The following is a 72,089-nucleotide window of genomic DNA, read 5'->3' as shown; positions in this document are numbered from 1 at the left end:
TCAAACAAATTTACAAGAAAAAAACAAACAACCCCATCCAAAAGTGGGCAAAGGATATGAACAGACATTTCTCAAAAGAAGACATTCATACAGCCAACAGACACATGAAAAAATGCTCATCATCACTGGCCATCAGAGAAATGCAAATCAAAACCACAATGAGATACCATCTCACACCAGTTAGAATGGCGATCATTCAAAAGTCAGGAAACAACAGGTGCTGGAGAGGATGTGGAGAAATAGGAACACTTTTACACTGTTGGTGGGATTGTAAACTAGTTCAACCATTATGGAAAACAGTATGGCGATTCCTCAAGGATCTAGAACTAGATGTACCATATGACCCAGCCATCCCATTACTGGGTATATACCCAAAGGATTATAAATTATGCTGCTATAAGGACACATGCACACGTATGTTTATTGCAGCACTATTCACAATAGCAAAGACTTGGAATCAACCCAAATGTCCATCAGTGACAGATTGGATTAAGAAAATGTGGCACATATACACCATGGAATACTATGCAGCCATAAAAAAGGATGAGTTTGTGTCCTTTGTAGGGACATGGATGCAGCTGGAAACCATCATTCTTAGCAAACTATCACAAGAACAGAAAACCAAACACCGCATGTTCTCACTCGTAGGTGGGAACTGAACAATGAGATCACTTGGACTCGGGAAGGGGAACATCACACACCGGGGCCTATCATGGGGAGGGGGGAGGGGGGAGGGATTGCATTGGGAGTTATACCTGATGTAAATGACGAGTTGATGGGTGCAGCACACCAACATGGCACAAGTATACATATGTAGCAAACCTGCACGTTGTGCACATGTACCCTACAACTTGAAGTTTAATAATAATAAATAAATTAAAAAAAAAAAAAAAAAAAAGAAGCAAAACTGAAAAAAAAAAAAAAGTATTTTTGTCAATTTCTGAGTGGTATTGGGTATATTTATTTTATCACACATTTTATTTATTTTATTTGTTTGAAGCAGGGCCTCATTCTATCACCCAGCTGGAGTGCAATGGTGTGATTATAACTCACTGCAACCCTGGACTCCTGGGCTCAAGTGATCCTCCTGCTTCAGCTCCCTGAGTAGCTAGGACTACAGGTGTGCACTACCATACCCAGCTAATTTTTGTTTTTAATTTTAGTAGAGACAGGGTCTTGCTATGTTGCTCATACTTATCTTGAACTCTTGGCCTCAAGTGATCCTCCTACCTTGGCCTCCCAAAGTGCTGGAATTATAAATGTGAGCTATGGTCTGTGCCCAACTTTTTATCACACATTTTTGCATTTTCTAAAATCATTACAATCATATGTAAGACCTTAGGGAATCCTTGCCTACCTTAAGGTCATGAAGACTTTCTCCTATATTATTTCCTAGAAATGTTGTTTTACCATTCACAGGTAGATCTACAATTCATTTGGAATTGTCTTTTTCTGGCATGGTGTGAGGTAGGGGTCAAGGTTTATTTTTGCACTGCAGCACTACTATTACTGTAAATCAGGGGACGGTATGTGGTGGTTTCTCCTTTGTCTGATTAGTCTGTTTGTCTATCCTTGTGCCAATACAACACTGTCTTAAATGTCACAACTTTCTTAAGAAGGTCTTGATAATCTGGTAGTGTGAGCCCTCCAACTTTGCTCTTTCTCTAAACTATTTTTATTATTTTTGACTCTTTTCATTCCATATGCATTTTAGAATAACATCAGTTTCCACAAAAACACTTGCTAGGATTTTGACTGAGACTTTATTGAATCTATGAATTCATTTGGAGAGAATGGGTATGTTGATAAGATTAGATCTTCCAATAATATATCCAACTTCAGAGGGTTGGCTTTTGCCAATTCCCCTGAAGCATCGTTTAGCTGAGAACCAAATTTTATGTGACTTTTTTTAGCCTAGGGGTTCCAGACCAAGTTGGGTGGGAAAAATTTGAGTCCCAAATCTATGTGAAGTCAGATTTGTGTTCATGAATTCCCGGATAACTATCTTATTTATTTATTTTCCACTTTAAGTCTAAGCTAAGATTTCTTTATCATCCACCTGAGTTGGTGAGAATTTTTCCTTTTCTAGTTTGTACTTTTGGTTTTCATCAGACCCGCTCCCTGTAAGCATCAATCCCCAATCCCCCTGGGAGTTGCAAGCTCATGCCCCTTCCTGAATCCATCCTCCTGGCCAGGTTTCACAGCAGCAGCTCATGGTTTTTCTTGGCCCCTGGGGAGTTCTATTTCCTTTGTTCAGGGCTCTGTCAAGATTGAAAAGGCTGCTTATTATATTTACCCAATATTTCATGGTGTTTGTGCTAGGAGGTGGTGTTCTCTGATCTGTTCTCTGATCAAAATTGCAGAAAAGATATTGTTCTGAGTAGCCACAATATAAGCATAGAGATGGGTCCCTTTTTCAGTTTGGGATATTCTTTCCATTCTTTGGTTAGCTGAGCTTTGTTCTTGGTTCTGACCAGGAAGGCTTGGGCATTAGGTACTCCTTAGCAGAACAGATGTGGCCATGTATGAAGCCACCAAGTGTGAAATAGTCTCCCCAATGGAAGAGATCATGCCATGGGACTTCCTTCCACATGACGTTTTATTATCAGTTGACCCACCACCTTCAGTCTATTCTCAGCTTCCATCCTCCTCCCTTTCTTCTTGCCTCACTGTGGGGCATTTTGCTATATTTTCATTACCTCCTTTTAGGGATATCAACCCTCCTGGGGATCCCTGTATTTCTCGTGAATAACTTCTGATAAATAGGGTAGAGAGAGAAGGTTGATTATTTAAAAAAACAGAAAAAAAACAGCATAAACTCCTACATCTGCAGACTGTCTCTCACCTAACCGTACTTCTCACTGAATCCTTCTGGGGCATCCAGCCAGAAATAATTCTATCTATAAGTAATTATAGATAAAATTATTAGACACTGACATAGCATTTGTGAATTAATTAAAACAGTAGGAATCAGGATGCCTGACTCTATGTCAGGCACTGGGCTAGTGATGCATAAGACAGACAGGATATACAAGAAATGATTCCAACACTTGTTAAAATGGCAAGGAATGTTTTCTGCAAGGCTATGATAATATGGGAGGGAGATGGAACTCAACTCTAAGTACAGCGGGGACAAATGGGGATTTATAGGCCATGGGTAGGGTGAAGGAGTGGAGGGAAGACCACTAAGACCCTTGATCAAGTCTCAAGGGTGGAGGAGGAGGAGCTGGTTTGGCCAAGTTAGGGAGGGTTTCAATAACCTAGCTCAGCAAGATTCTCTGGCAAAACTGGATTCGGTCATGAGGCCTGGACAAGGCCCACTTGAAAAGAGGGCCGGAGAAGGGTGACTGAAGTTTGGGCAAGGAGGGAGTCCTTGTCATGGGTTCCTGATCTCATGGAGGTGTGAGCCAATGGGATGCAAAAGGTGGGCCTGGCACCACCTTGAAATCCCTGCTGTAGCTTTGTCAATGATGCCCTGACACTAGGTCCTGCGGTCCTTGCTGTGGGGCATTTTGCTATATTTTCATTACCTCCTCTTAGGGATATCAGCCCTCCTGGGGAGCCCTACATTTCTCATGAATAACTTCTGGTAATGAGGGTAGAGAGAGAAGGTTGATTATTTAAAAAAATAGAAAAAAATAGCATAAACTGCTACATCTGCAGATTGCCCCTCACCTAACCCTACTTCTCACTGAATCCTTCTGGGGCCTCCTGATGTCTCACCAGTCACTCGAGGGCAAGCCACATCTTTTCTTGGATCTGGAAGCCTTTAGCATCATCCTCACTTGGTCTTCCATGGACTCGCAGGGGAAGCTTTACCATTCGTTACTTGCCAGTTGCTGACTTAGTCCTCACACACTCCAGATGCCCAGAAAAAACACCTGTGTTTTTCTTCCCAGGACAGCTAACACCTGTCCCAGCCCCGTCTGCTGCAGGAAGCGGCCTGTTTACTCCCTGTAGCAGGGTAGGAAAGAGTATGTTACAGCTGGCTGTCCCTTGGTGCCAGTCCAGAGCCACACTTCACACACATCACTGGCACCTCCTCTTTGCAAAGGTGCCCAAGGTCCCACTACGACACCTTGGTTATCTGGGGTAGGAGCATGTGCACTGCTAGCCATTCGCACTTCAGGTAGAAAGAGTGACCTCTACTGGCCTAGAGAAAAGTCATCCTGAGGGAGTAGGAGAGCTGGATGCAGCGAAAGTCAAAGGTTAGGAGAGTCCTGGAGTGAGTGCAAGTGTGTGTGCTCATGCCCCCCCACCCCCACACACAGCCAGCTGTAGAGGTGGGACAGAGCAGGCCTGCACTGCCCTTCCTGTTTTCCTGTGGACTCAGGGAGGTGTGGTGAGAGGATGTGGAGTGATTTTATTTGTTCAGCAAACGTGGGAGCACCTGCTCTGCATTAGGGACGGTGCTGGGTGCTGCAGTCAGGAGGAGGAGGAGGAGGAAGAGGAGGACATGGTCACCAGATATACAGATATACAGGGGACAGATGGAGGGACAGATAAGGAGAGGCCTGGTGTGCTGGCAGAGACTGCACAGGAAGTGGTGGGAGGGGACAATTGTACCTGAAGGGTGGGGCCAAGAGGGGCTCAGCCTCTGAACTAGTATTCAAGCTATGCAATGTTTGCCAGACAGGTGGAGATGCAAGTGGGAAGGGCATTTGAGTGGAAGGAAGAGCGTGAGCAAAGTGCAGCCGTGGGGCTTACTCTGGGAACTGCAAGTAGCTCTTTGTAGGCAGGAAGACCGTTGGGTGTGAAGGGTGGAGATGGGAGACAAAGCTAGAGAGGCCCAGGAACTTGGAAACCATGCCAAGTAATTTCAGATTTAATCACATGGGAAACGGGGACCAGGAATCTGGCAGCTCTGAAGCTTGGTTCAGGATTCTGTCCCAGGGGCACAGGCTGGCTCATCCTGAAGGCTCTGTCCCCTCTCCCCACTTCCAGCACAGGGCCACTAACGTCTTTTCTAGAGCCACAAGGATTTCCCAGACTCTGAGCAGGAGCTGCATTCGATAAGGAATGCGAATGGGCCCTTAGTTACCCCCCGCATCCCAGAGATGGAGCTAAGTCACTGAAATAACAAGCTGTTTCTCCCTTTGGCTCTTTCTGAAGGCTGTGCACTGCCCAGGGCCGTTTCTACCGTTCATTACTCACAGAGCAAAAAGCTGCCAGGGATAAATGAACTGCACCTTTAACCTCGGTCTGCCTCAGCACCCAAATTTCCCCGCAACTCCCCCAGATCACTGTCTTTCTGAAATAGGGGCCGTTTGCAGCTCCTCACGTGATGGATGGTGTGGGCAGAGAGGGAGCTGTGGCCCTGGAGTCCAGGTTCCTTGACCTGTCCTGTGGCCTTTGTATTTGCCCTTGATATTTATGACGCTGCCAATTACCCTGATCCATTCAGTCACTGAGAGCAGCAGTCGCTGAACCTCACTGGGCTGTGAGATGCTTGGAAAGCCACAGATGTGATGGCCACAGGACAAGGGAATATCAATTTTGCTTTCCCACAGCGTCCCCTCTGCCTAAATTTCTATCCTAGTGTCATAGCAAGAATAATGCCTGGAGTGGTGATTCTCAAGCTGGAGTGATTTTGTGCCCCAGGGGACTTCAGCAACGTCTGGAGACATTGGGTTTAATAAAACCTGGGGGCTGATGCTATTGGTATATAATGGGTAGAAGCCAGGGATGCTACTAGACATCCTGCAATGCACAGGACAGCCCCCACAACAAAGAACTATCCAGTCCAAAATGTCAGTAATGCTGAGGTTGAGAGGCCCTGATCTAGAGCACCATGGGATACTCCACTTGTGCAAATTTCTTTTTTTTTTTTTTTGAGTCTTGCTCTGTTGCCAGGCTTTAGTGCAGTGTTGTGATCTCAGCTCACTGCAACCTCCACCTCCCGGGTCCAAGTGAGCCTTCTGCCTCAGCCTCATGAGTAGCTGGGACTACAGGCATGTGCCACCACACCCAGCTAATTTTTATATTTTTAGTAGAGATGGGGTTTCACCATGTTGGCCAGGCTGGTTTCAAACTCCTGACCTCAAGTGATCTGTCTGCCTCGGCCTTCCAAAGTGCTGGGATTACAGGCGTGAGCCACTGCGCCGGGCCTAAAATTCTTCTTTCAATGGCCTTCTGAACAGTCTGTCTAGTGCTTCTTGTTCTTTTCCCTTGGAAGGGCCTTTCAATCCTAGTTCATCTGGTAAACTTCCATGCATCCTTCAAAACCCATCTCAAGTTTGCCTTTTTTTTTTTTTTTTTTTGAGGAAGGCGTCCCTGGCCTTCCAGAACCTGACCATGAGAGTTAAGGATTCCCTTCTCTGTCCCATCTCTCTACTTGCACAGATTTTGAATGCAGATGCTTTTAAGCTACCAGCACTTCATCTCTATGTCTGTCTCCCCTATTCCCTTTGAAAAGAGGGATCCTCAGGTCCCGAGTCCTTGGGAGAACAGTTGAGGAGCTCACCATATTCAGGAACCAAAGTTTAAAAATTGTTGGCCAGGCGCGGTGGCTCATGCCTGTAATCCCAGCACTTTTTGGGGCCGAGGCGGGTGGATTACTTGAGGTCAGGGGTTTGAAACCAGCCTGGCCAACATGGTAAAGCCCTGTCTCTACTAAAAATACAAAAATTAACTGGGATGGTGGCAGGTGTCTGTAATCCCAGCTACTTGGGAGGCTGAGGCAGGGGAATTGCTTGAATTTGGGAGGTGGAGTTTGCAGCAAGCTGAGATTGTGCCACTGCACTCCAGCCTGGGCGATAGAGCAAGACTCCACCTCAAAAAAAAAGTTAAAAAATAATAAAAACATGAATGAAATTCTTTCTAAATTGAATGACATAAGCCTCAGTCTTTCTAAACTGATTCTGTTTACTGGGTTTCCAGCTCCAAGGGCCTGACACGGTAATGACTTAAATATTTGTTAAACTGAGTTGATAATGAAAAGGAGAGAGGGTTTTACAACATGGAAATGGTCAGCAAATGGAAGAATCCCTGGAGAGCACCGAGGATTTTCATTACTTGTTAAAGACTTGAGGTTTGGGTCTTTTCGTGTTGGTTTTATAACTTTTCTTGGTCAGATGAACTGTAGCTCTGGAAGGTGTGTGTGTGCGCGCGTGTGTGTGTGTGTGTGTGTGGTCTGCAATGGTAAATGGTGCCGAGTGGCCCCTTCTTGGAAATGAATGACTCATTTCTCTTTTTTCATGCCAAGCAGGTGCAGAGAAAATGTTTACCCTGAAGAAATAAGCAATCCTAAATATAGGTTTGCTTAATGAGGGATGAATATTGCTAAGTAAAGAAGGCTGTGTTTTAGATTCCATCATTCCTGAAGCCCCAGCACTCCTCCACAAGGGCTCGGCAGGGTTATGAGACTTCTGGGGAGAAGGGGAATGATTTTCATTCTGCTTAACTATTTCCAAGCCGTAGCTGAAGTGAGCTTTGCCTTGGCACCTGTTTCCATGGTGTGAATTGACTCACATGAGCGTGACAAAGGGGAATGATGTCAGCAAAACGTGTGGCTTGCTCACCTTCGTGTTAAAATTTGACGTCATGTGGCGGTGGGTGGAGCAAGCTGTCTCCCAATGAAAGAGGAAGCCTCAGGGATAGAGGAAAAAACAAATCAAAATCCTTTGCCCCAGTGGAAGCAGAAGGGCTTCCTTTGAGTGGCACCCCGAGTGTGCTGGGGCAGGCTCATACCTGCTCGTGGGAGATGATTATTAAACGCTCAGGAATTTGTGCAAGCCAGTTGTTAAACTCAGCCATTATTAAAAATGAAATTATATAAGCTTCAATGACATAAACTATTTTAATTTTTTCTTTTCTTTTTTTTTCTGAGACAGTCTCTTTCTGTCGTTCAGGCCAAGTGCAGTGGTGCAATCACGGTTCACTGCAGCCTTGACCTCCAAGGCTCAAGCAATTCTCCCACCCCAACCTCTGGAGTAGCTGGGACTGCAGGCTTGCACCACCATGCCTGGCTAGTTTTTGATTTTTTTATAGAGACAGGGTCTCACCATATTGTTCAGGCTGGTCTTAGAACTCCTGGGCTCAATCTCCCAAAGAGGTGGGATTTCAGGTGTGAGCCACTGTGGCTGGCCTAAATTATGTTTTAAAAAGATAACAAATACTCAAAGCTCATCTCTTCCCCATTATTTTGCTACTATGTATAGTAGTGAATGCCCTGAAGGTTATTTCCATTTACTGTGGCTGGGTGGTTATAGAAATACTGTGTGTGCTACTGTGCATCTCTCCCTAGTTTTGTATTCCAGGATGTCATTGGTAGCATCCTGTAAATGGGAGTATTTACACCACAGAAATTGGCAAACATACAACTTGGGGCTTTTCTCTTTTTTCCAGAGAGCCAGTTTGTAAAGCTTTACCAGTACGCCACTGTGTAGACCCATGGGGCATGTGGAGGCCGGGAGGGCGCCGTGGGGGAGGGAGTCCTGAGGACCCAGATTTGGCAGAACGACTTCTGGGAGTGGCCAGAAAGCGGGTGAGAGGGCACCACTTTCAGTGGCCAGTGTTAAAAAAGAAATGAAGAACATTTTCATGGAAATCTTTCTGGCATGGTGACATAAACCCTTGTCTTCCTATACAGCATATACCAGGTGTAATGTAATCCTTTCTCAGTGACGCAGGGGCATCATTGTGAACCTCATGGGTGTGGTGAGTGGTGCTAGCGAAGGGGGATTCTGAGGTTTGGGAACTCCGAGAGGGCACAGTTCTGCTGTGTCACCACCAGCCTCCCAGAGCCTAGCACAGTGCTTGGCACCTAGTAGGCACTTACGGACTGTTTGCTGGAAGAAGGCATCATGGTGGGTGTTTTATCCACATACAAAGTGGCTCTGCACTGCTGTGTGACCTTTTTTCTTCTTCTCTTTTAGAGACAGGGTCTTGTTCTGTCACCCAGGCTGGAGTGTAGTGGTGTGATCAGGGCTCATCGCAACCTTGAAATCCTGGGCTCAAGCGATCCTTCTGCCTTAGCCTCCTGAGTAGCTAGGACAACAGAGATACACCATCATGGCTGGCTAATTAAATTTTTTTTTTTTTTTTTTTTTTTTTTTGTAGATACAAGATCTGGCTGTTTCCCAGGCTGATCTTGAACTCCTGGTCTTGAGCAGTTCTCCTGCCCTGCCCCACCAAAGTGCTGGGATTACAGACATGAACCACCTTGCTCAGCCTTTAAATTTTTTTTTTCAAATTTTTATTTTTATTAATTATATCCATTTTTAAAGAGGTGGTGTCTCACTCTGTCATCCAGGCTAGAGTGCCATGGTGTGATCATAGCTGACTGCAGCCTTGAAATCTTGGACTGAAGCAGTCTTCGCCTGCAGCCTCCGCTATGTGGTCTTTGATGAGGTAGTGGGCTAAATGGCAGCAGGAATGAAAAAGGGATGCATTTGAGAAAAATTTAGAGAGTAAAATAGACAGGACTTAGGTGATGGATTAGATATGGAAGGTGAAAAGTGGAGGATGAGTATTAATTTCATATTTTTAATTAAAAATCTCAAACATACAGTAATGAGACTGGTATAATTAAATATATCTCCTAGACTTAATCATTTCTTACCATATTTGCCTCATCTTCTTTACTGAAGCATTTAGAGTAAATGATAATCATCATGACATTTCAACTCTAAATACAATAGCACCCCCTTATCCTCTGGGGATATGTTTCCAGATGCCCAGTGGATGCCTGAAACCACTGATAGTACCAAACCCTGTATAACACTGTTTCTTCCTATGCAGTGATAGGGGCAGTGGTGGGGAGGGGAGGGTAGTGTCCACAGCTTGGATATGTTGGACAAAGGGATGATTCACATCCCAGGTAGATGGAGCGGAACAGCATGAGATTTCATCATGCTACTCAGAACAGTGTGCAATTTAAAACTTGGGAATTATTGACTCCTAAAATTCCCCATTTCCATTGTAGACCATGGCTGACTGTGGGTAACTGAAATGGAGGAAAGTGAAACTTCTGATAAGCAGGGACTACTTTAATTAAGTCTACATCCCTGACATCTCCAGTGTCACCAACACCAGTTCATGGATCATTTTCCCCCATTATCCTCAAAATATATTTTACAGACGTTGTTCAAGGGTTTCTGGTATTTTAGGTTTTGCAGGTCAAGAGACAAAATCAAAGGAGGCTAAAGATTTTTACATTTTATGTTTGCAAATCTAAAAATCATTCTTAGGGCTGGGCATGGTGGGTCACGCTGGTAAGCCCAGCACTTTGGGAGGCCGAGGTGGGTGGATCACCTAAGGTGATTGAAACCAGCCTGGCCAACATGGTGAAACCCCGTCTCTACTAAAAATACAAACTACTGAAAACTACTAAAAAAAAAAAAAAAACACCGGGCATGGTGGTGGATGCCTGTAATTCCAGCTACTCAGGAGGCTGAGGCAGGAGAATCGCTTGAACCTGGGAGGTAGAGGTTGCAGTGAGCCGAGGTTGCACCACTGCACTCCAGCATGGGCAACAGAGTGAGACTCCGTCTCAAAAAAAAAAAAAAATCTTAGCTAATGGACCACACAAAAACTGTTGGTGGGCTGATCTTAGCTTCCCAAGCCCTAATTTGCTGACCCCTGCCTTAACACTTGCCTGGGATAAAGTGGGAACCTTTCTTGGCTCCTTCTCCTTTCCCGTCTGGCTGCCCTTACTCCCTAACAGGTTTTCCCCAGGAGCACGCCTTGATAATTCACTTGCTCACAAATTCTCATCTCAGAGTCTGCTTCTGGGAAACGTGACCCACTAGACGGCCTGATGCTGCTGAACTCTTGCATTGGAGCTTGATGGGAGGCAGCTGAGAGCAGGGCCAAGACCACCCCCTCCGAGTCCCTGGCAGACCAGGGAGCTGGAACCTGCTTGCCTGCAGGTTCCACGGAGAGTGGATGGATGGGCGTGGCTGGCCCAGATCTCAGTCTGCAGCCCAAACCACAGGTGTTGTCATCAGAGGGATGTGGAGAGAGGCCCATAGTTAGTCTTCAGTTGGGAGATCTGGTGTCTTTCTTGAGGGGACCTGTGTCTCTCAACTGGAGCAGCATGAGGCCAGGAGAGGGCTGCAGCCTCCTGGGCAGTCAGGCAAGGGCAGCTGTTCTCTCTCCCACCCATCCCCAGAGGGATGAACATTGGGAAGGAGAGGGAAGGTTAACAAATCAGCCCTGCCCCAGGCCCCCCACCAACTCCAGGGCCCATGAACCTGGCCTATGCTGGAGGAGGGGTGGACAGGGAGTGCTTTGAATTGAAAATGAGATTGAAGCTGTAAAATGAACAGGACTGAGCCTTAAAAACCAGAATGAGATTGCTTTCATTAACTGAAATGACCACAAAATTATGGAATCCAACTGTGATGTCATTAAGGGAGCTGCTCCCCCATGGGAAGTGGGGGTGGGGCTGTGAGCGAGCCCAGCTGGTGGTGGGTACTGAGAAAAAAGAAAGCTTCCTGTGCACACCCCAATGCACAGATGAAGAAGGAAGAATGAAATGGAGCCCCAGTGCGAAGTGGCATGCAGATTTCTCTAAACTGGGCCAGTTAGCGGCTCCACTGACACCATTAGAAGTTACAGGGAAGGGCAGAGAGACGCCATGGGAAAATGGAGATGAATGATGAAGATCTGGAGAAAACAGATGTGGGAGGAAACAGATGCAGCCAGGATGATGAGCTTCTCCTCGAAGCTGCCTGAAAAAATGATGGTTTCTATGGGCTCCAAGAGGAGGGTTGTGATAGTGTGGCTTAGAAAGTTAGAGAAATTGAAATGAAGGGTGAAGTTCCGTAGTCATCCATCACGCTGGCGTGGTGTGGGACCCCTGCCTCCCTACGCTGGTTTATTAATGATCCAGGACAGAGAGCCCAACAGTGCCTTTGTTAAAGTCACAAATGATTCTGAGCTGGGAAGCCTTGGGAACCACGGTGGGGAGGACTGACAAATTAATACCCAAATTAGGAGGTTGAAAATATATGGGTAGCAAAGAAGAGGAACTTTCCCTGGGAAAAAGAAAACCCAGTAGATATGGAATGACTGACTCTGTGCCTAGTTAAGAGAAGAAAATTCCCCTAGCTGAATTCAGTTCTTTAAAAAGTTTGTGTGGTTTTAAAAACTGTTACTAATTTTTTTCAGAAATTGATTTTTTTTTTCCCAAAAATCAATTAAGTGCTTTTTTTCCCCTCCTCTACATCAGTGTGCGTAGACACTTAACTCATCAAATACAGTACTGGAAAGGAGCGTTATTAATAATGACCTGGGTTCCAAGCCTTCACAAAATCATAGACTGGAACTAACCCATTTTAGATATGAGGGACCTCGGGGATTATGAGCTTCCATTCTTCATTGTACAGAGGAGGCATGGAGACCATGAGCTTGAGTGGCAGTGCCGTTCCGGCCCTGTCAGGCACTCCCACTGCCTCTCCAGTGTGCTGCTCCTCCTCCACCCCACATCATGCCACTCCGCACTTATTGGGAGCTCACTTTAAGGGAGGCCATGGGGTAGTTCTTGGGGCACACGAAGGGGACACTGCTTGTGACATCAAATGTGTGTGTGTGTGTTTTTTTTTTTAGACGGGGTCTCACTCTGTCATCCAGGCTGGAGAGCAGTGGTGCAATCTCAGCTCACTGCAACCTCCACCTCCCAGGTTCAAGCAATTCTCCTGTCAGCCTCCTGAGTAGCTGGGATTACAGGTGCAGACCACCATGCCCGGCTAATTTTTGTGTTTTTAGTAGAGATGGGGTTTCACCATGTTGATCAGGCTGGTCTCGAACTCCTGACCTCGTGATCCACCCACCTCAGCCTCCCAAAGTGCTGGGATAACAGATGTGAGCCACCGCCTCTGGCCGCTTGTTTTTTTTCCACACCAACTCTGCAATGCTCGGATATCAACTGCACATCCAACAATTCAATTCCAATCTGACGCTACCTCTGGAGTGAGCGCCAGCCCCACAGGTTAGGGGCTCAGTCCCAGAATACTTCCCCACTATGATGCCATGTAAGTTCCAGGGGCCACCAGTATTTCTGACTGACCGGCTATACCTTTGGGAGTTCCCACAACCCCTTCTCAGGTTTGTTAATTTGCTAGAATAGCTCACAGAACTCAGGAAAACACTTCGCTTTTGTTTGCTGGTTTATTGTAAAGGATTTAACTCAGGAACAGCCAAAAAGAAGAAATGCATAGGGTCATGTATGGGGGTGGGGTAACATGGCACTTCCGTGCCCTCTCTGGGTGCACCACCCTCCCAGCACCCTGATGAGAGGTGCTCACCACCCTGGAAGCTTTCCACCCTTCCAGCACCTTGATGGGAGGTGCTCACCACCCTGGAAGCTCTCTAAACCCCATAGATGAGGGGCTTCATGGAGGTTCTTTACACAGGCATGATTGATGAAATCGTTGGCCAATGGGGATTGCACTTGGTCTCTAGTCCCTCCCATCTCCTTGGAGGCAGTTGGGGATGGGGTTGAAATTCCAGCCCTCTAATCACAGGGTTGGTTTTTCTGGCCACCAGCCCCCATCCTGAAGCTCTCTAGGGTATGCCTCCCTCTATAAGCCATCTCAGAATACAAACATTCAAAGGGTTTTAGGGGTTCTATGCCTGAACCAGGACAATAAGGTGCAGGGTGAGCTGAGCTGTGTCCAAAGAGGGGATGGGAAGAGGTGAGATGGTGGGTAGGGAAGAAGGGGAATACTTCCTGCAGGGAGTGGCACTGAAGCAGTGGTTTGGAAGATGGGAAGGACTCATCACCCAGAAATGGAGGGAGGACATTTGTATTGTCGGGCAATGCTAGCAAGGCGGGTGTGGGGAAGGAAGAGAGGCAGGTGTGTCCAGAGCATCAGAGACCTGCATTCTCTGTGGCTGCAGTGTGGGTTCTGGGAAGAGGGGTAAGGGACTTGATGTTAGGGTGGTCTCTTGGGGTCTGGCCATGGGGAGCCTTGAGTATTAGATTTTTCACATCCAGAGGGGGCCATTCAGGTTGTGAAAGTTGTCAGAATCAAAATGGAGTCACTTGTGTTGAAACATTAACACTGGCGCAGGGGCAGGCCATGAAGGAAGGGTTCTCATGCACAAATGCCGGACAATGAGAACTATCACAAAAGGTTCTACAAAAACCATAACCTTGCACAAAGGCCGCTACAACCTTACACACACTCAAAATACTTCTGCAGGGACATTTGCCCAGCAACTGCCTGTCCAACCTTGGACTGACACCACTCTTGTTCTTGATCCTTGTGGCCAAGGATAATTTTCTCAAAACGATTTATGTAACCCTCCTCGTTTCCCCCTTAAAAATCCTTGTCTTCCTTTACCTCCCTGAGTACACCCGCGTAAATTCCCATCGCAATGTCCATTCCCAAATCAACGTCACTTTCCTTTACAGCGTCTTCCTCTTTGTGATTTGGGTTTGAAAAAGTGCTGGATGGAGGGACCAGCTTGATGTGAGCTAAGCTGTCAGATGGCTTGCCTGGCAGTGTCGTGTAGGGTGTCCTGAGGCCGGCAGAGCCTGGAGGGGTGTAGAAGATACTGGAGCAAAGCACCCAGTGAATGGAATGATTGAAATATGGCACCCTCGGGATGACTTCAGTTTACCGAGACCTTCTCCTCTGAGAAGTGCTTTCTTCTACCAACGGGGCCAGTGGGATAGTTTCTGAGATGAGTGGAGTACAGGGCCCCTGGGCAGCTGTTTCTGTGATGTGCAGCACAGAACGATGACCAAAGAGCTGAAGAGGGTGGAGGGAGAGGCAGACTTACAGAGAGGAGCAGAGACCAGATGCCTGGCACCCAAGAAAAGGAGGAACCCAAGACAAGGCTGCCTGGGGTCCTGACTGCTTCTCAGTTCTGGGTTCCAGATCCCAGGCTCGTAAGGGGCTCCCTGGCTTTGGCTGGGTCTGTGTTGAAACTGGGCATCCTTATTTAGGATTTCTTTTGTGATGTTAGTTCACTTAAGACAGTGCTTTTTAAAAAGTTTTGGTCTCAGGAAAACTTTTACACTTTTAAATCTTGTGAAGGACCCCAAACAAACTTTGTTTTTGTGGATTATATGTATTGGCATGTCCTGAATTTAGAATTTAAAACTGAGAAATTTAAATAATATTTATTAATTCATTGAAAAATAATGATAAACCCATTTGCAGATCTCTTTCATGTCAAACCTCACAAAGGATGGCCAGAATCTTTTTTTTTTTTTTGAGACGGAGTCTCGCTCTGTTGCTCAGGCTGGAGTGCAGTGGTGCGATCTTGGCTCACTGCAAGCTCCGCCTCCCAGGTTCATGCCATTCTCCTGCTTCAGCCTCCCGAGTAGCTGGGACTACAGGCGCCCGCCACCACGCCCGGCTAATTTTTTGTGTTTTTAGTAGAGACGGGGTTTCACCATGTTAGCCAGGATGGTCTCGTTCTCCAGACCTCGTGATCTGCCCGCCTCGGCCTCCCAAAGTGCTGGAATTACAGGCGTGAGCCACCGTGCCCAGCCTAGGATGGCCAGATTCTTATCTTTGCCTCTACATACAATCTTTTGCCATGCCACATGGCCTCTGGAAAACTCCACTGCATCCTCATGAGTGAATGAGAGTTAAAAAGGCAGATAATAAAAAAAAAGGCAGATCATGTTTTTGAAATATAATGAAAATAGTTTTGTCCTCACACTTCAGAGAAACCAACTTAGGTTCTTCTGAGGTTGGTTTATGTAATTAACCAAAGGGTCTTAACTAAGACAGTGATTGATCTTAAGTGCCAGTGTCAGCCTGAGGAGGGTGGCTTCACTTTGCTAAGAGTTCATTAATAAATATATAATCCAAACACCATCTCCTGTTTTCTGAGAGTGAGTAAATGGCAGTCACTTAATGAGCCTTCACATGGACACACACACAGAGACACACAAATACACAAGTACCTACAGACACACACAGGGACACAGACTCCCACAGAGACACATATGCACAGACACACAGAGGCACACACACAGAGACACACATGGAGACACACAAACATAGAAGGCACACACACAGATATACAGATATATACAGACACAGAGGCACACACAGACACACAGACACAGACACACACAGAGACATACAGAGACATATGCATAGACACAGGCATACACAGACACAGACACACACAGGCACACACCACACACAGATACACAGACACACACAGAGACATATATACAGACACATGGACACATACACGTACAGAGACACAGGCACACACACAGACACACACACAGATGCACAAGTGCATAGGAGGAGAAGCTAATGACATGCCAAGGGGCCATGGATACAGGGGTAATGCTTTCCTTTTAAAATATTTTTGAAGGACCTTCCCTTTGCCACTGTTGGAGCTCCCAGCCTTGCAGTGCAGCCCAGCTCAGGCCGTGGGCCCCTGGTAGCTGTGTGCTGTCTTCACCAAGAGCTAAGGCCACTCTTTGACCTGCTTTTGCTTTTGCCAATTGCAGGCCCTGCCCTGGGCTGGAACCTTGCTATGGGAATATGAGATCAATTTAGATACTGCATGCAAATTTGGAAAAACTGGTGAGCTGTGAAGGCTGTGAGTCCTCTGAAGACCAGTATGTACTAAGAGGTTCCTGTGTTTGGGAACATAATCTAGATTTTACAGAACTTGGTGAGCAGAAATGGGGAGAGTCTGAAAAACACCACGGCTTTACCCGTTTCTCAATGGTCACTGTAAGTAGTGGTCCCCAGATTCCCGCAGCGTGGGCAGGTTGATCAGCATCGTGTGCTCCTTGCTCTTGCCTTTGTGGTGTATAAGTTGTTCCTCAGTGGTGGTCAGTGTTCTGCTCCACTGTATTCCGAGTGTCCTCCATCCTCCCACTGTTGTCAGAGATTCACCAACTCAGCAGGACCTCCTTCCCAGGCTCGAAGTCTGAGTCCACAGGACCGCAGAATCCTGGCTGTGGTGCAACTTCTGGTTTTGACAGTACTTTTGCAAGAAAGTTGAGGTCCTGGAAACCGGACAAATGTTAGAATATTCGTTTGGCAGCCATAGAGCAGCAATGCCCTTCTCAGGCTCATGGCACCTCCCATCCTTTCCTCTGTCACCCTCTTATCCTATCCTCGTCATCCTCCCATTCTGTCCTCTGTCACCCTCCCATCCTATCCTCGTCATCCTCCCATCCTATCCTCCGTTATGCTCCAGGACGTGGAGTAGCCACGCTTATCTGCCGCTTCATGAAGACTCAGGCAGCCATTCCGCATTTTCAGACTCACATATGAAAACCAGAGTGGCTTCGGGATATGGTGGTGCCAGAAGCTGATAAAGCAGAAATGCGATGTCAAACACTGGATGTAAAACTTTTGGATTTTTCATCACTTCCTTTTTAGAAAAAGTGCTACCTCCTAACAACTGGGGAAGGGGATATTACAAAGTTCTGTGGTGTTTTGTCCTGTGTAGTGTTTTTTATTCTGTTATTTGAAACCAAGAGTAGATATATGATGAAATACTTAAGTATCATATGTTAGTGTAGCATGCAGATGCATATTGCAGTTTTTGGAAGTGATGATTACTGTGGAATGTTAAAAATATATTGTTTAATTTCTGAAACCTATGACGCCATAAGCAGCATTGGGAATTAAGGCATTGTACTAAAAGAAACTGTGGACAGAAAACTTCAGTCCGAGGTGGTTGTAGTTATTACCTCATAGAGACAATCATATTCTGTTTGGAATTATATTTTCTGGTGTCTGCTCTTCTTCAAACATGGAAGCCAAGCTATGGACTGCTAATTGTGGGTTCTGATCACTTTTGAACTCTGGAGCTTTGAATCCCTCGGTGGTGGTTCTGGTGGGGTGGCTTTCTGGGAAGTGGGCATTACCTTCTATAGGGAAAGGTGGAAACGAAGCTTCTAGAATGTGGCCGTGAATGATTGTGTGCTGACAGAAATGCTTGAAACCTCCATATTTCCTCAGTTCATGAGAGGTAAAACTCAAATGCTTCAACAAAGGCCTTTTAAAAACGAAAGTTCTCTTTGGAATCTCAAATGTTGTAATAGTCTATTTCAATCTTTCATTAAAATGATAGGATACATAAAACAAAAAACAATCTTTTTTTTCAGTGAACAAGTAATTCATTCTCATTGTAGAAAAATTAGAAAAAGCCAATAGACAAAGGAAAGGATTACCCTTCATCCCGCTACCCCAAAGTAATCTCTGATAACATTTTGGCTACATCCTTCTGTATAGATCTATGTTAGTTTTTAAACAAAATGGAAAAACAACCAGGTCTGGTGGCTCGTGCCTGTAATCCCAGCACTTTGAGAGGCCAAGGCAGAGGGATCACTTGAGCCCAGGAGTTTGAGACCAGCCTACAGGGAGACATGGCCTCTACGAAAATAGTCTAAAAATTAGCTGAGCATGGTGGCAGTCCCAGCTACTTAGGAGGCCGAGGTTGGAGGACCACTGGAGCCCAGGAGTTTGAGGCAACAGTGAGCTATGATCATGTCACTGCACTCGAGCCTGGGTGACAGAGCGAGGTCCTCTCTACAAAAAAAAAAAAAAAAAAAGTGGAGACACATTGAACATAATTTTTATAAACTTACTTTTTAAGATTGCACAATATATTATAAATATCTATCCCTGTATGTAACATATATTTCAGTAACAGTTTTTTAAAGGCCGCTTTGATAATATATCTATTTTATAATATAAATGTATCATAATTTATTTAGAAAACTTCCATTATTGTACACTTAGTGCGTTTTTTATTTTGCTATGAATATACATCTTTGCACCCATTATTACATCTGTTTTTAAACTTTTTTTTTTTTTTTTTTGGAGACAGAGTCTCGCTCTGTCGCCCAGGCTGGAGTGCAGTGGTGCAATCTCGGCTCACTGCAACCTCTGTCTTCTGGGTTCAGGCGATTCTCCTGCCTCAGCCTCCTGAGTAGCTGGGATTACAGGCACCTGCCACCATGCCCAGCTAATTTTTGTATTTTTAGTAGAGACAGGGTTTCACCATGTTGGACCAGGCTGGTCTAGAACTCCTGACCTCAGATGATCTGCCCGCCTCAGCCTCCCAAAGTGTTGGGATTACAGGCATGAGCCACTGTGCCCGGCTTAAACTTTTTTTAAATGAAAAATTTCAAGGAGACACAAAAGTAGAGACTAGGGTGGTGAACTTTCACTTATCCATCCTCTGGCTTCAATAATTATCAAAATATCTTCAGTCTTGTTTAATTTTACACTCTGCCACTACTGCTATATTTAATGCAAATATAATATCTCATAGTATTTTCCCCATAAATACTTCAGTATGAATTTATAATATAATTGGATGAATTTATAATTATAGATACATACTGAAATTATAAGTTGCTAATAGAATTAACACCTAATAATACTTCTACCCAAAAGACTTGAAAGCAATTTCTCAAAGAGAAATTTGTATACTTATGTTCATAACAGCATTATTCGCAATAGCCAAGTGTCCATCAACAAATGAATTGATAAACAAAATGTAGTATACACATACAATGAAAGATTATTCAACCTTAAAAGGGAAATAAATTCTGACACACGCTACAATGTGGATGAACTTCGAGGACATTATGCCAATCACAAAATGATAAATGCTACATAATTTCACTTAGATGAGGTACCAAGAGTTGTCAAATTTAGAGTCAGAAGGAATAGAGGTGACCAGGGGAAGAGGGAATGAAGAACTATTATTTAGTGGGTATTAAGTTTAAATTTTTTTTTTTTTTCTGAGATGGAGTCTTACTCTGTCACCCAGGCTGGAGTGCAGTGGCGCGATCTCACCTTACTGCAACCTCCGCCTCCCGGATTCGAGCGATTCTCCTGTCTCAGTCTCCCCAGTAGCTGGGATTACAGGTGCACCACCATGCCTGGCTAATTTTTGTAATTTTAGTAGAGACAGGGTTTCACCATATTGGTCTGGTGGGACCATATTGGTCAGGTTGGTCTCAAACTCCTGAGCTCAGCTGATCCACCCCCCTCGGCCTCCCAAAATGCTGGGATTACAGGCATGAGCCACTGTGCCCAGCCGCGTTTAAACTTTAAAAAACGAAGTGTTCAGAAAATGGGTGGTGGTAATGACTGCACCACAATGTAAATGTAGTTAACTCTACTGAACTGTTCACTTAGCAATGGTTAAGACGGTAAATTTTATGTTATGTGTACTTTGCCACAACTAACAATAAAATCAGATAAAATTAAAAATATGTTTAAAAATCCAAGGCAATCTGAAAAAAATATTGACTTTAGTTAATAAAAAGTTATTAATAACCTGAGTATCATCAGATATCCAGCCAGAATTCAAACGTCCTTCATGGCCTCACAAATGTCTTTTCACAGTTAGTCTGTTGGAAGCAGGAGTGAAACCAGGTCCGCACATTGCATTTGGAATCTGGAATCTTCAGAATAAGTTCTGGGAAGTGAAATGGCTAGCTAAAAGTATATACATTTTTAAAGAATTTTACTGCATATTACAAAATCGCTCTTCATAAATTATGTATCATTAAGCTCCTGTGTTCACTTTTCTTTAAAAGCTGAACTTTTGAAATTATTTCTGGAGAGACTGCCTCCCTGAGCTGGACATGCGTTCTTATGGGTCCTCGTATTCTTGCCGGCTTCTGCGCCCACCTCCATCCACCTTCTTGATTATTCCTCTCAAGTTTTCACTGTCAAGTTATAACTCTAACTGGAAACGTGTGCAAGAATGTTCCCAGCTCACCAAAACCCCAACTTGCTCTGGGTCTCACCGGCTGCCAGACACCTCTCCACATGCCTCTGCCTCCTCCTCCCCTCCTCCCCTTCCGTTTCTCTGACCCATGGCAGCTTGCTGGTGTGGTGGTGAGATGGAAAGTATGGCTGGTGGGGTGTTGGGGGATAGGGGAGTGGGGTATGACTTTAAAACAAGGGTCGCAGGAGGAGCAAAAACAGCTTTGAGGGGATCTGAGGTGATAATCACCTGCTCAAATAGACATTTCTATCCCTTTAATGTCTTCCCCTTGGTGACTTTGACATCATAGTCTTCCTTGGGTTGTAGCTTTAGAGCCCCATAAAAATAAAAATGGTTGAGGGATGGAGCTACGAGACAGGGAGGCAGATAACTTTTATTGAGCATGTGTTAGGTGCAGGCATGGCACTTGCCATCTCATCTAGTCCATTCAAAACCCTATGAGGTGGACATCGCTTCCTGATGAGGAAACCAAGGCACAGAGAGGGTGAACAAACCAGCTGGTCTAGGGGCGCCTGGTGTGCTTTGAAGCCCTCCCTGCCCCAGGGGTCTCTCCAGTGTGGGTTGGGTGACTGCTCTGGGCGAAAAATGACAGGTTTACCGGTGGGGGTGGTGAGGTGGAGGTAGGGGGAAGCAAAGTCGGCAAACAACTCAGTCTGCAAACCAAAGAGACAAAAGGAAATAACGCAGGATTACAGATTTCGTAGGCCCTTGAACTTTTCCTGAACTCTCCCAAAATTTCCTTTTAAAAATACTTTCAGGAGAGAAATTAAACAAAAGTTTAGAATCTTTTTTTTTATTTTAGCCAAATAGGAAAAAAGAATGTTTCCTCTGGAGCCAGGAGGCATCACTGACAAGGTTTAGGAAGGAGCTCTCTTTAGAAGGGAGTGTCTTCTGGCCCTGCGTTCTCACTCTGAGTCCAGAGGGGAGACCTGATTCAGGGGATTAAGCAGTCAAACGTGAGTCCTCGAGGCGCGGCTGGGAAGGAAGAGGAGGCCAGAATAAATCTTATTTTCATTGGCCAAATCTCCAGTGATCTAATTACAGCGGGAAGATATACTGAATGCCAGACCAAAGGAAAAGGCACGAAGCCTGCCTGTCAGCAGTGTTGTTATCTGTGCTGCTGGGGTTTGCAGAGGACCTGGTTAGAATTGACTCCAGACTCTGCTTCCAATGCAGGGCTATTCTCATCTCAGCCATCCTGGAGCTTCTTTGGTTGAGTGTGTGCTTACAGGACTATGAGTGTGTGTGTCTTCCATGCGCTCATCTGAGGCGGCCTTCCTCATTTCTGATATTGACGGGGTCTGTAACATCCAGCATAAAAACGAGAATGATGAAGGGAGGAGAGCCGAAAGCCTGTGATCTGAGTTCAGGTGGCAAGCATGAAGCTGCTTCAGTTTTAGGAGGTTGTGGCTGATGCAGGAAACAATTGAGAATTACAAACTCACAAACATGAGTTTGTTCACCAGATCTGGGGGGTGAGACAGAGAGCGTCTCCATGAACCTAGAAACAGCTGGAACTTTAGAATGAGGGGAAAAAAAAGAGGTTCTTCACCTAATTGGGATGGATTTGTTAGGAATAAAAACATAGAAGACAGATCCGTGGTTTTGTAGCTCTTCTTCCTGAACTTGGTGAAAGCAAACACCAATTATTTTTAGTACTATTTGTGTCCAGGTGGGCCTGTTTTATTTCTCTCCATCCTGCCTGGAGGTGGGTGAAGTGGACCCAGGTAGCTCGTAGCTAGTCTAAATGAGAGTGAGCTTCAAGGGGATCTATATGTCCTTCCCACTAGACTGGGAACTCGTCAAGTCAAGGACCACCACTTCTTTTTCATCTCTCTGTCTCAGTCCTTGGTATTCAGCAGTTGCTGCAAAACGATGACCCAGAGGCCCTTCATTGTGTGGCTGACTGTTTCATTCTGATTGCAGCAAAGAAGACTTAGGTAGGGAAGGAGGTAGAGATGCTCATCAACTCGCAGGGCGTGGCTGATGTCTTCAATGGCTTACGATAAAGTTGAGTGGCAAGTATAGACATAGCCTTCTGTGATAAGAGGCGCTGGTGCCCGCCCAGGGAACAGGCAGCACAGAAGTTCTATCTTCAGCTGTTTGTGATGAACTCAGGCTCAGCTGCGAGTGCTTAGTCAGCTGCCTCTGCAGCACTGCTGTTGCTACTTTATTAACAGCTGTATGCTACAAAGGAGGGCCTTCAAATTGAATTGCAGTGACCCGATGCTCCAGCTGTTGCAGGTGTGACTGGCTAGGGCTGGCATCGTGGGTGGTCAAATAATTTACCAAGACAGTTGTAGGTAAAAAAAAAAAAAAAAAAAAAAGGTTTATTAGAGACAGTATGAAAATATGTTACAAGAGCGCAATGGGCAGTACAGCACAGAAGGGGCTGTCTGCCAAGAGGCAGGGGCTGGAAGGAAGTTTTATAAGTTCGTGCTGAGGGGGCTACATGTGGGAGGAGGTATTTGGGAAAAGAATGTTGTGTCAGTGGATTGTCTGTGATCAGCCATCTCCCATCTCTCAGAACAATTGTACTCCCCTACCTGGGGGCCCTTCCTCGTTGTTGCATACAAATCAGGACTCCACACCAGTTACTGTTGCTGTGCAACAAAAATCCCAAACCTGGTGATGTAGAGCCATTGCTGCTTTATTATGCTCTCAGATTCTGCAGGTCCGGAGCTTAAAGAGAGCACTGCCAGGACTGTTTCACTTTGCTCCATGATGTCTTGCACCTTAGCTGGGAAGACTCAAATGACTGGGGTCTGAAATCATCCAGAGGCTTCTTCACTTCTTTGACACATGGACTCTCTGAGCTGTTTGACTTCCTCATGAAACCAGGGTAGTTGGACTTTTTACATCTTTTTACAACTTCTTTTTAACAGAGGGGTTGTACTAGTTAGGGTTCTGCAGAGAAGCAGAACATATATATGCACATATACTCATATGTCGCCTAAGGACATTTTGTTCAATGATGGACCATGTATGTGACAGTGGTCCCTTAAAGTTATAATGGAGCTGAAAAATTTCTATCGCCCAGTGATGCCATACCCATCATAACATCATAGTACAGCACATTACTCATGTGTTTGTGGAGGCACTGAAGTAAACGCTTACTGCACTGCCTGTCATATAAAAGTCTAGCAATACAATTATGTACGGAACATAATATTTTATAATGATAATAAATGACTATGTTACTGCTTTCTGTATTTACTATACTATGTTTTAAATTGCTATTTTACAGTGTACTCCTCCTACTTATTAAAAAAGTTAACTATAAAACAGCCTCAGGCAGGTCCCTCAGGAGGTATTCATAAGAAGGCTTTGTTGGCTGGGCACGGTGGCTCATGCCTGTAATCCCAGCACTTTGGGAGGTCAAGGCAGGCAGATCACCTGAGGTCAGGAGTTCGAGACCAGCCTGACCTACATGGAGAAACCCCGTCACTACTAAAAATACAAAAATAGCTGGGTGTGGTGGTGCATGCCTGTAATCTCAGCTACTGGGGAGGCTGAGGCAGGAGAGTTGCTTGGACCCAGGAGGCAGAGGTTGTGGTGAGCTGAGATTGTGCCACTGCACTCCAGCCTGGACAATAAGAGCAAAGCTCCATCTCAAAAAAAAAGAAGGCATTGTTATCCTAGGAGATGACAGCTCCATGCATGCTATTGCCCTTGAAGACCTTCCAGTGGGACAGAATGTGGAGATGGAAGACAGTGATGTTGGTGTTGAAGATCCTGACTCTGTGTAGGCCTGGGCTAATGTGTGTGTTTGTATCTTAGTGTTTAACAAAAAAGTTTAAGAAGTGAAAAAAAAATTTTTTTAATAGAAAGAAGCTTATAGAATAAGGATATAAAGGCTGGGTATAGTGGCTCACACCTGTAATCCCAGCACTTTGGGAGGCTGAGGTGGGTGGATCACAAAGTCAGGAGATCGAGACCATCCTGGCTAACACAGTGAAATCCCGTCTCTACTTAAAAAAAAAAAAAAAAAAAAAAAAAAATTAGCCAGGCATGATGGCGGGCGCCTGTAGTCCCAGCTACTCTGGAGGCTGAGGCAGGAGGATGGCATGAACCTGGGAGGAGGCAGAGCTTGTAGTGAGGCAAGATCACACCATTGCACTCCAGCCTGGGCAACACAGCGAAACTCCATCTCAAAAAAAAAAAAAAAAAAAAAAAAAGAATAAGGATATAAAGAAAGAAAATATTTTTGTACAGGTGTAAATGTGTTTGTGTTTTAAGTTGTTATAAAAGAGTCAAATATCTAAAAAATTGAAGTTTGCAAAGTGAAAAGTAACGTTAAGCTAAGGTTAATTTATCATTTTAAAATAAATTTAGAGTAGCCTAACTGTACAGTGTCCAGTCTATAGTAGTGGATGGTAGTGTCCTAGGCCTTCACCTTCATTCATCACTCACCCATTGATTCACCCAGAGCAACTTCCAGTCCTACAAGATCCATTCATGGCAAGTGCCCTCTACAGGTGGACCATTTTTTATCTTTATACCGTATTTTTTCTCTACATTTTCTACATTTAGATAAGTTTAGAGGCAGCAATACTTACTATTGTGTTATAGTTGCTTACGGTACTGGGTATACTAACGTGCTGTACAGGTTTGTAGCCTGGGAGTAATCAGCTAGACCATCTTAGCCTAGGTGTGTAGTAAGCAATGCCATTCAGGTTAGTGTAAGCTCACCCTACGATGTTCACACGGTGACAAAATTGCCTAACGATGCATTTCTCAGAACACATCCCTGTCGTTAAGCGAAGCATGACTATATAAAAAAAATATTTATTTAAAATATATTTATTATGAGGAATTTGGGATTTTGGAGGCTGAGAAGTCCCATGACCGGCTGTCAGAAAAGCTAGCGGTATAATTCATTCCAAATCTAAAGGCCTGAGAACCCGGGAACCCAGATGTAACTCCCAGTCTGAAGGTCAGAGAAGGTGAGATGAGAGACTCCAGCTCATCAGTGAGGCAGAAAAAAAGGCTCAAATTCCCAAATTCCTCCACCCTTGGTTCTGTTCCGGCCCTGGAAGATGCTCATCTGCCTCGGCGAGGGCAGTCTACTTGACTGAGCCCACTGATTCAAACACTAATCTCATGGAAATATCCACACAGATACACCCGGAAACAATATTTATTCTGGGTCCTGACTGTCAGTCAAATTGACGCATAAAATTACCCACCATGAGAATGTTCCCAGTGAACAAGGTGAAAGTCAACTAGTGTCATTTCCACTGTCCTCTCTTGGTCAATGCAGTCATATGTCTGCCCAGATTCGTGGGAGGGACACAAATTCCACCTCTCAGTGGGAGAAGTGTTGAAAAATTTTTAGCCGTGTTTTAAAACTGCAGACACTCCCCACCCCAACCAAATTTTGCTTTTTCATCTCAGGCAAACTTTTTCTTATAAACCAACTTTATTGAGGTAAAATTTACATGCCATAACATTCACTCATTCTAAGTGAATAATTCAATGAGTTCTAGTAAAGTTCCTGAGTTGTGCAACCATTGCTATAATCCAGCTTTGGAACTTTTTCATTCCTCCCAGTAAGATCCGTTGTGCCTGTTTACAGTTAATCCTGTTCTCAGCCCCAGGTAACCACTAATTTACTTTCTGTTGCTCTACATTTGCTTTCTCTTTGCACACAGACCGTTTAAGGTAAAAGAGGCAGGGCTTGAACTTTTAAAACAAGTCCCTCTGCTCTCACTCTTGCCACCATGCATCCCTCGCCACCACCATCTGATTCCTTTCCTCTCCTTGGGGCTCAGTAATCCGGACTCTGGTGACCCATCTGGAAGGGAGTCCCAGGGCTCCCCATTTGTATAATAAGATAAGGCTGTCAATAGCACCTACATGTCGGATGGCAAGGAGGACTCTGTGCATGAATGAAGGTAAAGTGCTTTGAGCAGGGCTTTGCACACAGTAGACCTTTCAAAACAGGGAGCCCTCTACAGTATTAGCTATTTATGTCCATCAGCATGAGAATGCTGGGGAGTGGGTATGAGAGTCGGCATTCTACAGAGAAGGAAACCGGAGCCCAGAAGTCTCCGGGCTCAGAAATGTTGGAGCAGGCTGGGCATGCAGCTCCTGACTCGAGAACATCTCGGGATGTTTCCTACGGAAACATAGGGCTTGGAAAAAGTTCCCACTGCCTGGGACACTCAGGTTCTTTGTATGCTTTAAGATATGTTTCTGAAGAAGTTTCATATCTAAATTAATTTATTTCAGATGCCTCAATATAAGGGCAGGAGCAAACTAAAGTTTTCACTGCCCTCCACAAACAGATACCAGGGGAAGCTGCTGCTTTTCCAATCAGAGTTAATGAACAAACACTCCTTAGAGGAATGGAAGCAGACTGTGGAGCGGGGGAGGGAGGCAGAAAGAGAGAGAGAGAATGGGGAGAAACAAAGGATATTGAGTTTGGTCTGGGAAACTGAATTTACCCCACCCCCTCTTAGCTGGCAACTGAGTTCCTGTACCAGACTTGCCAGTGATTAATATTACTTAACCTCACATAGCTTCAGCTATCCTATTTCCAGAGTGGGGATTATGAGGACTAGAGGTAAAGCATAAAAGCGCTTAATATTTGGTAAATGCAAGATACATTGTAGCTAGTATGGTAGTCATCATTACTGTTGTCACTGTCACCACCACACCACCTCATCCATCACCATCACCATCATCATCGTCATCACCATTAGTATTTTCACCATTCAAGTTTTTATAAAACGTGCTCTTCCTCGGCCAGTGGGAGAGGTGATTGGTCTTTGTATTACCCTTACCTGCACCTGCATCATTTCTTCTCCTTTCCTGTGGTTATTAAAGATGAACTATCTGTGCTTTGAGTGAGGACCATCCCTACATGCACCTTAGACCACATCCCCTCCTTCCTACCAACGTGGTACGCAGAATAAATGGCCCCCAGAGATGTCCACATCCCAGTCCCCAGAACCTGTGAATATGTTACTTTATGTGGAAAAGGGGACTTTGCAAATGTGATTGAAAACTTTCAGATGGGGAATTATTCTGGATAATCACAAGGGTCCTTAAAAGATGGAAGAGGGAAGCAGAAGTTCAGAGTCAGAGAAGGATTTGAAGATGCTGTGCTCCTGGACTTGAAGATGGAAGAAGAAATGCATTGGCCTTCAGAAGCTGGAAAAGGTGAGAAACACATTCTCCCCTAGAGCCTCTAGAAGGAACACAGCCCGGTCAGTATCTTGGTTTCAGCCTTGGAAGACCCATTTTGGACTTTTGACGTCTGGAAATGTAAGGGTATAAATTTATGTTGTTTTAAGGTACAATTTGTGGTGACTCATTCCAGCAGCAATAGAAAACTCATGCCCCAACAACTTTGCTCCAACAATTCCCCTTCTGTCCTGGACCACGTCTGTCTGGACACCCTCATTGTGCAAAATTGCCTAGTAAAGAGAACGTCATGTGAGTCCACATCCCTCTTTGGATTCCCACCGCCTCCACTCCTCTCTTGAATGCACCTGCGTCGTGAGCTTGTCCTTACACTCCGCTGGGACTGTTCTTGTCAGCCGGCCTTTATGGGTCGGTTCTGAGTCTTCACCTTACCTGGCCTATCAGCTGCTTTTGCACAGTGCCTCACTCCTCAGATTCTTTCCTCAGTTGGTTTCCGGGGGTTTCTCTCTCGGCTGTCTCCTACACTCCTGCCGGCTCCTTCTCAGTTGCCATTGCTGATTCTTGTCCATCTTTCTAACTTCTGAATGCTGAAGGTCCCCAGATCCAGCTTCCGGTCACTTCTTTTCTGTATTTGCATTTATTCCCTACGTGGTCTTATTGGGTCTCATGGTTTCAAAGACCATTCAAAGGCTGGCGACTGCCCAATCTGGACCTGCAACCAGTGATCTCTTTTGAATACATATTCTCACAGCAGCTACCTGCTCCATGCCTCTACCTTGACCCCTAACAGGCTTCCCAGAGATGAAATGTCCTAAATCCAACTCCCGATTTCTAACACTCAGTCCCAGTCCTGTCCCTCCTTCCAGAAAATAGCATCTCTATGTTTCTAATTGGTGAGGCCCCACATTTTAGAGTCATCCTTAATATTTTCTTTCTGCTCACCATCCCTCATGATCCATCAGCAAATAGTATCAGATCTACCTCTCAGCATACACCCAGAATTTGACCATTTTTAACCATGGACACTACTCCTGAAGGTATGATGGTCTGAACTCCCTTCTGCTCTCCCTAGTTCTTCCTAACTGGTGTTGTGGCCTCTATTCTTGCCCTCTGACAGTCTAATTCTGAATCTAGCAGCGGATGGACTCTTTTATGATGCAAGTCATAGCATGTCACTCTTCCACTTAAAACCTTCCGATGGTCCTACTTTTACCTTAATCCCACTTAAGGTAAAAGTCAAAGTCCTTGGGACAGTGTGGTTGTCCCAGAGCTGTGCATCAGGTCTCCCTTCAACAGCACCTGCTGTGACGAGGTGGTTGGTGGACAGCCCCCAGCACTGCACCTTCATTTGCTGGGGTGTTCCTGCTGGGTCCACTCTGCGGGCCGCTCCTGCCAATCACTCGGCATGGTGAGGGTCCTGAGCCAGCCAGGCCATTTCTGTTTGGAATGGGACTTGTCCATGGGGAGATCTCTGCATGAGGGTCCCCATCACTCTGCTGGAGACGTTCTCTGGCCGGCACTGCTGCCGTGCGTCTTCCTCCACAGCCCTCCTTCCTTCCCCTTTTCCTTCCAGAGGTGTCAGACTGGCAGCATTGTGGTCCGAAAGCACTCCCTTCACGTCTCTGCTCACATGCCTCCTTGTCTGAGAAACTCCCTGACTACTCTGGGAACTAGCAGTGCTGCCCCTCTTTTTCCTCTCCCCTGGGCCTTGTTTATGTTTTCTCATGTTGCTTATCACCAGCTGACGTAGTCCTATCTGCTCGATTATAATTGCCTGTCTCTCCCAGGAGGGCGCATGTCCCATGGGACGGTCTGTCTGTCTGTTTTGTTCATTGCAGCATTCTCAGCACCAAAACAGTGCCAGGCACTCAGGTGACAGCCTAACATATACTTGTCCAATAAATGGACAAATTGAACGACAGACTCTTGGGTTTTATTCTAGTTGATATCTAGGGAAAATTATCTTGAGACCAGAGGGCAGGTCAGTTGGACCTTACCTAAAGATCTCTCTCTCTCTCTTTTTTAATAGCAACTTTATTGAGATATAATTCTCATGCCATACCAATTCATACATTTAAATCACTCAGTTCAATGGTTTTTAGTAGATTCTCGGGGTGTGCAACTATCACCATAGTCCATTTTTGAATATCATCTCCGAGCCCTCCCCTCACTACCTAGTCCAAGGCAATCCTAAATCAATGTAATCCCTGTGTCTATGATTTGCCTGTTCTGGATATTTTGTATAAGTGGAGTCATATAATACATGGCCTTTTCTGACTGGCTTCTTTCACTTAGAATAATGTTTTCAAGCTTCATCCATGTTGTAGCATTGTGTCAGAACTTCATTCATTTTTACGGTTAAATACTATTCCACTCTGTGGTTAAGCCATATTTTTGCTTGTCCACTCATCAGACGATGGGCGTTTGGGTGGTTTCCACTTTTTGGCTAATATGGATAATGCTGCTGTGAACATTCAGTTACCGGTTTTTGTGTGAACACTTCTTTTCATTTCCTTTGGTGATATACCTACGAGTGGAACTGCCAGGTCATAAGGTGACCATATATTTAACTTTCAGCGGAACTGTCAGACTGTTTTTCACAGTGGCTGCGCCATTCTAATAATCCCTTATGACTTGAATGATCTTTAAATTCTACCCTTGACTACCTATATGATTTTAAAAATTAATATAATTTAGAGCAGTCCCCAGTGTTCCTCTTAGATATAGGACTTTAAAAATGGAATTTAATCAAAGAAATTGAATGGCTTGCCACTCAGTGCTGGCACTCAGTGCTCTGGAATTCATTTGGCAGCCAGATGTATGGAATCTATAATATGTTAATTGGGAAGGCAGAGTGGTGCCCTCACCAGGGAAGGCCTTTCAATTTCAGCAGCATTTACTTATTGATTGTGAAAACTCCAGGGCAAGAGGGGGTGACTTTCCCAGAGGCTTTCCTGTAGTCTTTAATGCTGTCTAGTTTTGAAAATGGGCCCAGGATGTTCCGAGAGGGCCAAATTCAACGTGGGGATGGTGGTCGCACCTTGGCTTTGCGCAGGGATCTCCAGTGCGAATGCCCTTTGCTATGAAGACACTGCACAGCAATGTCCAAGTGATTGTAAAGTTAGGCTTCTCCCCAGTGCAGACACAGTCTACTGGAAGGAGTGCAGCTGTGAACTCAGAGATACGTGCAAATATTAGTCTGATTCTGCTAGAAGAGCCCCAAGAGCTCAGTCTCCAAAGGCCATAACAGGGCCAGCGAAGGACCCTGTGTGGTCCAATTTATTGATCCAAATGTACTATGCAATAAAATGATACAACCAACAGATGATCACATTTGCTATAAACATGAGAACACCTCAAAACGAGAGTGAAAGGTGAAAATGCCCCTTTGTATTCCTCCTACAGCCTCTCTGCCCTCACGAGCCCCCAACCGCCTGCCCTGCTGCCATCACCCTTAGCAGAGGAGTGGGCATCCTGCCACCTCTTCTGAAACATCCTCATCTGAAGGCTATTTTTTTGTCCCCAGTGTCTGAAGGGTGTGCCTGTCATCTCTTACCTGAAGGACCCCTTATTGCTACTAACTAAAGTATTCCAAGTTCAGAGAATGATACAAAATACTTCCTAACGTTCCCTATGGGGTGTCTTTTAGCCCAGCCAAATGGGAGGAGTGCTCTTAAGTCTCACTATGCTTTTTCCTTCCTTGTCTACTCTTCAGTCAGGCTCCTGTCCATCTGCCACAGACTCTAGGGGCAAGGCTGGAAGACACATTCCCGGTCCCATCCTTGGATGGTCATCACAGGTCACGTCCTGTACATCCTTTGGGGAAAAGCACCTACGTGCTAGGCAATGTCTCCTGCTCTACTGGTTGCCTTTGGTGTGCTACTGAACTAAAAGCCCCTTTCCCATTAGGGGTGAGGATGGGATTGAGCAAAGGGGATGGAAGGGAGTGAACTCTGTTCTGTCTCACACACATGTATATGCACAGACACGCACACAGATGTTTGTATAGTTTTTTTTTTTTTTTTTTACATAAATGCAATTAGGCTTTGAGAATTGTTTTGCAAGTAGCTTCCCCCCACCCCCCCCCCCCCCCACAATATTATGTCTTGGAGATTGTATGTTAGTACTCATTCTTTTTAAGCATTGCCTGGTTGTCCGTAGCATGGGTGTCCATATTTTATGTAACCAGTGTGTTGAGTAAGCATGACTAGAGGGCTATAATCAGAATACAACTTCATTTTACTTCCCACTGTCTCTTCCAACGTTGCCGGGGAAGAGTTTCTCTCCATGTCTTAGATAAAAACTCAGGTGGTCCCATGACTAGGCTATGTATTTGTAGGTCTCTTTAAGCAGCAGAACAATATTTCTCCCCACCCCCAAGTTTATTGCCGTGTAACTGACAAATAAAAATCATATATATTTAGGGTGTACAATGTGATGTTTTCACATATGTATACATTGTGAAATGATTAAATCAAGCTAAGTAACATATCTATCACCTCACATGCTTATCATTTTTTTTGGGTGAGAATGCTTACAATCTACTCCTAGCAATTTTGAAGTGTACAATACAGTATTGTCAGCTATAATCCCCATTCTGTATATTAGATCTCTAGAGCTTCACTTATAGCTAAAAGCTTGTACCTCTGACTGATGTCACCCCATCGGTGACCCCTAAGCCCTAAGCAACCAGCATCCTACTCTCTGCTTCAATGAGTTCAATTTTTTTTAGGCTCCACGTGTAAGTGAGATCATGCAGTATTGGTCTTTCTGGGTCTGGCTTATTTCACTTAGCATAATGTCCTCCAGGTTCATCCATATATATTTTTTTGTTTCTGAGATGGAGTCTTGTTCTGTCACCCAGGCTGGAGTACAGTGACGCAATCTCGGCTCACTGCAACCTCCGCCTCCCAGGTTCAAGTGATTCTCCTACCTCAGCCTCCTGAGTAGCTGGGATTACAGACACCTGCCACCACACCCAGGTAATTTTTGTATTTTTAGTAGAGATGGGGTTTTGCCATGTTGGCCAGGCTGGTCTTGAACTTCTGACCTCAGGTGATCCACTCACCTCAGCCTCCCAAAGTGCTGGGATTACGGGCGTGAGCCACTGTGCCCGGCCGGTTCATCCATATTATTGTAAATGATAGGATTTTCTACTTGTTTAGGTGGAGAAATATTCTATTGTGTGAATAACCATTTTCTTTATCCATTCATCCATTGCTGCACACTTAGGTTGCTTCCTTTGCTATTGTCACTAATGCTGAAATAAACATGGGAGTGCAGCTATCTCTTCAAGATATTGATTTTGTTTCTTTTATATATATATATACCCAGAAGTAGGATTGACAGATCTTACAGTGGTTATATTTTTAACTTTTTGGGGAACCTCCATACTGTTTTTCATAATGGCTGCGCCAATTTACATTCCCATCAACAGTGTTCCAGGGTTCCCTTTTCTTAACACCCTTTCCAACACATGTTATAGCAAAACAGTCTTGATTCAGAAATTAGAATGCGTCATCCAACATATTAACTTTTTCATCCTGTCTCCTGCACCTGCCAGGCTGTGGCATGGGTGTGGCTGGGCCACCAGCCTTTGGAAAGGAAGCGTTGGCGGAGTGGTCACTTTCTTCTCTCTTTCTTGTTACTGCATCCAGGGTTAAATATGGGAAGGGTGGAGGAGAAAGGGAGCGTAAAGTTCCACGTCGACTGATCCTGTCTCAAGATGACTCTGAGTCCACTTGAAGGGGCTCCTCTGACTTCAGCTCTTCTGATGTGGCAGGGTGTTGGGCATCTCTGACTGCCACTCTCCCTGCAGCCCTTGTGTCCCGCAGCCCTCTCCACAGTCCTGGACTGTTAGAGACCCTCCACCCTTTCAGGTGACCCTTCAGGCTGGCTCTCTCTTGAATGGCCCACCTCTGCGCCACACGAAACCCTCGCATATCCTTACCTGACACATTCTGGGAGCACCAGCCATCCCAGCGCAGCCACCTTCCCCAGGCCCCATCACTGAAGCTGCTCCCTTTCACTCACCTGTGGACTTCCTGGGCAGGATTCAGATTGTGTTTGAACCCTAGGGATACACAGCAGGCTCTCCGAGTGTTGACTGGGAAGTATGTCTCTCTAGATGCCTGGTGAAGAGGAGGTGCCACTTCCCTCTGCATGAGGTCTGTCTCATAGACTTCGACGGGGCTCTCTGAACATCCTTGTCACTAAATCTCTCTTCAGCTCTTTTATCGCCCTCTGTGTTTGAGAAGGGGTCTCAGCATCCTGCAATCGCTGTGCAGACTCCACTTGGGAAGTTCTCACAGCTGATCTTTCACACGGTCTCCTGCTCGTGTGCTCTCAGTTGTCTCTTGGCACCTCAGTCAAAACTCCTGATTTAGTACTGATCATGTGATGCATCCATTTCCCTACTAATGAACAGTGTGGTTGTTCTTTTACATTTTTTTCCTTTGTGATATAAATGCCACTGCTGTGAATGTCGTTTTAGAAAAATCTTGGTGCATAAGTGCAGCTATCTTTTTTTGACTGGATTCCACAAAATTCTGATACCCTCGGTCATTTGCTTTCTTAGCTCACCCAAAGATTGAGGAAGTGCTTGGAGAAATGCCTCTGTGTGGACGTGTTTGTGCATGTGTGTGCATGTGGGAGCACATGTGTGCCTGTGTCTGTAGACTGGATTAGTGATCGACAATTAAGAAAAATAAAGGTGTGGAGTAGGACAGAATATAGGACATCTCTGAGCTGCAGACAAATCTATGCAGCCACCTGAGCCACCATGGTGCTGGGGTGAAAACTCCCCTGCCTGGGCAGCTCACGGGGACAGGACAGCACTGGGCAGCCAGCATGACACTTCCGGGGTGTCAGCAGCAGCATGGCCAGGACACATTTTAATAAGGCATGCAGCAAATGCTGTAAACCTGTCACAAGGATTTCTAGAGGAATAGGAATGCTAATAAATTGCTGATAGTATCAGGAATAGATAATACTTAAAAGAATTTAAAAGGAGAAGATTGAAAGGGTAAGTTTCAGTTTTTACAAAATTTGCTTATAGGGATTCACTTATTCCTTGATGGTGTAAATAAGCACTATTATTATTATTATTTTTGAGACAAAGTCTCGTTCTGTTGCCCAGGCTGGAGTGCAGTGGCGCAATCTCAGCTCACTGCAACCTTTGCCTCCTGGGTTCAGGCGATTCTCCTGCCTCAGCCTCCTGAGTAGCTGGGATGACAGGCACCTGCCACCAGACCCGGCTAATTTTTGTATTTTTAGTAGAGATGGGGTTTTGCCATGTTGGCCAAGCTGGTCTCGAACTCCTGACCTCAGATAATCCACCCACCTCAGCCTCTCAAAGTACTAGGATTACAGGCAGGAGCCACCACACCCAGCTCAAATAAAAGCTATGATAATAACGAATGATACTGAGAGTTGCATAGGGTTATTTATTTGTTTATTTTTGGTATCCAATTGATTTTTGTTGATCTTATAATCCTTGACAGATAACCTTGAGGCCTGTGTATTCTCACTGTGTCATTCAAAAGCATCATGTCTGACTGTAAAAAGATGCTAAAAAAGAAAGACTTTATGAATCTACAGTATGACCCTGCTGTTCTACTTCTAGGCATTTACCGAAGATAAATGAAAACATACGTTCCCACAAAGACGCTGACATGAATGTTCTCCGCGGCTGTATTCATAATAGCTAAAAACTGGAAACGGTCCAAATGTCCATCAACAGGTGAATGGGTATAAAAATGCAGTCTTTCCGTACAATAGAAAACCACTCAGCAGCAAATACTTATACATGCAAGGATGTGGATGAATCTCAAAATCATTATGCTGAGTGAAAGAAGCCAGGCACAGAGATCACTCTGTAGGCTTCCATTTCTAGAAAATGCAACCTAATTTACAGTGACAAAAAGTAGAAGAGTGGTTGCCTGCAGATGGAGGGAGACGGAAGTGTGGATTGCAACAGGGCACAAGGAATCTTTTGGAGGTGACAGAAATGTTGGGTGTTTCGATGGTGGTGGTGGTTTCTGGGGCGTATACAACTATCAAAACTTCTGGAATTGTACCCTTTAAATGTATGCAGTTTATTGTATGTAAATTATTTCTCAATAAACTCGAGAAGGAAAAAAATTGCAGTCTTTCTTGAAATCTAGTTTGATTACCTTTTGATTTGATGTAAGAATTAAGGGCAATAGATGTCAAATGCCCGGGACAGTGCCTGGTACACAGTGCTAGGAAAATGACAGATGTGACTGTATCACCATGGAAATAGACATGTCCACAAATGTGTCTTATGTGTACTTGTGTTCCCAGGATCTCTCTGGATGCCCAACACATTGTTGGTGTTCTATAAATGATTTTTGGTGAATTAAAGAGATTTTAGTGCATATCAACCCTTTTTTTTTTTTTTTTTTTTTTGAGGCAGACTCTCTCTCTATTGCCCAGGTTGGAGTGCATTGGCATGATCTTGACTCACTGCAACTTCTGCCTCCCAGGTTCAAGCAATTCTCCTGTCTCAGCCCCTCAAGTAGCTGGAACTACAGGTGCATGCCACTACACCCGGCTAATTTTTGTATTTTTAGTAGACACAGGGTTTCGCCATGTTGGCCAGGCTGTTCTTGAACTCCTGACCTCAGGTGATTCACCTACCTCAGCCTCCCAATGTACTGGGATTACAGGCATGAGCCGCTGTGCCCGGCCATATGAGTCAGTCTTAATTTACACCACAATTGACGCCCTGAGGGCAGGGAGGGAATGATATTCTGGTTGAAGAATTCTATGGGCAGTAGAGAGAAAGTGCTAGGGACACTGGAAAGGCTGCCTCAGTTTTCCTCTTCAGAAGTCCATCTTTGCAAGTGCATTACTGTGCCTGCTGCATCATGTGTAGAACTGGGAGCTCCCAGAGGGAGCCGGAGCAGTGTGACAGATACTGCCTGCTGTGTTCTCCCAGAGCTGCCTGCAGGAAAGAAGAGCTTTTTCTGTACACTGCTTGGGCAGGGGATAATGCGCCTGTGTAGCAACTTCATCTCCCAAGCATAAAATATTGATAGTCTTGGCGCTGGACGGAGACCTGGAGACACCGGCTGGAGGGTGCTGTTTGCCAGCAGGTGGTGAATGATTGATGAGTGGGAAATAAAATATTGATGTTCTGAGTCGCACATCAGTCCTGTTTCCACCCAATGGGGCTTGCATCATGTGTTATTAAAGGCAAAAATTCAGAGAATGGGTTACTTTTCCTCTGCTTGGGACATGACAGCTTTTGGCCTGCTGAGACTTGGACATACCCCTGAATATTAAGACTGAGAACCTCTGGAAACTTGGTAGATGGATGTTGGAATCAACAACAGGAAATTCTACTTTCCCTGGGTCTGTAAAAGTTACAGTAACAGCTTTTTCAATGCATTCTTCTTCTTACAGAAATTATGTTGATCGAAGTTGTGCATGCACATAATTTGTTTTTATTTTATTTTATTTTTGAGACAGAGTTTCGCTCTTGTTGCCCAGGCTGGAGTGCAATGGTGCAATCTCGGCTCACTGCAACCTCCGCCTCCCTGGTTCAAGCAATTCTCCTGTCTCAGCCTCCCAAATAGCTGGGATTACAGGCGCATGCCACCATGCCCAGTTAGTTTTTGTATTTGTAGTAGAGGCGGAGTTTCATTAAGTTGGTCAGGCCGATCTCGAACTCCTGACTTCAGGTGATCCGCCTGCCTTGGCCTCCCAAAGTGCTGGGATGACAGGTGTGAGCCATCATGCCCGGCCACAACAAAGACTCAAAATTAGTCAGTGTTAGTGTTTGGACTTCATTTCTTTGCATCTAGATGTTAACTGTCAAATCTCCAAGGCAAAGAACAAAGGATCAGCAGAGATGGACCCAGGTTCTCTTTCTTCAGCTGTTCCCAGGAGAGTTTGGCCATCAGTCTTCCTGGAATTGGTCCCAGAGGTGGGCTTTGCATGCACATAATTTAAAGAGACAAATAGATCTACAGGAAACACCACGCCCTCTCTTATGCACCCTGGGTCCCCTCCATTTGATCCTCTCCACAGATAAGCACTTTCAAAACATCCTTAAGCTGATTATTTTTACAAAAAACAAACAACATGTTTCTATTGCTACTTCTCTCTCTCTCTCTCTTTTTTTTTTTTTTGAGACAGAGTCTCACTCTGTTAGCCAGGCTGGAGTGCGGTGGTGTGATTGTAACTCACTGTAACCTTGAACTCTTGCGCTCAAGTGATCCCCCCACCTCAACGTCCCAAGTAGCTGGGACTACAGATGTGCACCACCATGCCCGGGTAATTTTAAAAAATTATTTCTAGTAGAGATGGGGTCTCAGTATGTTGCCCAGGCTGGTCTTGAACCCCTGGGTTCAAGAGGTCCTCTTGCTTTGGCTTCCCAAAGTGCTGGAATTACAGGCGTGAGCCACTGTGCCCAGCCACTACTTGTTGACTTTAACAATTTCCTTCCTTCCTTCCTTCCTTCTTTCCTTCCTTCCTTCCTTCCTTCCTTCCTTCCTTCCTTCCTTCCTTCCTTCCTTCCTTCCTTCCTTCCTTCCTTCTTTCCTCCCTTCCTTCCTCTCTCCCTCCCTCCCTCCCTCCTTCCCCCCTCCCCCCTTCTCTCTCTCTCTCTCTCTTTCTTTCTTTCTTTGATGGAGTCTCGCTCTGTTGCTCAGGCTGGAATGCAATGGCACAATCTTGGCTCACTGCAACCTCTGCCTCCTGGGTTCAAGCAATTCTCCTGCCTCAGCCTCCTTAGTAGCTGGGGTTACAGAAACATGCCACCACGCCAGGCTAATTTTTGTACTTTTAGTAGAGACGAGGCTTCACCATGTTGGCCAATCTGGTTTTGAACTCCTGACCTCAAGTGATCCACCCACCTCAGCCTCCCAAAGTGCTGGGATTACAGGCATGAGCCACCGTGCACGGCCAATTTTAGCAATTTTCGAATGATATATGGACAGTGAAGATGAGGTAAGGATTTGACTCCTTTATCCCACAACATGAACACAAACACCCATCTGTGCTCTCCATTTCCCCAATATAATTATACTAGAATTTTGGTTACATTATTATTTGGTATTTACATTATTATGAAAATGTGAAGACATCGATAGGTGAGTAAGTAGTACACTAAGATTACACTTGCTTTCTTAGCTTGCTTTTTGTTTTTCCTTGGAGTTAGGAAACGTCTTATTTTAGGTTTGTTTGCTGAATGTTCCATCTGCTTATCGTTCGTTCAACCCCTAAACTCCTTGCCAGTTATCTAGGTTTCTCAGGATGTTCAGATTCATGGGCTGTCCTATCAGCTTCATCTCCTGAGGTCTGCTGATTTTGCACTTCAGTCTTGGTTGCCCTTTGGTCTTGGTGCACAGTGTCATCGTGGAGTTTCTATGCATCATCCAGAGGATTCCCTCAGCCCTTTCCTGTGCTGTGTCCCAAGGCTTTTATCTATTTATTTATTTTTTTGGTGATTACTTGCTTATTTTGGTGGAACATAGGCTTCATCATTTTCCTGAGAAATAGTGCCAGGCAGTCACAGTATTTTTTTTAGGGGGTGATTTTATATATGCTTATGATAGTTTAGCTGAGTATAGAATTTTAAATAGAAAATTGTTTTCTTTCATAATTTTGAAGGCTTTGCTTTATTATCTTCTACCTTTTGAAAAGTTTGAAACCATCTGACTTTTAAAAATTGTTTGTTTTTGGTGACTTTTTTTTTTTTTTTTTGAGACTGCATCTTACTGTGTCTCCCAGACTGGAGTGCAGTGGTGCCATCTCAGCTCACTGCAAGCTCCGCCTCCAGGTTTACGCCATTCTTCTGCCTCAGCCTCCCGAGTAGCTGGGACTACAGGCGCCCACCACCACGCCCGGCTAATTTTTTGTATTTTTAGTAGAGATGGGGTTTCACCATGTTAGCCAGGATGGTCTCAATCTCCTGACCTTGTGATCCACCCGCCTCGGCCTCCCAAAGTGCTGGGATTACAGGCGTGAGCCACCACGCCCAGCCTTTCGTGACATTTTTATTCTATGAAAGCTTGTAGACTCTTGTCTTTGTACCCAGAGATTTAAAATTTGTGATAAAGGGTCTTTGTTTGGGTCTTAGCTCATCACTTTAGAGGTATTAGTTGAGCCAGCTCTTTTTAAAAAATCAACTTTATTGAGGTTTAATTTGCATACAACAAATGCAAACATTTTAAGCGAACAATTTCATGAGTTTTGATAATTGTATAAAAGACTCACTCCTCTAATTTATTAGTTCTGAAACATTTTCTAGAATTATTTCTTTGATAATCTTTTCCCTGACTGTTTTCTTTGTTCTTTCTTTTCTGGAAATTCTATTATTTGGGTGTTGGACATCCTGGAACAATCTTCTAATTTTCTTGTCTTTTCTCTCTGTCAGGAAAAAGAGTTTTGGGTTCCTATTTAGTGTACTCCTCTGGGTTATCTGATTCTATAAAGGCCTCCACCTCCATTGTCTTTGAGCTAGAGTTGTGGAAAACTGTGAGTAATGTAAATAACTCCTTTTCATAGAGATGCAAATATACTTTGTCTGGTGCAGCTGCATATTGATATCCCTCTTTCCCCAAGAAGCCAGTTTTGCATCGATTAACATATTCACTTCAGCATTCTCTATTGTCTATGTGTCTGCTCTTTGATTTCTCCACTGAACCATTTGTAACATCTTACTGGTTCTCTTACTAATCTTTGACATGTGGTAATTTTAACGTCTCAACTTTTTACATTTTTCAGTCTACTGTGACTCTTTTCACTCTACTCTGGGATATTTTCTTAACTTTATATTCCAAACTTTCTTAACTTTACATTCCAAACTTTCTACTATATAAGATATATTTCTTATATCTGCTTTCATATTTTTAATTTCCAAGAGCTCTTTTTGTTTCCTGAATGAGAACTTAGAAAAAGAAAACTCTGTTTTTATTTCCTGGGTAAACACTTGATCTTATTTAGCTGAGGATCTTAAGGACCGTTGATTTTGATGTTATCTTCTCGTGCATAGTTCTGTTTCTTCCAATTTGCTTTACTCTGTTTTGGCATCTGGTGTTCTCGTTGGATGTTTTACTCAAATGTTTGGCAACTTTACCTGTTTACTCCTGATCAGTAGTGGGGGCTGTGAGGCTGACCAGCAGTTTGGACACTGTGAATGGTCATCAACACAGGCTCATCTGGCTGGGCTGTTCCACTGGGAAGCCTCTGACATCAGCATCTTTGGGTCTTTTTCTCAGAGAAGACCTTCCCCATCTCTGGTTTAGCATATTTGCACTTAGCTGACAGCGCCCTGTGAGCCTCTGAATTCTATTTGTAAATACCCACTTCACTATTTTTAAGAAAATAGTTTCTCCACCCTGGACTATGCCTGGTGCCTTTGGTCTAAAGACCCTTTGCTTTATCCTCTCCAGAGAATAAGCCTCCAGGTTTCTGCTTGGTGATGAGGAGCAGTCCCAGGCTGTGTGGAAGTGGGGAGGTTACTAGCTTTTATATAGACATTTTATTCATCCTTCTGTCTTCAGTCCTATTTTTCTGCCACTTCCAGAAGTATTAGGTACCTCTAATTCTTGAATCTTTTAGGGGCAGTGCAGGGTAATTTGGGTACTTCCTGGCTCTCCCTATACAACCAGCTAAGGATTCTGTGCTCTCGAACTTTCTAAATCCATTCTCACTCATTCATCTTGCCTTCCAGTTTCCAAAATTTGGAAGCAGTGATTTCAACTTCTGTTTGCTCTGTCTTCATGACTTTACGTTTTTAAAAATTCATTTCTAATTGGGTTTTGGAGGGAACAAAACTAAAAGTGTCACCGAATGAACCCAGCCTCATCTAAGCAATTGGAATTTTACTTTTCCAGTTTTTTTTTTCTTTCATCTCCTTATCTATAGGCACAGCTGCTTGAAGAAACCAGGCACTGCAAGAGCTTTGTGACCCCTTGCCAAATACCAGAAGAAGATAAGACCTGCACGGAACTAGTGCAAACCAGAACAAGCGACCCCTAGTTACCTTTAGATCATGAACATATCATTATAATGCTGAAATCTCCTCCTGTAATAGAAAATCTCTACCATTTTGTAAACATGCGGTGTATGGAGAATTATGTTTGGGACTGCACCTGCGTGTCTGGAACTCCAGCCTGCACGCCTACATCTCTCCTGGTCCGCATTTAACTCTAAGATTCCCCCGCCTCCCAACACTCCAGGGCAGAGAAGATGCCTTTGGAGCAAGAGCTACCCCTTCTCCATTCTCTGGCCATTGAATAAAACCTGATTGCTTTTTCTTTATTTTTTTTTTTTTCCAATTGGATGTTCTTTCTTTGCAACCTATACAAAGCAGGGGGAAAAAAACTCAGTTTACCAGTGACAAAAGCAGGTGTTTATTTTTTAATCTTTTCTTGGGATTTTAATACCTCTTTTACTTCAGTTTTCATTTCTTCAATTTACCTGGTATCAAAAGGGAGTATCATATTATTAAAAGGCACAGGAAATGGCACTAAGCAGAGATAAGTCAGAATTCTGTGTTCCCTACTTACGAGTTGTGTAATATTGCTCAGGCTATTCCATGTTTCTCAGCCTGAGTACAGTCATTTGTTTTTTGTTTTTTTTTTTTTTTTTTTTTTTTTTTTTTTTGAGGCGGAGTCTTGCTCTGTCGCCCAGGCTGGAGTGCAGTGGCACTATCTCGGCTCACCGCAAGCTCCGCCTCCTGGGTTCACGCCATTCTCCTGCCTCAGCCTCCCGAGTAGCTGGGACTACAGGCGCCTGCCACCACGCCCGGCTAATTTTTTTGTATTTTTAGTAGAGATGGGGTTTCACCGTGTTAGCCAGGATGGTCTCGATCTCCTGACCTCGTGATCCACCCATCTCGGCCTCCCAAAGTGCTGGGATTACAGGCTTGAGCCACCGCGCCCGGCCTACAGTCATTTGTAAAGTAGTCATTGTAGTCAAAGTGATTGGAAAGTAATAATACTTACTATTTGGGATGTGATGTGGATTAAAGATAATGTATATAACTCGCCTGACTCTCCAATTCTGTTGGCTTTGATATATTCTTTCCTTTGACATATTCTTTCCCACTACTCCTGAGAATGTCAAATTTAGGACCAGCACTTCCTGCAGAGTTTTACTAATATGCCTTCACCAAGAGAAGGCAACATGTATTTGGTGGCCGGTACATGAAACGTGAAAAAGTCTTTCCTAAAGCAGACATGTTCATAATCTAGTGGACATCTGTCAGCCAGCTACAATGTTTGAAAGGAGTTTAGACTTTGGCTCCGAACTTTCTTGGTGCTTCTGCTTAGTCTCCCATGGGACAATTTTAGTTCCACCATTTTGGACTCTGAAGCCTGCAAAGAAGCTTCTGGCTGCCAGGTTGTTTTGCCTCTCATTTCCAAATTGAGTCTCTCATGCAACTAAACTCAATCGTATTCCATCAGAGGCAGCAGAGATTATTTGAATCTGCTTGAAGTTTCCATTGTCTTCTTTCTTACACTCTGGTACCTTTCTGCCTCCCTCTTCTGTGGAAGTGATCTTTTCCCGCCCTCTAAGAAGGCTTTCTAGCTCCAATCAACTTGTGTTCCCCAGGATGCTTCAGAGTTTCACCCAGAGTTCCCAATATGCCACTGGTTTTCTGGAATTCCTTTTTTTGGTTTTGTTTTTCCCTTCACTCTCTTATAATATATTCCCTTAGGGTGGTCCCATGAGGAAGAGTTCTGTCAGGTATAAGTACCAGGAATAGCTGAGCTTCCCCTGAATATCTGGCTGAATTTTTATCTTATGAGTATTTCTGGATTATATAGCACTCTTTCATTGGCTGCTTGGAAGCTCAGAAAGCATATTGGACTTTCCCCAAGCAAGTGCACAGAACCCCATAGTATGCACTATGTATAATGTTATCCTTGACTTTGTCTTATTTTTCCCATACCTATTTTCTCACATTTATTTTTTAAACTTACTTTCTATACATTTTTGTTACACTGCAGCAAGTCTTTGTTAGAATGTGGTGATACATATAAGCAACCAAACTAAGAGACTAGCAACTAGCAGCATAAAATCATTTGCCTGCAGAGGCAAGACAGGCCAGAAATAAATGCAGTTCCACAGAGGCCGAGGTAACCTGCAAAGGAGAGAGCATCATGCTGGAGATTTGAGATGAATCAGGTCATCTCTGGGATGTTGCGAAAGTCCACGATTGAAGTCAGTAAGACATTTGTAGTTTCCTGCAACGCTGTGTGTTCCTTCTGGACCCTGAATCCTAAATTGGATGAATCACAGGACTGACTTCATGTGGCAACAGCTCTGATGGATTTGAGCAGTTGCTTTTCTGGATCCCACAATGATTTGTGAACCTTGGAGAGAGACATATAGACCAGTTTCAAGCCTCAGGTCTGTGGTTTAGCACAATATTCTGAAGCTAATTGAGAATTGTGGCCGTGACATTTGTTGCTCATCAAATATCCATGTGCTCATGTACGTGTCACAGTGTACTTCCTTGCATTGAGGTGAGGATTAGTTCTTTTGTGCTGAAGAATAGAACAGGTGTGAGGAAACTGTACTTGACTTTTCCTGTCTGGGTGATGAGGAAGCCAGGGTCCCAGATGGTGAATCTGCAAGAGGGTGAAGCCCCCATCTATCAGGATCCTTGAGTGAGTGATAGGGCAAAGCCCCATCAACCCATGTTAGACACTACATGAACAAAGACTAAACATCAATTTCGTGAAAACAGTGAGATTTTGGGGTTACATGTTACTGCAACAGAGCCTAGCCCAACCTCACTAAAATAACCCTCAGTATCCATGGTAGTAAAATGAGAATCATTATCACTCCCTGACATATTTCTTTTTTGAAGTTTCACAGTAATACAAATGGAGTCCCTGGCACCAGCATCCGAGCTGGAACAATATTACAGATGTTATAATAATGAACGTTTTAAATTAATTTCTTCAGCAGAGTCTGGAGATGAGGTTTGATAGGATGTGGACTCAGGGCAGTACAATAAGATGGAAAGAAGATGGTTTTGGGGATCAGGCAGACCTAGGGTTATAACCCAACCCAACACTTACTAGCCGTGCGATTTTGTGCAAACCATGTAATCACTCTAAGTCTATTTCTACAACTGTAAAATGTGAATAATTGTATTTAGCTTGCAGGCTTATTGCAAAGATTAAAAGAGCCCGTAAAGGGTGTAGCAAGTACCTTGGCACACAGATAATTCCTTTCTTTTTGCTTCCCTGCATGTTTCCAATATATATTTGGTCTTTGTCTGTTTCCTGGTTTCTTGGCATACAACTCCTAAAATCACTGGAATCTTCAATGTGCTGAGCATCTTTTTGAGTGCTAATGAGTTGACTGATGGCTGAAGTCCCTAGGTAGCTTCAGGATGGGAGCTGGTCACCAGGAAAGACCATGGCAGGATTAGAGTGATGGGATTTCCCCTGAACCTACAGGAAGGAGAGAGGGGCTGAAGGTCATGTTGATTGCCAATGACCAATGATTTTGTCAATCATGCCTATGTAATGAAGCCTCCAAAAAATCCAAAAGGATAGAGTTAGGAGAGCTTCCAGGTAGTTGAATGCCTGGAGGCTCCTGGAGGGATGTGTGCCCAGGAGGGCATGAAAGCTCCACGCCCCTTCCCACATACCTTGCCCTGTGCATCTCTTTATCTGTGTCCTTTGTAATATCCTTTATAATAAACCAGTAAATAAAAATAAGTGTTTTCCTAAATTCCGTAAGCAGCTCTAGTAAATAAATTGAAGCTGAGAAGGGGATTGTGGGAATTTTGTTTTAGACCAGTTGGTCAGAAGCACAGGTGAGGCAACCTGTGGACACTGGTGTCTGAAGAAGGGCCAGTCTTGTAAGACTGAGCTCTCCGCTTATGGGATCTGAGGCAATCTCCAGATAGACAGTGTCGGAATGGAATTGCATTGGAGGATGCCCACCTTGTGTCCGCTGTAGAACTGCTTGCTTACTTGGTGGGGAGGAACCTCAACACATTCGCTCACAGAAGTCTGCTTTGATTGTTGTGGTATGAAAGCAGAGGAAAAACTGTTTTTTTTTTTCACAGTTTGTGTTTTCCCACTCATTTCCACAATAGGCTGCCTCAAGGAAACGCACAGGCTCCTTCTCATGGAAGTGGCTTCCTTTAGGAACATTGGCTCTGGCCGTTCAGCGAAGGACTAAGACAACCACACTGCTTTCCTTAAGGCCTCCTTGACATTCTTGCTGCATTTGTCAGTAGGAATCATGCAACAAGGCTAGGCTTTGCTGATCTCATAAAGACTGACAGTGTCATGAGTCATGCTGACTCAAGGTAATAGGACTTTTGGGGCATGCAGCAGGAAGTCAAAGAGATGTTAGCCAGGCGATCTTAGCAGGAAGGTGGTGAAAGAGGATGGGAGGCAGCAGCAAGCTTTGATGGAGATACATAATGGAACCAACACAAGCCTCTCTCCTCCCCTCCTGTTCTCCCTGTCAAGAGGTGAACAGCTCATAGAAGACTAGAGTCCAGGCTACAGCGTAGACCCCAGGGTCCATGAAAAGGATCTGAATCTGTGATGGAAGCAGAAGTTCAATCAAAAGATATCAAAGGGCAAAGTGTTTCCAGGCTAGCATTCTTAGAGTCCCTTGCATTTGTCTTGCTCAAATTGCCTCCTCTCTGCGCAGGTTTCAGCCTGCCCAGAAATGACCTCTCCTGCCTCTGAGCGACTCCAGGGCTGGCCAACCACTCAATTCATTCAATGATTAATCATGCCCTGTGCTGTGGCATCTCTTCTCCTGCTCTCCCAAAGTCCTATTTCTCTCTTGAATTCCTATTTGAATTTTCAAGTGTTTGGGTCTGAAGTTACACTTGTGTTGCAAGTGCCTGGATTTCCATGCATTCCACCATGTCTGGAGTGGGGCAAGGAACAGGCTTTGGGGAAGGCCGGGAAACATGATTTTCTTACTGGTTATTTTATTATGCCTTTGTGTACTTCATCTCTGTTTCTGCTTTCCTCAATTTATCTATTTCCCTCAAAGCAGATCCTTGTCATGCTGGAAGTTTATGTCTTGAGATGTTTACCATTTCTTGTGAAGACTATATGTGTGTATACATATGTATGAGTATATGTGTGTATACATATGTATTAGTCTGTTTTCATGCTGCTGATAAAGACATACCAGAGACTGGGCAATTTGTGAAGAAAAAGAGGGCCAGGTGCAGTAGCTCATGCCTGTAATCCCAGCACTTTGGGAGGCAGAGGCGGGAAGATCACGAGGTCAGGAGATCAAGACCATCCTGGCCAACTCGGTGAAACCCTGTCTCTACTAAAATACAAGAAAAAAAGAGATTTAAGGACTGACAGTTCCACATGGCTGGGGAGGCCTCACAATCATAGCGGAAGGCAAAAGGAGAGGAAAGGGGCATCTTCCACGGTGGCAGGCAAGACAGAACTTGTGCAGGGAAACTCTCCCTTATAAAACCAGCACATCTCATGAGACTTATTCACTATCACAAGAACAGCATGGGAAAGATCTACCTCCATGATTCAATTACCTCCCACTGGGTCCCTCTCATGACATGTGGGAATTATGGGAGCTACAATTCAAGTTGAGATTCGGGTGGAGACACAGCCAAATCATACCAAATCTCATATATATATATATAAGAACAAGACCATATATATATGGTCTTGTTCTGTCACCCAGGCTGTGGTGCGGTGGTACAATCTTAGCTCACTATAGCCTCAAACTCCTGGGCTCAAGCAGGCCTCCTGCCTCAGCCTCCTGAGTAGGTAGGACCACAGGCCTGCATCACCATATCAATTTTTTATAAGACTAAAAAAAAAATTACAGTAATTCTTTTAGAGGTCTCACCATGTTGCCCAGATTGGTCTCAAACTCCTGGGCTCAAGTGATCCTCCAGCCTCAGCCTCCTGAAGTGCTGGGATTATAGGCATAAGCCACCATGCCTGGCCAAAGCACATACTTTTTATTAGACCATTTCATTCTCTCTTCATTGCCTTCACCAGCACTTGCAATTGGCTTTCTTTTGCATGTCATTTTCCACAAAGAAACAAAGTGGACTGTGTATGGTGGCTCATACATGTAATTCCAGCCCCTTGGGAGGTTGAGGTGGGAGAATGGCTTGAGCCCAGAAGTTTGAGACCTACCTTGGCAACATGGTGAGACCCAATCTCTAAAAAATAACAATAATAAAAAAATCAGCCAGGCATGGTGGCGCATGCCTGTAGTCCCAGCTACTTGGGAATGCTTGAGCCTGGGATGTTGAGGCTTCAGTGAGCTGTGATCATGCCACTGCATTTCAGCCTGGGCAACAAAGCGAAACGTCTCAAAAAACAAAAACAGAAACAAAGACAGTGCTCATTATTCTCAAAAAATTTTATGGATGTTTCAATGAAAGACTGAGTAACAATCTTTTTGGAAGAGAAGTTGTCGGCAATCTGCTCTACCCATTAGAAAGTTAAGAAGTTAGCCACTTCCTCCCTCAAGGCCACCATGTGGGTGAAATATTCCAATTTGTGCCCCAGGAAAACGACAAATGGCCCCTATGTCATGAACCTGGTACATAGCAAAACTGTGAGGGTAGATGCCATGATGTCAAGAGCCTCTCAGGTGTCTTTCAAGGTTTGGCTTACCTAACTTGTTCCAAAAGCAGTCCTAAAACAATCCAATTATTCATTTTCCATTACCTATATTTCTTTTTCTGTTTTCAGCTGCTTTATTGAGATGTAATTCACATACATACAATTCATCCATTTAAACATAAAAGTCAATGACTTTCAGTATATTCACCTGGTTGTGCAGCCATCAGCACAATCAGCTCTAGAACATCTTCGTTTCTCCCAAAAGAGACCCCGAGCCCATTAGCAGTCAATCCCCGTTCCCACCCATTTCAATGCCTCCAGATTTAGGCAGCCATGAATCTACTTTCTGTCTCTATAGATTTGCCCCTGGTAACATTTCATGAAAATAGAAACATGCAATGTGTAGCCTTTTGTGATTCAGTTTATTCACTTAGCATAATGTTTTTAAAGTTCCTCCATGTTGTAGTATGTATTAGAACTTCATGCCTGTTCGTGGCCAAATACTACTCCATTGCAGGGGTATGCCACATTGTATTTATCCATTAATTAGCTGATGGACATTTGGGTGGCTTCCACTTTTGTCTGTTATGAATAATGCTTCTACAAACAGTTATATGTGTTTTTCTATGTTCATTTCTCTTGGGTATATATCTAGGGGTAGAATTGTTCTGTCATACCATAACTCCACGTTTAACATTTGAGAAGCTGCCAGGCTGGGCGTGGTGGCTCACACCTGCAATCCCAGCACTTTGGGAGACCGAGGCGGGCGGATCATGAGGTCAGGAGTTCGAGACCAGCCGGGCCAACATGGCGAAACCTGTCTCTGCTAAAAATACAAAAATTAGCTGGGCGTGGTGGCGGGTGCCTGTAATCCCAGCTACTAGGGAGGCTGAGGCAGGAGAATTGCTTGAACCCGGGAGGCGGAGGGTTGCAGTGGGCCGAGATTATGTTACTGTACTCCAGCCTGGGTGACAAGAGCAACACTCCGTCTCAAAAAATAAAAATAAAAAAAAAGAGAAACTGCGAAACCATTTTCCAAAGTATTGCAGCATTTTGCAGTCCTCCAGCATGTGAGGGGTTTCAGTTCCTCCACATCCTCACTAATGCTTGTTTGTTTCTTCTCGATCTCCTTGAGTCAATTCCCTGTGTCTCAGTTTCTCCAGTTTTCTGCTCCTCTCCAAGGTGGCCATTACTATGGTCTAAATGTTTTTGTCCTCCCCAAGTTCATATGTTGAAATCCTAACCTCCAAGGTCATGGTGTTAGGAATTGAGGGCCTCTGGAAAGTCACTAAGCCATCGGGTGGAGCCCTCGTGAATGAGATTAGCACCCTTACAAAAGAGTCCCAAGACAGACCCCTTGTCCTTTCCACCATGTGAGGATACAGCTAGAAGGCATTATTTATGAAGAATGGGCCGTCACCAGGCACTGAATCTGCCAGTGCCTTGATCTCGGACTTCTCAGCCTTCGGAACTGTAAAAAATAAATTTCTGTTGTTCAAAAGCCACTCAGTCTGTGGTATTTTCTTACAGAAGCCTGAATGGACTGAGACAACCATGGAGTGAGATTGAGCTGGGAAGAGACACTGCAGGAGCTAGGAAGGGTAGGGATTCTGGGCAAGGTGTTCTCTGGCACCTGAGGCCTCTAGTTATTACAGGGCAGCTTGCAGGGCCACACGCTGGGAATCACACAGATCCCAAAATACAGTCAGGGCTCCCCATGCGAACTGAGCACCTCATCCTGGGGAAAAAGGTAGGGAAGAACACCCAACAGCTTTTCTTTCTTGCAATCTTTCAGGCTGTAATGGGATGGAATTTAATTCTGTTCCTCCTTTGGTGCAGCAGCTCCATGACTTGGCCGTCACGTGCAGTAGGTCTATCTTTCCTCACCGGTGGGGGCTGTGGGGTTCTCCATGCCATGGTCATTCTAGGCTTTGTTCTTGATATACCAAGCCAGAGCTAAAGGAATTAGAAGCCTTTAGCTCACTACCAAATCCCATCTTTCAAGTGTATCTCCTTGCTGCAGAATCTTATTTTGCATGCTGGAAGCAGACTACTAATTTCTTCATTTTTTTCCTTTGCATTCTTTCTATAACACATGAGTCCTGAATGACTGAATAAATAAATAAGTGCATCTGACTGACTATGATGAAGAAGATACATTCAGGAAGGCAAAAGAAAAAATTAAATATTTTTCAAAATATTTTTCCTATTAAATTGCTATCATTTCTGCGTTTGTCAAATTTTTTAGCCTGTGACTCACTGCCTAAAAAGATTTTTGTCTAGCTTTAATACTTTAGTTTGTATTATGATTATAAGGAGTTACTTTGTTTTCCAAGTATAAGATTATTTAATATTCCTAAAATACTTTAAATTATGCAAGTATTTAATGATCGTATTATGACTGTAAATAAAGTTTACATAAAGCTAATGTCTGTCTTCAATGCCACCCCCAAATCCAAGACCTCTAAGAGATAACTACACCTATCCCCAGCATGTGTCTTTCCCGATCTTTTCCTTATGCATTTACATATGAACACAACTATCTACAGAAACAAGTAAGTTTACTGTCTTTCTACTTAATTGTTATTATTCTTTGTGCACTGTCTTGAAGCTTGCTTTCTTTCGACTTATAAAATGTCTTAAAGGCCGTTCCATATCAGTACAGATCCCTTCCCTTCCCTTCCCTTCCCTTCCCTTCCCTTCCCTTCCCTTCCCTTTCCTCCCCTCCCCTCTCCTCCCCTCCCTTCCCCTCCCCTCTCCTTCCCTCCCCTCCCCTCCCCTCCCCTTCTCTCCCCTCTTTCTTTTTGACGAAGTTTCGCTCTGTCTCCCACACTGGAGTGCAGTGGCTCGATCTCAGCTCACTGCAACCTCCACCTCCCTGGTTCAAGTGGTTCTCGTGCCTCAGCCTCCTGAGTAGCTGGGACTACAGGCGTGCACCACTATGTCCAGCTAATTTTTGTATTTTTAGTAGAGACAGGGTTTCACTGTGTTGCCCAGGCTAGTCTTGTACTCCTGACCTCAGGTGATCCACCTGCCTTGGCCTCCCGAGATGCTGGGATTACAGGCATGAGCCACCACACTTGACCTACTTTACTTTCCCTTAACAGCTACTTAGTAGTCCCTAGTACAGAAACACCCAAGTTCTTAAGCCAGGTCCCTATGAATGGGCACGCAAGTGGGTTCTTATATATACATTTTTATTGCTACGAACTATGATGGAGGAGACATTCTGGTACATGCCTCTTTCTGCTTATACACAAGAGTTTCCCCAGAGATTTAGATGAGGAATTTTTGGGTCAAAGGGTATTCACATTTAACATTTTAATACGTGCTACCAAATTGCCCTGCTGAAGGCCTGAACCGAGGCTGTGCTATTGAGTGTGTCCGTGGAAGAATCGCACATGTCCTCAATCCCGGGCCTGTTGAGATGATGACATACTCCTCCACTCCCTCGAGAACCATTCATTCATATTTCAGTGTGAGCATAAGCATTGTGTTTTCTTGACCAGAGAAATCTATGTTAAAGCCTTGCTTCTAATTGTGGAATAAAGCATGTTGTTTGCTGCTGAAGTAATTTCAGGCACCAGTGAGCAAGCAAGGGAGGAATTTCACGGTATGCAAGCCTTTCTGTGCCCCTGAAATTACTCTATCCTGGTAGTTGGCTACCCTGTGGGGCCCACATAAGATCTGCTCTCCATGTTTGTTTGGAGGAAACGGAATGCGTGGGGGAGCTGGGTCTACAGCCAGGGCTTGGTTCAGTGGGAAGGCCCTCAGAGACGAGATTTTTACTCTTGATGTTTGGTTCCTCTTTGCAAAGGGCTGTAGTAGACCTGGCTAAATATAGGCCTCCAGGACCTCTGTGGGAGAAGCCCAGAGCCACTGAGAGCAGACACCATCCCAGCAGGTCCTGAGAGTCCCAGCAGAGGAGGAAGGGTGGGGTCAGTCAAAACATTATGTGCGAGGCGCACAGGCTGAGACCATCCCAAGAGGCTGCTGGGAAGCAGAGCATGAGGCTGGAACGGGCCACGACTAAGATGCTAGCTTTCATCCTCATGAGATCCTGGCCGCGTGGCTTAAGGTGGGCTGCTGACTTTGGGGCTCTAGAGTTGTAAATGTGGGTGGATGATGGGGAGTCGAGCAAGGCTGTAGAATAAAACTAGAATGTATAGAACTCTCACAGAAATTCTGAGCAATGGATCTTAACGTTGTCCCATTCAGGAGGAGACAGGCTGAGAGGTTAGCATTCTTGTGGGCAGAGTCACAGCCCGCCTTCAGATCTGTTACACACAGGGTCTCATGCTCAGCCCCAGGGAGAGAAGGCCACTACAGGTGTCCATTCATCCGAATGTCTGTCCTGCTGGCTGGTGTGCATGGTTCCCAAGGGCGCACAGTGGATACTCAGCATGTGTTTTGTGAGTGACTGAAATGGAGAACCAGAAGAACACTCCAGCCACGGAGAGGCCCCATCCACAAAGGGTGACAATTGAAGAATCACCCTCATGATGCCTATAAAGGCCATCTTGAAATTCTTCTCCCAGGGACGTGCTACTCACATAAAGCCCACTCATGAGAGGCCTCCACCTTCTGATGAGAGCGATTGATCTCCTACAAGTGTGGAGAGCACACTGCCCTCCATGAGGGGCAGAGCTGAGGTTGGGGGGCACTTAGCTGGGGTATGGGTGGGGAGCAGGTGTAGTGCTGGTCTGAGAGCCGAGGACCAGGTGTCTCCTCCTTTAGAGTTTTGTTAGGAATTAGTCCTGAAACAACATTAACAGCTTCTCTTCCTCCTCCTTTCCCTCTTTTCCCAATGTCCAGGTACTACCTGCTTCTGCTCCCCTAACACCTACTGTGGCTGCACACACGGTCACTGGCCCTGGGGCATTTGCATGAAGAGGCATCGAGTTCACAGTGGAGAACAGCGAGGCTCCGAGGGGCAAGTCCCTTCCTGTAGTGCACACAGATAATAGGGGATTGCACGACCTTTCACCTCCCTCCTGCCAGACTGTGGAAGTTCAGAATTCTCTGAAGATCTGGTATTGACTTCCGGGTTCTGAGAGAAAACAGAACTTTTCTGGAGGGAGCCATTGCTGGGCTGTGATGATGAAGTATATTACTCTCGAGGGCCAAACCTTGGATATAAATCACATTTACAGCCTCATGCCTAGTGACCCTATGAGTAAATGACAGCTTCACATTTTCCTTTATAAATCCCGAGTGCATGCATTTGCTTCTGAAAAAGAAAGCTTGCTCTTGGCTCAGGATGGGATCCCAAAGATCTGGAATTGGGGAACTCCCTTCAAGGGAACTAGAGAATATGGACAGTTCAGGGTGCACCAGAACTTCTGTCTCAGGAGGGCAGGGCGCTGGGTTGGAGTTGGCCCTTCCTTCCATCCCTTCCCAGGCATAGAGAGGTAATGACACCTTTCATTCGATAGGTGATGTAATGACACCTTTCGTTTGATAGATGATAGATTTGATAGATGACTTCCTGATACTCCTCATCTTGACCAAACTCCTCAAGATATAAATTACTTCCCTCATTTTACCTATGAGTAAACTGAAGTTTGGTGAGATGAAGTGCTTCGCTCAAAGTCACACCACTGATAAGAGTGGGATTCATGTCTTTATACTAAATCTGGCTGGCTTCGAAGTTTGAATGTCAGCCACTAAGCCTTGAAGCTTCATTAAAGTCCTGATGGTTCTTAATGTTACAGGATAATTTCAAACTCTCCATAAAGGTCAGGGTACCTGGAAGGAAGAGAACTAACGTTTATTGAGTGTCTACTATGTACTTTTTGCAAATGCTTCACTCTTCTTTACAACAACCCTTTGAAAATGTCATAGATCTGCTTCACTATAAAAATAATTGCCTCAGTAGGAAAAAGAGTTAGAAGTCAGAGAGTTTCAGACTTGCTCTTGCAAAGTTATTTTAAAAATACATATTTCAACCATGAAGATGATTTTTAATCGTGATGGATGTAACAGCTATGAACTAAAAGTGATAGAAATCTCACCAAGGCGATCCTGAGCAGCATATTCAAACCAAATCTAAATTGCAGCAGAGTTCACAACCTCTAAACATACACAAAAGCCTTTTCTGTCAGAGGTGCAGATGGTTACTTGGTAAACAGTCTGTGAGCTCCTAAGCTGCCCACATAATTGATCTTCTCTTACGCCCTAGTGTCAGCCTCAACTGTGAGGAAATTATAACACTGAGAGTCTTCATGATGCAAAGTGTGCTTCCTAATAAATGAATTCCCCATTCTCCAATTTATGTGGGGGAAATTTGGTACACCTACGTTGCTCTTTAGGTCCCCACTTCCTCTCTGGGAGCAACAGCCTAGCTGATGATTTGGTCTGAGGCTTGTGACACCTTTTCCTGCTGGCACTTGCCAAACATGCCTGGGTTTCCCAGCAAGCATCAGACTCCAGGCCACGGGGAGGTAGAGGGGAGAAGCAGTGCTGGAGGGCAGGTGCCGTCGCCTCCTCTGCCTTTAGACGTTTGTTAACTCCTTTCTGTGATCCTTTGTGTGAGTTCCAGTTGAAAAACAAATAACAAAAAAACACCCCAAACTCTTTTGCCCTCTTGGCCCTCAAGATAATGTGATTAAATGGGGCAGAACTGGCCGCCAGCTATACCAATAACATCTTGAAATTTTGCTCTTTAACCCATTAGAAAACACAGTGTCTCCAAAGAGGATGGGCTCATTTATCACATCTGCCCAGAACGCTGGCGCTGACTGGGCTTGTGAGCAAAGCTCACTGCAGAGAAAGGACAGGAGGAGGAAAACCCTACACACCTTGTAGAAGCAGAGAGTCTGTGTTTTCCACTCAGCAATTAATCTCCTTTGGCCCTCCTAGATTAGAGCAGAGGCAGGACAGCTCTGCTGTAGGAATACGAGGGGGACAGTGAGCCCTGGAGCGGAACATAAAGAAACCTTGCAAATAATGCCGAAATATCCCAGAGGGGCTCACCCCTGCTGCCCTGTGGCACTGCATGGCCCAAGGCACGATGGCAGCAGTAAGCACGAGCCCTTGAGGGACATGGGGGAGTTTGCACCGCCTCCACATGCCTTCTTCCATTGCTCTCCACTCTTCTGGGCAGAGCACGCACAGTTGCTCCTCTGTGTGCTCTGATCCCTTCCATCTCTGCTTGATCTGGTCCCTGCCTCCCTCATTTATTACGTTCAGCCAGGCTGGCTTTCTTTCTGCCCTGAGCACACCCAACTGGGCTCCAGCCTCGGGGCCTTCACCCTGCTGTTCCCTCTCTCTGGGTTACTCTGTCCCCGGATTGCCTCATGCCTGGAAGCTTGTCATTCAGGAAATAGCTCAAGTCACCTTCACAGGGAAGTCTCCTGGTCTTGACCAGCTGATAGGAGCCACATGCAGCGCCCGCCCCAGTCTCTGTCACATCACTCTTTTCACCTTCATCCTAGCACTTCTCACCATCTGAGGCTTTCTGCTGAATTTCTTGCTTGGTTGGCTCATCCCACCAGAACACAAGCTCCTCGAGAGCTGGAGTTGTGACCTGTTTGTTCACTGTGTACACCCAACACCTAGAATAGTGCCTGGCACGTCGCTGAAGCCCAACAACTATCTGTTGAATGAATGCATTCTATGTGCAAGGTTGGATGATGTGGATCCAAATCAAGTGAGAAACGGAACCCAGAGCTGGACTGACCTGGGGCTTTCAGCAATTCCCTGCCTACCCTCAGGAAGGCATGGGCTCCATCAAGGCCTCTTCCTTTAGTGTATCCACGCACTCCTTTGTGACAGTGCCTCCTCGTCTTGTTCCAACTTGCCTCCATCCATTCACTTCTAGTTCTTGTCTCTGCTCATCAGTTTGCAGCATTTTTGTGCCTGTTTTGCTTAGGAAATTGTCTCTGGTTCCCTTTTGCTCCTAACACTGTCTACTCCCTGCCTAGCATGGTCTCAGTCAGTGGTCTTCTGCTTGCCCAGGACAGGAGTTTAGACTTCTTTGCGGGGACATTACTCTGCCTACCTCACTCACTTAGCAATTCCCTTGCTTCATATAATAGTCCCAAGCTTGTTGACTATTTTTCCAGAGAGAAAAAATGAACACAAGGCCAGATATTTGTCATTCTATTTCTTTTCATCTCATAAACTTTAGAGCATCACAAAGCAGTGGGATGTTTCTTTCATTGTCCATCTCTTTGCTCCAAACATACATAAATAATGAACATATTTGAGATCTCTTAGTCCATGGCCAGTGGGTCAATATGGTCTCCCCTTGATCATCCAGTCCAGACGTCACCTGAACTTCCTGCCTTTTGGAGATGTGGTTGAACCAGACTGAACCCAACTTCTTTGACCTGTGTCAGCCCAGAGCCCTCCTCCACAGGCTGTCTGCAGATTCCTATGGTTTCTCTCTGTTCGGGCAACTCTGCTCTGTAGGACATTGCTCCACCTTGTTCCCACTCTGGATGCAGAACTCTGTTTCTCCCTAAGAAAGCCATGTACACCATGCCTTTCATGGTTTTCTGTCACGTGCCACTGACACTTTGGGGACCCCAGGGAAGGGTCATGCTGCTGGCCATCTTTCCTTTCCCATCTTACCTGCCCCACTTGCTTTTCCTCTCCTCTCTGCTTAAGCCTTCTCCACTGTCCCTTCGCAATGAAGACATGTCTCTGTTTGTCTTGCGCAAGATGGTTTTGGCCGATATGGGAGGTCCCTTTTTGGATGGACAGTAATTCACCAAAAGTCAACTCACTGGATGATCAGAGTCCAGGATTATAAAGTGGCATGACAGAGGTCATGCTGTGGTGTTTGTGTGGGGATGTTGGACGTCAGTGTTTCATGCCTTTCATATTCCAGAGGCTGAGCTCTATGCTGGTGACCAACAAGTTGGATCTGAGTGGGGCAGTTTGCCATCCTCTGTGCATACTTATGCCCAAGGCAGACCCGTGTACTCTATGTCTGTTACTGAAATGCCAGGGGTTCAGTCTGGGTCCTGTTGCTCACTGCATAGAAGACCAGTCTCTTGCCGGGCACGGTGGCTCACACCTGTAATCCTAGCATTTTGGAAGGCTGAAGTGGGCAGATCACCTGAGGTCAGGAGTTCAAGACCAGCCTGGCCAACATGGTGAAACCCCGTTTCTACTAAAAATACACAGATTAGCTGAGAATGGTGGTGCACACCTGTAATCCTAGCTACTCGGGATGCTGAGCTAGGAGAATTGCTTGAACCTGGGAGGTGGAGGTTGCAGTGAGCTGAGATTGCACCACTGCACTCCAGCCTGGGCAACACAGTGAGACTCTATCTCAAAAAAAAAAAAAAAAAAAAAGAAAGAAAGAAAAGCAATCTCAGAGTCAACGAGTATTGCTAGGGAAGAAGGCTATTTAATTGTGTGCTGTGGCTGGACAGAAAGGGAGATATCTTAAATCTGTCTGTCTCACTAAATGACTAAAACTGGGGGGCTTATATAGCTGGGAAGGCAGGAAAACAAGAATTAGGGAGGGATAAGGAAGCAGTCATGATGGACGAGGAGTCTGGCATCTCATTGTCTGGATGAGGTGACCTGATAAATTTCAGTTCCTTGCCTGAGGGTCAGTTTCCTGAGAAAGGAACTCAAATCAGACAAATGTAAGTTTCAAGTTTTAAGACCAGGGAGGGTCAGTTTCTACATTTATTTAAAAACCCGTTAGTATGGGTTCTATGGGACAATTGGGTCGGTTTTCTGTCTAAGGTTGCGTGGCGTGCCCGCTTCTATGTGGCAGGCTGAGAACACTGTCTATAAGGTAGAGAGAACCTGCGCTGGGTAAAGTGGTGAGTGAGCAAAGCCATTCTTTCACACCTGGAGTATTAAACAGTTTCAACAACCAACTATCTGTAGTGTGAACTGTGCTTAAAATATTCATTTGATGTAGCTACTTCACACCTCCTCCGTTTATGTGATAGTGAGACGTCAGAGGCCTGAGTGAAAACATGCTAGCCGTCAGAAATCTTGTTCCATGGACCACAGAAGGCATCGCCCAACACCTGAAATCACAGCAATGAGAAACTCTCATCCCCAAAGGTCATGAGACCAAACTATGGAGAAAGTTGCCAGCACACTTCACTTTGGTTGGATGCAGAGACACAGCTGTGGCAAACTGCCGAGGGTCAGTCATACAGTACTTGTCTGACAGTTGGGCAAATTGGTCATTCAGTGAATTAAACATTCAGCAATTTGTGTTTTGGAGAAATAACTTTCTCTGTATTGGCTTTTGGCAAATTCTCTACAGCCCACAGCTTCTATCCCAAGTGGCTTATTAAGAAATTTCTTCTAAATAAGTACAAGGCAATCCCTATAAAGAATTCCTGTGAACAGTTTGTACCTGGTTTTTTAAACAGCAGGCTTTCCTGTCCTTACTTTCTTTGGCAGGTCCCAGATTATCCTGAGCCTTGGCCTTCCTGATGAGCAGCTGCTTCTTCTTCTTCTTCTTCTTCTTCTTCTTCTTCTTCTTCTTCTCCTTCTCCTTCTCCTTCTCCTTCTCCTTCTCCTTCTCCTTCTTCTCCTTCTCCTTCTCCTTCTCCTTCTCCTTCTCCTTCTCCTTCTCCTTCTCCTTCTCCCTCCCTCTGTCACCCAGGCTGGAGTGCAGTGGTGCGATCTCGGCTCACTGCAACCTCCACCTCCCGGGTTCAAGCAATTCTCCTGCCTCGGCCTCCCGAGTAGCTGGGACTACAGGCATGCACCGCCACGCCTAGCTAATTTTGTATTTTTAGTAGAGACAGGGTTTCTCCATGTTGCTCAGGCTGGTCTCAAACTCCCAACCTCAGGTGATCCACGTGCCTCGGCCTCCTGAAGTGTTGGGATTACAAATGGGAGCCTCTGCGCCCGGCAATAATGAGATTTCTTTGATGCCAGCTGCTGGGGACACTCACCTCCTGGTTTCTGGGGTGCTCCCTGGGCGAATCCCTTGTGTTTGTAAGACAGCAGCCCCTCCTCTCCCTCAATGGGAGGCTTGGAATTTTATGAGTGAAAACATCATTTCTTTTAGTTTCCCCCCTATCTTGTTATGGAGTAAAAGCATCTCTTTCCCCAAAGTGTGAAGTGGCTGCTGCTTTGATTGGCTTCCCTGTCCTCCCCCAGCAGGGCTCCAGTATGACACTGTCATGTTGTCACTTCTTCTGAAGGCTGCTGTCACTCGCCTTTACAGCCTGGTCTCTCTTGTCAGGGGGAATTAGGTGGCCTCGCCCCACACGGGCCCGTCTGTGTTCATCACTACGGCCTCCGAGGCCAGCCAAGGATGGATCTGGTGCTGGCCTCACGACAGCAGGAGACTGTTGGCTTGTCTGGGTCCCTCCCTGCCCTTTCTGCTCTGAGTCACTCAGCGGCCTGTGTTGGGAAAGCCTTTGTGAAGGGTCCGGTGTGGGGGACCCTCCCACAGGGCGGCTGCTTTGTCGCTCTCCTCTGTTCTCCATGCTGCTGCCTTTAGGAAGGCAGTGCCCTCTGTACCCTTCTAGCAGACCTGCCTCTTTACAATGACACTGGGCTTCCACTGTGACCCTCCCGTTGTTCAGTGCGGGCCCACCGAGCTTTATTACTGATGAATACAAGTTGTTTTTTTTTTTTTTTTTTAAATTCTACCTGTAAACGCCACGCTTCATTCAATATTTATTTATGGCTTATCGTGTGCCCAGCACTGTGCTCCATGCTATGGGAGACACAAAAGAGGATAAGCTGGATTCAGCCCAAAGAGAGGTGACTGTCTCAGTAGGGACATGAGACTAATATACTGGGGACGTGGCGGTGCATGGAACAGGAATCAATAGCGAGCCACAGGCAGAGGTAAACACTGAGGGCTTCGGGGGGAAAAGGTAGCACGGTGGGTTGTGGAGGCCTGGTGGGGAGGGGGATTGGATTTAAACTGGGCCTTGTGTGAGGGAAGGGATTTGGGTACACTGAAGAGGAAGAAAGGCATCAAGTAGAAATGGGGAGAGCGTCAGGAATAGCCTTGCAGAGGCAAGAATGAGTGTGCTAGGTCGTGTGAAGAACTGGGCAGAAAACAATTGGATCTGATGCAAGCTGCTCTTCACAATCATTTGGCAGTGATGATGATTTCGTTGAAAATATATGTCATTTTTTTTGCAATTTTTGCTAACATTTGAACATAATTAGGGTAGTTTTACAACGATTTGTGTGTTCCTGAGAATTTCCTGATTTTTTTTCCACAATTTTATTTTTCTTACTTTTTTTTCTTTGTATTTGTAATAAATCTTTAGCCATTTATTCCCTCCTCTGTAGTCTTTAGAACAGGGACGATTTGAGTTACCATAGATATCCAGCGAGAGGCACTGGAAAAATCTATGAGATAAGAATGGATGCACATATCTGTGTAAGGAAAGGACATACTCCAAGGTGCTTTATTGATTGTCTCTGAGTGGGTAGAATGAGGAGTACTCCTCATCTTTCTCTTTTTGCTTGTCTGTATATTCACATTTCTTTCATAAAAATGGATGGCATTTGTAAAAGGAAAACCACAACAAGAAGAAAGCCAATCAGCAAAAGAAACTGCAAAAGAAAATTATCTGGAATTTTTTCAGGGCTTGGAGTTTCTTGTCACACGGTTTTGAATTAATTTTAAGCCAATTCTGCCTGCTCTGCTGCTTTGGCCATACTTTCAGTTTTGTTCACTGTTTGAAGGATTTAAAACTTGCATTCTAGCCAGCCTGCTTTCAACCAGATTGTTTTCTGCCCAGTCACCGGGGCTGGAGATGGACAGCTAGAGCGAGCGGCCAGGAATGGACAGAGCGGCGGCCCCTTCTGTGATGCCGTCGGAAAGGTGATAGCGGGACACAATTCTGCCGTGTGTCAGAATCACCAGGGAACTCTCCAAGCCCTCAATTGCATAAAGACTCGGATCCACTAGTATTTTAGGGGATGAATTTTTAAAAAAGTCCACCCAAAGGATTCCCACATACAGCCAAGGATGAGACCGACTGAGCTAATTCCTTTCTGACCCATTCTTCAACTTCTCCACTAGATCAAACCATTCTGCCTTCTCTAGGGTGAATTTCTCAGTGTGCTGCAGAGACCTTTGCAGAGAATCATCTGGGAAGCCTGCCCAACAGGCACATCCTTGCACCCTACTCAGACCCACTGAGTCAAGACCTCTGGGTATTGAACCCAAGGATCTGAACTTTAAAACTCCTCTGTAATCCTTTCATGCTATCATTGAAAACTTGGAAGCTTACTATATAGTCTTCTGTCTTTTACTGACTGCTGTAAAATTTTTTTTATTTTTTATTTTTATTTTTTATCTTTTTTGCTCTTTTTGTTCACACCCATTTCTACATAGCACATTGATTTTGTCAGTCCTTTATGGGATTAGCATTTCCAAGGCCCAATTTTACATCTGGTAACTACTTTTTTTTAAAACCACTTTTCTTCTGGAAGCATTATAACAATGTGAAACTGTGTAAATTGGGTAGAAAGATATGTTTTCAAGATTAATATGTCTATTTTATAATTGAGGCCATTATTGGTATGTATTTCTCCATTACAAAAGTACTATGTTCTTATTATAAACATTTGAAAAACACAGAAAAGGAGAAATTGGAATGAGAAAATTGCTCACATTCTCACCGCTCAAAGACAACAACTGCCTACAATTTAATGCATTTCTTTTTAGTCTTTCTTTTTCTGAGGTATAGAACTTCTTTTTTTAAAAATCATGATCATATTGCAGAAGTTGGACATTATGGGCTTATGTTTATAGATTGACTTTAGTTACTGAAGGTAAGCTATAATTGTATCTAACAAGAAACTTTGTGAACTTTTCCTGTGGTGTTATAATTGCTTTTCTCAATAAGATAGAGGGGTATTCACGTTTCAGTTTCTATCAAAGTAGAAGAAATGAAGAGCTGAGTGGGGCACAGGCTTTTCTGGGATAAGAGCCTTCCCACATTACTTGTTGTTAATGAGAAGAAGTAAGGCTGGTGAATTTACTGGTTTAGTCACATAGGTTTGGAAACCACGTTTATTACAGAAAATTGTATTTGTTCACTTAAGTTATAAAATACGTTGGTTAGGGGAAATTGAATTTGCTAACTTGAGCTGTAAAATGACCTCACCAGCTGTGTGTTAATTTAAACCACTGGTATATATACTGAGTGGGTTATATTGCTGGTCAGATAGTCTCAGAAGCGTGGTGATTTATTCACAGGGGTGAAGGAAGTGTAAAATATCCCTGTAGCTGTAAACTATAAAGTTTTCTTTCTTTCTTTCTTTTTTTTTTTTTTTGAGACGGAGTCTCGCTCTGTCGCCCAGGCTGGAGTGCAATGGCGCGATCTCGGCTTACTGCAACCTCTGCCTCCCAGGTTCAAGTGATTCTTCTGCCTCAGCCTCCTGAGTAGCTGGGATTACATGGGGTCTGTGTCAGCCCCTCTTTGCTCAGGGGCCCAGGGTTTACCATTTGCAATGTCTTCATTTGCCTGAGCTGGGGGAGGAAAGATAGAGAAACACACAAGGTTTTAAATACCGATATTGTATTTGCCAATAAATAGCAAGACCCGTGGCTTTGCCAACCTTCAAGAGGATGGGTCACAATCCCCTCTATGCCTGGAAGTGGACATTGAACCACACACCAGTGAACAGTAGTCTGTCTGTGACATTTGGATCTCACTCTCTTTGTAGATTGCAAGTAACTAAAGTGCCTCAACAGATTCAAATGCAACACAGTGCAAAGCCTTGTTCTTTCATATTTGTGGTTTATTTACTGTTGTTTCCTTCTTCCGTATTTATTTTAGACATGTTTAAATACACAAATACTTACCATTGTGTTACAGCTGCCTACTGTATTCAGTACAGAAACATACTGTATCGTTGATAGCCTGGGAGCTATAGGCTGTACCATCTAGCCTAGGTGTGTATGTAGTAGGCACAAACCATCTAGATTTGCATGAGAACATTCTACGATGTTTGCACAATGCTGAGATGGCCTAATAATGCATTTCTCAGAACACATGCCTGTCACTAAGTGGTAAGTAACTACTTCCTGTAACAAGATATTTCCAATTTCTCCCTCTAATTCCTTATAACATAATTTTACTTACCCACAAGCTATATCGTTATTATAGTGATACTATTGTTACCACGTTTGCTGCTGTTGTTACTATCATTGCTACTATTGTTATTATTGTTACTATTATTTTGAACAAATACTTATTCGATCAATTAAGAATAAGAAAAATAAAATACTTTACCTTTATTTATTCTTTCTTTGGTACTCTTTCTTTATCTAGATTCAAGTTTCTGATCTATATCATTTTCCTTCACTCTGAAGGACTTTTTTTAAAAAAACATTTCTTGTGGGGCAGATATGCTGGTGATGAATGTTGTTTGTCTTAGAAAGTCTTTATTGCTCCTTAAGTTTTGAAGGATGACTTCCCTGGATCCAGAATTCTAGGTTGCTGTTGTTTTCCTTTCAACACTTCGAGTATCTTCCTCCACGCTTCTTGCTTGCATGGTTTCTGACGAGAGGTCTGTGGTGATTCTTACACTGTTCCTTTATAGGAAAGACGCTCCCCCAACCCTCTGGCTTCTTTCAAGATTTTGTCTTTGTCTTTGGTTTTCTGCAGCTTGAATATGATATACCTACTGTAGATTATTATTATTATTTTTTGTATTTGTCGTTTGGTGTTCTCTGAACTTCCTGAATCTGTGGTTTGGTATCTATCATTAACTTTGCAAAATGTTTGACCCTTATTACTTCAAATATTTCTTCTGGTCCATTCTCTCTCCTTCATCTGGCATTTCAGTTACGCATTGGTCATACCATTTAAAATTGTCCCACAGTTCTTGAAAATTCTTTTGTGTTTTAAAAATTCTTTTTGGATTTCAGTTTGGGAAGTTTCTATGGACATATCTTTTCTCACTGATTCTTCCCTCAGCTGTGTCCAGTCTGTTGATGAGCTCATCCAAGGCATTCTTCATTTCTGTTGTAGTGCTTTTTATCGACAGCATTTCCTTTTGATCCTTTTTCAGTGTCACTATCTCTCTGCTTACATTACTCATCTATTTTGCATGCTGTCTGTTTTTTTTTTAAATTTCCATTACAGCCCTTACTATGTTAATCATAGCTATTTTAAATTTCCTATTGATAATTCCAAAATCTGTGCATATCTCAGCCTGGTTCTGATTCTTTTTTTTTGAGACTAAGTCGCACTCTATCACCCAGGCTGGAGTGCAGTGGCATGATCTCAGTTCACTGCAACTTCTGCTTCCCAGGTTCAAGTGATTCTCGAACCTCAGCCTCCCAAGTGGCTGAGATTATAGGCCTTTGCCACCACACCTGGCTAATGTTTGTATATTTAGTAGAGACAGGGTTTCACCATGTTGGCCAGTCTGGTCTTGAACTCCTGACCTCAAGTGATCCACCCCAGTTGGCCTCCCAAAGTGCTGGGATTACAGGTGTGAGCCACCGTGACCGACCCTGATTATTGTTTTGTTCCTTCAGGCTGTTTTTTCTTGTCTTTCAGCATGTCTTTGTATTTTTTGTTGAAAGCCAGACATGGTGTATTGGGTAATAGGAATTGAGGTAAATAGGCCATTAGTGGGAGGTTTTATGTTCATGTTGCTAGAATTTGGGCTATGTTTAATGTTTGCCATAGCTGTGGGTGGAAGAGACTTCTATTCCCCTAATTTCCTTGTTTTTTTCTCCTCATTTGTTTTCTTTGGATTTCCCAAGAGACTGTTTCTTAAATATAATGTGTACCTTGCAGCTCTTTCAATTGTAATCACTGCTATTACACTGAAGCCTGTGGCTGTGGTGGTAAGGAGTAGGCAAGGGGAGGTGTTCTACAATGTCATGAATAAATTTCAGTCCTTAGTGGGTCCGTGTCCCTGGAATGTTACTTTCACATGTGTTTCTTATCTTTTTGTTCCCTCCTTGGGTGAGACAGGAAGGCTAGAGGGGGCTGGAGTTAGCTGGGTAAGGCTCTGTTCTCTTCTGCTGGGGAGTAAGCCTTTGTTATGAAGAACTCTCTGGACTATTTAAAAATGGTTACTTTTCGGCTGGGCATGGTGGCTCACGCCTGTAATCCCAGCACTTTGGGAGGCTGAGACAGGTGGATCATAAGGTCAGGAGATCGAGACCATCCTGGCCCATGGTGAAACCCCATCTCTACTAAAAATACAAAAAAAAAAAAAAAAAAAAAAAAAAAATCAACTGGGTGTGGTGGCATGCACCCGTAATCCCAGCTACTTGGGAGGCTGAGGTAGGAGAATTGCTCCAGCCCAGGAGGTGGAGATTGCAGTGAGCCAAAATTATGCCACTGCACTCCAGCCTGGCAACAAGGTGAGACTCCATCTCAAAAAAAAAAAAAAAAAAAAAAGATTACTTTTCTCCTCTCTCTGTCAAAAGCATGAGGGGTTTTTTCTCTGCCCTTCACCCTGAGAACTGGTAGAGTTCCTGGAAATAAAACCCATGAAAGTATATCCCCTCGAGACTGCAGTCCCCATGAGTTTCTTACTCACTGCATCCACACTCAGCCTTTCGGTACCTCTTCAGAATCACCACTGAAGTGCTCCTACCACTTTATGGCTGCAGCAACTTCTGTGCCAGGTAAGCTGATGTCAGAGCACACTCTCAATTTACCTGTCTCTCCAGATTGTACAGTAGCAGTTTGCCCTGCAACCTCAATTCTCTGACAGGTGTAAGAAAAGTCATTGGTTTTCAGTTTGTCCAGCTTTTTTCATGTTGTAAGGATGGGAGGGATGACTTCCAAGTTCTTTACATGTTGGAGTGAAAACTGGAAGTTCTTTAAACACAATTTTTAGCATAAAAAGGATAAACACAAAAATTGAAGAAAATTATGTGGCATCACCTAATTCTTGTAAAAATACCTATATAGAACATTTCTGTACATTTACCTCTTTGTATATTTGTAGATAAAGTTTGCTGAGGATGCACATCCCCCTGTCAGGACTGCAATAGGTGGGATCAGGGTTGGTGGGGGAGGATTCTACTTTTTATACCTCACAATGTGTGACTTTAAAATAATCAAGGTATTTTCTCAATAAAACCACTTGAAATAAAAGGATTTGGCACCACAGAAGAAGCAAAGACACCTAATTTGAGGAAAAACAAATGGGATAGATTGGATTGAATGAAGGTTGCAAGTGAGGCTGGACACTGACTATGATGATGCTGATGATGACCATTGGCCTTTGCTGCTGTTCACGGTGAGGCAAGACCTCTAGGAGGGGTTCTGTGGTCCATCTGTAATTTCATTGTCATGCTGGGATTCCCATGCGCAACTGCAGATGGAGATCCTGAAGCTCGTGCTGGTGAAGCAACTTGCTCATAATGAGACAGGGAGAAAACTCAAGGAAGTGATGGAAAATCGGGCATCCAGTCAGGTAGGGTCACTGGATCCTTCACCATAGGGTGGAGAATTTGCTGCACTTAAAGCAAAGACATGTGTGCCCGGAGGGTGCCGAACACTCGACCCTGGGTCTGATCTTGTGTGTCCCTGCTGAGGTGCTGCCAGCTGGGGAGGAGCGAGGAGGCTACTCAGGTGGGACACTGGGCCGGGTTCCTGTGGTGCAGGCCAGTGCTTCTCCAGGTGTGGCCCGGGGACCAGCCAGATGCCTGGGAACTCATGAGAAATGCAAATTCTAGGACCCCACCACAGACCTATCAAAGCAGAAACTCTGTGGGTGGTGCCCAGAGATCTGTGTTTTCCTCAGCTTTCCAGGGGATTCTGGCGCATGCTCACATTTGAGAACCGCTGGTGAAGATGATGGTCATGGGGAAGAACTGCCTACAGTCATCTTCAGGCTCAGCAAGAGATTCAGGAGCAGGGAAGTTTAGAGGCTCTTCTTCGTAGAAGAGATGAGTGTCAGTTTAGTGGCTGTCGAGGAAAGTCTCTTGTCTTTGGCCTTTTCTCCAGATCAACTTCTTTCTTTAGCTTTGGAAGGATAGGAATTGTTTATGATACATCATATACACCTATATAATAAGGTACATTTTATATAACATATATTATACTGCATATAATATATAACGTATATTATACATACTATAGTTATATGTACACATACGTTCATACACACGTGTGTGTGTGTAGGTTGGGAGGTATGCAAAGACTCTCCTTAACCAAACCTGTGTCAGGCTCCTCTGAGCCCCTTATCAGCTAGGACTGGCCTTGGGTTTGATCCTTGGCCTGCCTAGTTTAGTAGTAGCAAGAATCCTGCTGGACCGGTTTAGTGAGAATCCCCCCCTGGGCCCCCTCCCCCACCTTGATGGCTCATTAAATTCCTCATCAAATTCCCACCCTCAGTATCCGATCGCCCTGGCCTGTCTTCAGAAAGAATGCTTAGAAGTAGTTCAGCTGGCGTCCCAGCTACCCCTAAAGTTTCCTCTTAGTAGTTTTTCATCCCGGACCCTGTCCCTGCTTCTTGTCTGTAAGTCCCTGCTGGTTCGTGTTCTATTTGGAGTTGAGCCCAATCTCTCTCCCTAACTGACAAGCCCTATTGCAGTAGTTCTTTCTTGAATAAAGTCTTCCTCATCATCTTTAAAAAGTGTCATGAATAATTTTGCTTTGACGACATATAATCATAAAAGATTCAACACCTTCCAAAGCTAAAGCTATGTGTGTGTGTGTATATGTGTGTGTGTGTGTGTGTGGGTGTAAAACTCCAATTGGTTCCCGGGACAGTTGGATCAGTTCATTCTTCTGCCAAGAATGTATTATATTGCCCGTCTCATTACATCTTCATTGAAAATGAGCATTTTATGCTAAATTTTTATACCAAAATGTTTTCTTCTATTGTCTTAATTTAAATTTATTTGATTCCCTGTGGAGATATTTTCCCATATGCTTATTTATTAATTACAGATTAATTACAGTTCTCTTTCTAAACTGTTCACATTCTTTGTGCTTTTTTCAATTTGTATCAGTTTTAAATATTATGGATTAAGCATACATATTTCATTTTCATATTTCATATGTTTTCAGTAGGGTATCCTCATTTTTTTCACTTCTGAGTTCTATTCCTCTAAACTTAGAAATTCCTTCCTTTTTGTATGTTTAACACATGTTTAGTTCTATTTTCTTGTAGTTTATCACTGTTTTGCTTTTAAAATATTTACTGTTTTAATCTATTAAGTTAGTTTTCAGTTTCTCTACCTTCATGGCTTTTATTTTGACAAGTAAGTATATCTCGGAAACATGCATCTGAAAAGCATAAGAAGCATTTCTTATTTGAGGAAATCCTTCAGAAAATAAATATTTTATAATGCAAACACGATCTCTCCTAACTTGTGTGATTTCCAGATTTGGATATTTTCTGCTGCATTTTCACACTTAGAAGAGGCACAGAGGAGGAGGCAAAACTGGTGAGTTGGCCCTGCTGCAGCCTCCTGGCTCAAATGGGGATCCTGGCACCTCTCCCTTTGGCATCAGGGTATTGAGACAATGGTTATGGCAGCACCTTGGTAGTGATAAATGTGCCATAAAAATTGCAGGGGTTGTGTGGCTGGCCCAACAGGTGCTGGCTACTGCAGGGGTGAACAAAGCAACCCTAACATAGGAAAGCCCCCACTCGAGGATGCTGCAGTCATTCTCCCTCTGGTCCCCATCCCCAACCCACACACCAGCTAAGAAGCAGTAAACATTTGGGGGAAATCTGGCTCATGATTATGCTGCACTGAACGTAACAGGATGCAGAGAGCACGTGGCGTGGGGGAGGGGGGAGATGTCGGCAGCTAAAGTCTTCACTCATACACGGCGGGAAAAACCTTCCAGAAAATTCCCCTTTCCTATCCTCACCTCCCCTAACACACTCAGAGCCAGCTTCCACCTGCAGGCAGAGGTCATGGTGTTTCCCATTTGAATCAGCTGTTCTAATGGGCCATATGAAAGAGAATTTCATTCCATGGGCACATCCTCAGAGGCTCAGGGACAACAAAGCACCCTCTTAACCACTGGTTGGAGGCAGGAATCTCAGCGGACATTTCCTGCTCTGTGCAGGCTGAGGCCCTGGGCTCTCTGTGGGAGTCAGGAGAAAGGTCTACATTATTAAGCGGTGGCTGTGCCCTGCAGACCCTTTCCCAGCTGCAGATTACAAGGAAAGGCTTAGATGTTCACATGCCTTTTGAACCTGTCAGTGGGACCGTGGCAGAGAAATTCAATGGAGACAGTGAGCCCTTAAGACAGATGTGTCTGTGACTGAGTTGAACCAATGGAGGAGGATGAGAAGTCAGACGAGGCTGGGGTGCAGGGACAGCATCGGAAGGATGGGGCACAGCTCCTCTCCACAGGGGGCTCACAGTGTAACTGGGAGGACCCAAATCACGTAGCGAAGACGGTACGAATGTGCCGAGGTACCATGTGGAGGCGTGGACTCTAAGGGGCTGACAATTGAGACAAGCATGAGAAAAGAATGAGGAGGTTTTCATGTTTGTGATTCACAGTTTATTCCTCTTTAAGAAAATTGATTGCTTTTTGGTAGTTCTAGTTTTTCTTCCTTCTATGTGTCTTCCTGACACTTACTGGGTGCGACTCGTAATAAAATTCAAGGTGTAGAGGGAGAGATGGAGAGCGTTTTAGAAAAACGATGCTAAAATGTATGCTAAGAGGGGGCAGAAGCAGCAGTGGGAAGGCTGTGACTGTGATGGAGATATGCCCCTCAGGGTTAGGCTCGGGGGCTTCCTTTCTCTTTCCTCCTCTCCAACTGCAGAATCTGCTCACTTCTCTCTCCAACTGACCCATCTTGAGTGGAACTCGATGAGACCAAAGAACTCATACCTGAAAAGAGCTGGGAGAAAGGCTGGGAACCAAAAGGACTCAAGAAAACCTCAGGGCCATGGGGAGAGGGAAGAGTGAGAGGTTCCACAAGGAGTAGCTTTTCCCGAATAACTATGGAGGAGAAGACCCCCGGCTTCTAGAGCCAGAAGGAAGGCTTGGATGGAGGCTGCAGGTGGAGGTGGTCAGAGGAGACTGGGTGCCACCCCCACTTCCCACCCCTGTGGACTCTCAGTTAGAGAACGCCACTAGAATGTGAAGCCAAGAACTGCACTGTCCCTCTCACTGAACCTGTGGTCGTGCCAGGTCAGTGACCTGCAGGATTGCTTCACAAAAGACTGAGAAAGGGAACAGCAGCCCTGGCAAGAGGGGAGCAGGCCTTGGTGTTCTCCCATTGACCATAAACCATGTCGCAGAATGCCAGCTTTAGACAAGGCCGCTCTGTGACTGTGATGAATCAGGCCAAAAACAAGACCCCTCCTGCAGGAGACAGGAGAAACAAAACCCTAAACTGACAGTTTTCTCCTACTCTCCTCTCAAGACCACACACCACACCGCTGATGCCTGCTGTGTGGGAGTTTCCCCATACACCAAGCAATTCTCCATCAGACACCAACAGAGTGTTCTGCAATTGAGCTCCATTCTGACATCATCTTCTGGGAGATAGCATCAGACCGTACAGGTGAAGGGCTCAGTCCCACAAGACTGCCTCTGCTTCAGATACCAATTGCAAAGAGCAGGTTACCCCAACTTCTGTCTGACTTGACTCATGGGAGGTTCCCACGATACCTCCTCAGGTTCGATTAATTTGTTACAGAACCTCACAGAATTCAGGAACACTTCCATTTACCAAGGAAATCAATGATACGACAAAGGATACAGATGAACAGCCAGGTGAAGGCGTACACGGGGCGAGGTCTGGAAGGCTCCTGAGCATGGACTTCCATCCCTGGGGAGCTGAGATGTGTTCCCCTCCCAGCAGATAGATGTTTTCTGCCAGCCTGGAAGCTCTCCGAACCCTGTCTTTTAGGGATGTCTGTGGAGGCTTCATCACATAGGCATGATGGATCATTAACTCAATCTCTAGCGCCTCTCCCCTCCCCGGAAGATGGGGGGTGGGGCTGAAAGTGCTAGGCTTCCAATCATGGCTTGGTCTTTCTGGGGACAGACCTTATGCAGGGCCCCAATGGAGAGTTGCTGCATTCGAACAAAAGACGTTCCTAGGACCCAGGAAATTCTAAGGTATTAGGAGCTCTGTGTCAGGAACTGGAATAAAGACAAAATATTAGAAAAAAAGATGCTCCTAGCACCCCCATTGCTTAGGAAATTCCAAGGGTTTTAGGAGCTCTGTATCAGGAACTGGGGACAGAGACCAGTGTATACATATATCTTATTTCACACTCTGTAATCATGTCTGAACTCAAAAACAAGAACACTGTGCAAGTCACAAAAATATCAAACATCCCTCTATCCTGGCTAACATGAGTGACAGCTGCTTCTTTATCAATTGGACATTTAGCCCCACTTCCTTCCACCTTTCAGCTAAAGTTTAGTTAAATCCCTGATTATAGAACTACTCCTGCTTCCCAACAGCTTCCAATCCCGCTCAAAGCCCAAATCACCCAGCCTTTCAAACAAGCTCTCACCAGAAATACCCCGTGGTTCCCCACGCTGTGTGTTCTCCCTCGCAGCATCCACTCAGTAAACCCAACTTTGTTCCTCAGAGTGGAGGACACCCACAGGACATCGCAGACCTCACTTCCACCATGAAGGGTGCAGCACTGGGGATGCCCATCATTCATTTGTTCCTTCAGCCCATTGAGCCTGATACCCACAGGCACCAGGGTGGAGCTGGGATGCAACAGTCGATGAGACATGGCCCCTACCCTCAACG

Source organism: Chlorocebus sabaeus, chromosome 10 (genome assembly GCF_047675955.1).
Source record: "Chlorocebus sabaeus isolate Y175 chromosome 10, mChlSab1.0.hap1, whole genome shotgun sequence".
NCBI lineage: Eukaryota > Metazoa > Chordata > Mammalia > Primates > Cercopithecidae > Chlorocebus > Chlorocebus sabaeus.
The sequence above is the reverse complement of the archived record's forward strand: the minus strand, read 5'-3'. Positions refer to the sequence as shown.